Consider the following 72,089-nt stretch of genomic DNA (forward strand, 5'->3'; position numbering starts at 1 on the left):
GAGAGGAAGTGACAGGCATTGGTACAGTTTGGTTCAGAGATTTCAGAGACGTTCTCAGAAGTCTTCTCTTAATGATCTCTTGTGTCTGTCCTTCTTAATGCTCAGGTTCTACACTTGGCAAGATGGTGGCCAGGATCTAGATGCCTCCAGCTCCCATATCACTCTTGGGTTTCACTGATGAAACTCACTTGGGAATAACTTGAAAGAAGAGGTGACATCTAAATTTTAACTAAAAGAAAGCAAGAGTGCATGTGGTTGGTTGGTAGACGGCAAACAGCTTGGGATGAGACTCGGGAAAGCCTGGAGTGCTTGTGGGAGTCCAAAAAGCCAACCTGTGTGGTGAGGACTCATACCCAATCTACATAAATCTGCCTAAAGTCCTTCCTCCTAAAATACCACCTTATCTGTAATTATTCTTATACCTTGTAAACCTACCATATTGCTGTGCAGGAGAAGACTATTCACATATGGCTTTAAACCAATAGAAAGTTTTCATCAGCTGGCTGGAGACTACATTGGATTAAGATACCTCAGTTAACAGGAACAGTTTTTCAGAAGCAGAATTATAGAAGCCAACAAGCAAGGTTAGTCCACTCCCAGAAATTTGAAGGATTGAGTCTTTGTTTTCAGTTTGGGATGGTGGTACTGCCTATGTGTGAAGTTTTACAGCCAGGATGGCACTTCCATCATAGAATAGGGTGTGCTGAGGTCTAGGAGCCTACAAAGTTCTGGGCCCCGTTACAGTTTCTTACTGGTCTAAGTGAATGAGTTAAATCACAGATTCATCATGCTCTAAAGAGATGTAGTTGGTCCTAAGGACCATAGTTTTACCAAGCAGATACATAACCGGCCATGCAGGTTAAGATGAGGGCCCTGTCATCAGTCCAATCAGAATAAGACCTGAATGTTGGAAGCTGTTTGTGCTGCACCCAAAGATGGCGCCAGATTCCTGACGATGATTCAGCAAACAGAGCTGTTGTGTGCATATACCACGCACATTACAGCTCGCTCTTGGAGCATGCTAATGAGATACTGGAGGGCGTACCAATCAGGTAGCAACACGAGTCTCCTGGGCATTTATAAGCAGTGCATTTTTCTTCTTCGGGGTCCCCTGCTCAAGAGTACTGTACAATAAAGGTTGTTCACAGAAGAATCCTATTGTCGCATGTCGTTCTTGCTGGCGAGACGTAGGGCGCGCTTCACCTGAAGCCCCAGTCAGTGATGACTGGCAGAGTAGTTATCTAGGGAGGCCAAGAGCCTGCTGCCAATTATGTGATTCATTTCTTTGTCTCTGTTTTTGAGGTTTTCCTCAACCATGGCAAGATTTTCCTAACTACTCCTGATCAATTAGCATAGGCGTTCCCCAAAAGCCATACACAGTCCCCATTTATAGAACCATTTCTGTAAGGCAATGTAACTGCTCCTTTAATTCAGACACAGAAACTTTAGTATCTCTACATTCCTCGACCCCTCTACTTAGTTTGAAAAGCATCAGAAGAGGCATGTTTAGTCAAAACATTAGTACAGATCCACCTTACACTTTCAGGAATTGGAAACGTTGCCTTTATTCAGGTGAATTAGCCCATAATGCACATTATTGGACTCCAGTATAAAGGGAGTGCCTAGGTTAGAACCTCTAATGTTAATATGGGCTGCTCAAAATCACAGTGAGTTTTGCCAGTCAGTGGGCTGTCAGTCTGTGTTGTCCCTACCCCCATGTAATACATGGCCTATGGGTCTGAACATAACCAGTAATCCTGGCTGAGTTTTGATTAGGAATTATTAACTCTGTCCCCATGGTCCCTTCCTGTGAGAGACTCTGATTCTCCTGTCTCCTCCACCCCAGAATCTCTTTTATGGAATTTTGAAAATTTTAATTTTATGACCATTGGATTATAACTTCTATTGCACATTCCTTGGGAGGGGGTTTTCCTTCAATATATCCATCAATGTGCTTTCAGGAAGCTGCTATTTCACTATGCTAATTTTTGCAATGGATACACCCTTGTTCCTGGCAACTAGGGGAGCCCAGCCACAAGGCAAGTATAGGGTTGTAAATTCTATATTCTTATCTCCCGTATCTTCCCTTTCTCCATTACAACCAGACACTCCAAATGAGCATCAATCAGTAGGGAAAGGTCAAGATGGAATGTTGACCATCCTGGAACTGGATGGACCACTGTAGTCACACTAATGCCTTTCTCATGTCATTTCTTCTTCAGTTCCAGATTCAGGCTTGATGGCTATGGAACAGGAACATAACCTTGTATTTACACCAAACAGTCTGGGACCCTGATGAAGTCTTAGTTTTAATGTGTCCATAGTCTGGAGACAGGTCCATTGGGCAGCATCTGTGGCTTCCACTTTCTTGACCTGCATGTTGTGGATCCATGGTGTAATGTTAGGTACCTTGCAGCCACAGGAATAGAGAGACCACCTTGTAAGGTAATTTCCAGGCTGGTGCCAGAGCCCCCTTGATACCTGCCTGACCCATGTGGTGTCACCAGACTCAAACAAGTAGAAATTGGTAGCGTGGGCTGGAGAGATGGCTCAGCAGTTAAGAGCAATGACTGTTCTTCCAAAGGTGCTGAGTTCAATTCCCAGCAACCACATGGTGGCTCACAACCATCTGTAATGGGATCTGATGTCATTTTCTAGTGAGTCTGAAGACAGAAACTGGTAGTGGACTCTGAGGTCAGCTTGTCTCTCGGATAGTCCAATGAACAGTGTTTGCAGAAGACTGGAGGGCTTGTATTGACTAGAGAAAGGAATAGAGTGTTCTTCCAACTGCTGCTCTCTGAGCTTTGGAAGCAGTGGGGGAGATCTTCTATATACAGTCTCATGGGGATAAATATCTCCCTATATGGGGTGCAGCAGGACCCAAAGTAAAGCAAAGGAAAATATCTCTACTCTTTGCTGGACTCTGAGAATTTTGTTAGAGATTTTTTGCTTGTTTGTTTTGTTTTTAAATGTCTTGTTTAGGCGCATTGTCTGGCCTCAGTGGGAGAGAATGCACCTAAACCTTCAAAGACTTGATGTGCCAGGTTAGGGGGATACTTAGGAGGGGGTGGTGCCCTCTCAAAGGAGAAGGGGAGGAGGAATTGGGGAAGGAACTTTGTGAGTTGGGGGACTGGGAGAAGGGTAGCATTATATTAAACATAGAAAGTAAGCAAATAAATTATTTATTATATACAGTTTACTTTCTTTAACCTGGCAAGAACTCTAAGGTATATTGCATAGTGATATTTTTAATCTATGCCTAAAGCTTTAGTTATTTTGAGAGGTTTTGGCTTTGAAATCTGGGTCATTGTCAGACCCCATTGCTAGGAAATCAGGGGGTTAGTTCCTGAAGGAGCTTTTAAAGCTTAACAGCTTCAGTCTGGATGGATAGACACATTCCCCACCCAGAAAAAATAAAATAAAATAAAAACCAGAAAGTACTTTTATCCTCCCCCAGCTGACTGGACCTCGGTGGAGTCAGTTTTTCTAGAGTTGGCTCGGGGTTTGAACCCCTGTCTGAGTAAAGGCTTTCTGTATTTTATTTCCTTGGGCATACACCTGACACCTGGCTGAGACATCTGTGCTAGGCATCCAGTCTAGGTATAACATACCTTTGTTTGAACAACTTAGAAAACTTTGTGGAGCCCAGATGAGGAGCCTGGTGAAGGTCAGTAACCAGAATCCGGCAGTTGTTTCTGGGAAAATGACCTTTCCCTCTGGTGTCCTCCACCAACCTGTGGGCTCTCTGTTTCTTCTTGTCTCTTTCCTCTTAGTCGGGCCATGGAGTCTTGGGTGACACCAGGTCAAGGACATCCTCAGATTATCAAGAGGACCCACTGGTTTTAGGGCCTCCCGTTCAACCTTGTCACTGAGCATACACACCCTGCGTCTCGTTTCCCTCCATTTCTCTACCACTTACTTGCTTTTCTTAGTCCTGTGTCTGTGGGTGTGGAGTCATCTTAGGAGTGGTCTCAGGTATGCTATGTCCCAGGCGTCAGGTTGGCATTGGCAGGGGTTACCTCTGGTGTGCTCTGCCAGCCAAGGCACCAGACTGATGGTTACTTAGGACTTGATCCTCACCCGGCCCGTAGTTCAGCTGATGATCATCTCTGGTTTGCTCCCCACCTGGGCTGCGTGGCTCCAGGTCAGGGCTGTCCTGTGTTGGGCTCACTCCTGTCCTAACATGCTGAGTCTTACAGCCTGGATGGGGTTTTCATTATGAAGACAGTTGTGCTAAGGTCGGGGGTCCTGTTCAATACTAATGGTCAAACTTAGCTGAATGAAAGCATATTCTTGGAATTAACCATCATAACCAATTCTTTGGAAAAGGCCTAGAAGTCACAACTTCCAGTTCAAATCCTTGGTCCTTTTGAGAAGAATGAGTGTCCCTGGAAACTCTCAACCCATCAGAAGGACATGAGAAGCCAAGGTCATTAAACCTGATAAGACCTTGGCTGGTTTTGTCTTAACTTCGATTCCTGCTGAAACAGGCTGTGAATAAGAAGTTGAGTGCACGCAGCATACTAAACAGTGACCTCGGAGAAGCATCGAGTTGATATCAGGAAGTGAGGCAAAGAAAGGATTATGGCTTCCATATGCACCCTTTGCCCAAATCATATATTGGTGTTCTGACCCCAGGACCTCAGAATGAGATCTTTTTTGGAAAGAGAGACAGTGCTGATTTATTTAATTAAAATGAGATGATACTAGAGAAGGCTAGGACTGTAATCCAGCATAAATGATGTCATCCTAGAAAGGGAATCAGGGCTCCAACATTCATACAGAAGAATGCTATATGATAAGAGAAAAGCAGAGATTGGGTTAAGGGTTTTATTGGGCAAGAGATGCCACTGTTGCTGGAAGATAATCAAAATCAAGGCATGAATGGAAAGGACGTTTCCCTCACAGCTCTCAGAAGGACCTGCCATACTGATTCTGATCTCAGGCCTTCAGAGACTGTAGCTCTGTGATTTAGGCCCTTCCCTGATGGTGCTTGGTTGTAATAGTCTTAGAAAACCAATGTAGATGGTGAGATGACAAGAGGGTACATCAGCAAGCAGGGTACCAGTGTGAACAGTGTCCTCGCACTGAGAATCCCAGGAGGTGGCACAGCACACATATCTCAGAAGGCTAACTTTCTGGATGCACTATTAACCAGCGCTATACTATAACCAGCGAAGATCTGCATGCTTGTTTGTTTTTCTAAAAAAAAAAAAAAAGATATTATAAGTGAGTAGCATGTCCAAGATAGCGCATCTAGTATAAATCTTTAAGAAAATACAAATCAAAACTACAACCAGAAATTATTTCTCACCTGCTGCATAATGAAAAAAAATGATTTAAAAAAAGATTTAAAGAAAAGATTATGGTGCTTCTGGCCATGGTGACACATAATTTTAATCAGAGTATTCAGGAGGCAGAGATATGTATTTCAGTGAATTCCAGGGCAGCCTGGAATTCTACACAGGTCTACACCGTGAGTTTTAAGTCAGCCAGGACTCCATCGGGAGACCTTGTCTTACTACTAATAATGAGAAATAGAAGGAATAAACAATAAAAGTATGATGTGAAGTGTTGAGAATGTGGAGGTACTGGAACTCACAGCCATCACTGGCAGTGATGGAAGATACACAGCTGTTTTGGAGAATAGTTTCTCATTTCCAGAAAACCAAACACCCACCCACCTGTGGCCTGGCAAACTCTTAGTTACACATACCTGAGAGAAGTGGGGAAGTGTGTCCACACAAAAACTTGCATATGTGTTCATGACAGCCTTACTCAGTTATCAGAAGTGGGAAACGCCACCTGTTCTGAGCTGATAAGTGAATAGAATGTGAAATGTCCACGTGGTTCCGAAATGTGATCCCATGGTACAAAGGAAGGCACTGCTGATGCAATCCATGTGATGAGAGACGTCATGGGCAGTGAAGTAAGAACTCCTCAAGTGTCACATAATACTCAGCTCTGTCTAGGTGAGATTTCCAGTATGCACAAACCCATCCAAAGTCCAGCAGCAGTCTCTGTGGGCAGCAGGCGTTTGGCTGTTGTTTGCTAGCTCAGTGATAATCATGTAATTGTGTGACTATGAATTAAAATGTGGATGTTAACACTTCAAAGTAAGCTTTACTCTATATGAATTTTCTCTATTTAAGAAAGACATAAAATGAAACTGTTAGAAGAGAAAGTAGGAAAAACCTTAGAACACATAGGCACAGGGGAAAATTTCCTGAACAGAACACCAATGGTTCGTGCTCTAAGGTCAAATATTGACAAATGGGACTTAATGAGATTGCAAAGTTTCTGTAAGGCTAAGGACACAGTCAACAAAACAAAACAGCAGCCAACAGATTGGGAAAAGATCTTTACCAACACCACATCTGATAGAGGCCTAATATCTGAGGCATACAAAGATCTCAAGAAGTTAGACACCAGAGAATCAAATAACCCTATTAAAAAATGGAGTACAGAGCTAAACAAAAAGTTTTCAATTGAGGAATATCGAATGGCTGAGAAGCATCTAAGGAAGTGCTTGACATCCTTAGTCATCAGGTAAATGCAAATCAAAACAACCCTGAGATTCCACCTCACACCAACCAGAATGGCTAAAATCAAAAATTCAGATGACAGCAGATGCTGGCAAGGATGCAGAGAAAGAGGAACACTTCTTCACTGTTGATGGGGTTGTAAACTGGTACAACCACTCTGGAAATCAGTCTGGCGATTCCTCAGAAAATTGGACATAGTACTACCTGAAGACCCAGTTATTTCACTTCTGAGTATATACCCCAGAGAAGCTCCAATGAAGACACATGTACCACAATGTTTATAGCAGCCCTATTTATAATAGTCAGAAGCTTGAAAGAACCCAGATGTTCTTCAATGAATCCAGATGAATGGATACAAAAATTGTGGTATACTTACACAATGGAGTACTACTCAGCTATCAGAAACAATGACTTTATGAAATTCTTAAGAAAATGGATGCATCTAGAGAATATCATCCTGAGTGAGGTAATCCAGTCACAAAAGAACATGCAGTCACTGATAATTGGATACTAACTCCAGAAAGCTCTGAACACCCCAGAAACAACTCACAGACTATATGAAGTTCAAGAAAAACAAAGGCCAAAAAAATAAAAAGAAAGAAAATGAAAAGCCATTATGCTTAATTTTTACACACCAAGAAAACTTTGACTATTTCCAGGTTACAGCTTGTTTTACATGTACTTTATGCTCATTGTAACTAGTAAGATTTTAATGCATACTATCAAACCTTTAAAAAATCAAGTACTGACAAAATGTATTCATATACTTTTATGCAAAAATGCTTAAAATTTGTACATTTATCTTTGTTTTTTAAAAAAAGTTGTTCAATTAAAAAAAAAGAAAGACATAAAAATATTTTTGAAAATTGCTTTCCTGGGAGAAGAATTGGGGTATTTATCTACCCTCTGCCTCCCCCAAGCCTGGATTCTGGACTCTTCTCTAAGATGTGTTAATGTAGGGCTTGTGTGTGGGCTTTAGGTGTTAAGCGTTGCAAACAGCATCCAGATATAACCAGGAACTATTCATTTTAAGTGAGGGCAGTTTCCTGTGCGATGTAGTCTCCATCTTCTGTGTTTATACAATAGTGACCTCTTGATGTCTCTTTCTTGTGTCAAAAAGTAGTTCCTAGACGTCAGAAAATAAGGGATGGGCTTATGGTACCATGGTCCTTCCTTGGGGGGACGGGGGTCTGCTGGCTGCTGAGAGATGCTGTGGAGAGGAGGGCCCCTGCTGAGCTGCCAGCACTCAGTGGGTCGCTCCGTACCCATATTCATGTGGGTGGCCCTTACTACAGAGAGAGAGAGAGAGAGAGAGAGAGAGAGAGAGAGAGAGAGAGAGAGAGTCACAAAACAAAAAAACATGAAAATTGGAGGGGCAACTTTTGAGAGGAGGGGACTTAGTTTGGGTGGTGAGGGAACAGAGGGCAAGTGTGAGCAGACTGCATTATATGTATGTATGAAATTGTCGAAGAATAAACGTGATCTTTCCCCAAGGTGGGGCCTTTTGGCTAAGATCAAGTGTGAAAGGTTATGACCAAAGTAAGAAGAGAAACATTGGTGAGAATGTGGGAGAAATGGGAGCCTCATCCATTTCAGAAAGAAGGAATTTCACACGCACACACACACATACGCACACGCACATGCACACGCACAAGTGTATTCACATGTGCACACATTCTCATGCCCCAGAGACTTGTGAGAAGCTGGCTCATTGGACCCAGACTTGGGGTAATTCTAAGAGCAGCCAGATGATCCAAGCTAAAACAAAATCACAGCACAGGGGCTGTGCGTGTGGAGGACTCTGCCCCTTCCCAGGCAAAGTGCCCTTCCAGATGGGGGTGGGTGAAGCAGGGCTCTGCATCCAGGGATGTCTGAATCCAAAGGTCTACTCTTCCCTTCTGTAAGTTAGTGCTTTCTTTGTACGTAGAACGGATACACCATGGCTGTGGATGTTGATACCACAGGGAACTTGGATGTTTCCCTAGGTGCCAGATAAAATTTCAGTGACATCATTATTGCATGTAACCACAGTCTGCAGTCATATCTGTGTCTGAAACAACTAATCCCTAAGGTTGCCAGGCAGTTGTATTTGCTAGGCACAACTAGTTCATGGGAGCAGGTAAACGATTTATGCACTGGAATGGAGCTCCTCAAGGGTCGGCAGCCCCTCCCTGGTGTTCTCAACCCCAGTTTGTGTTTCCTGTCGGTCGCAACTTCTGAAGCTTCTCTTGTTTGTACAGGGTAGAAGTGCTTGCAGACATGCCTGGAACCCCAACCTCATTCCCTGAAACCCAAGTCAAAGAAGAGAATTGAGTCCTAAATGTTGTCCTCTGACCACCACACACACGCCTTGCCATGTGCACACCCCTCTTCACACAAATAATCAATAAATGTAACGATATAAATGCTCATTAAAGTAAGCAATATATGTGTCACATACTTACAATGAAAAACAAAAAATCAATGAGATGTTTTAAATGCTTTAGTTTGAGCAAGATAAAACCAACACAACTCACATATTACGTAGTATTTCTTAATTAATTGCCCATTTAAGCTGGGCTAGCAGCAGGACATCAGAAGGAAACAGAAAACAAGCTGTACATATTACAGTCAATTCCTTTCACTGTGGGTTTCTGGTTGCTTTTGCCTGTGTGACAAAACTGATGTTGTCTGCTGGAGACATCCTGTGTGTCCTGGAACACATCTGTTGGAAATTTTTAAAAATTCTGTAATTAGATGTCATATCAACCCCTTTTCTACTGGAGACATCCTGTGTGTCCTGGAACACATCTGTTGGAAATTTTAAAAAATTCTGTAATTAGATGTCATATCAACCCCCCACCACACACACACACACACACACACACACACCAAAAAAAAAAAAAAAAAAAAAAAACAGCCAACAAAAAGGAAAAAGGATTATTCTCAACGTCACAGAACAATATCTTCCGTGCTTCCTCTTACCCTTTCTTTTTGATGTGACAGGAGGAAGGTAAACATGTCTATTCTGAAGTTAGGATTTATTTTACATGTGCTTAACTTTAATGGTGATAAAACCCTAGATATTTAAGAGACAAATTGTTGCTGGATATCATCCCAGATGTAAGACTCTGTGATGGAGTCTCTCAAGCCAAGAGAGTCATTTGAATTACTCTTTTGTATCTTTGTTTTCTATCCTAACAAATTATGGGTGTCTTTCACTTGGGCTTGTAAACTCCTGGGAGGCAACATTCCAAGTTTGGGGAAGTGTCCTGTCAGTGCTTAGAAGGAAGATAGGGCATGAGGAGTGACAGCAGCTAAGGAGCAACTCACAGTCCTCTCCTGCTCATCCAAGGTCTCTTTCCTGTTCCTCTTCTTTCTCAAAGGCACCACAGTACTGAGGGCTGCACTTTGCACTTGACTTACCATGTCCTCAACAAGAACAGCTTTCAAATGACAGAGACAACAGCTTTTTGGGCAAAAGAGCATCTCTTCCTGTTTTGTTGGCGCAGGAGGTGCTCCTTCCTGGATTTCTGTCTGGCTTTAGAGACTACAAGGTCTCATATGTAGGCAGAAGTTCACTAATTGGCTCTTGATTGGGTAAATAAAGAGGGCAGAGGCTAATTGTTGGGCAAAGATATAGAAGCGGGTTTTCCTGGTCCCAGGAGGAAGAGGAGGAGAAAAGATAAAGGGCCTTGAATTCCTGATCTTTCCAAGACTTTTACCAAGATGGGGATGTTGAATTTTGTCAAATGCTTTCTCAGCATTTAATGAGATGGTTATGTGTTTTTTTTTTCTTCTGAATTTATTTATGTAGTGGATTATGTTGATGGACTTCTGTTTATTGAACCATCCCTGTAATGAGGCCTACTTGATCATAACGGATGATCGTTTTGATCTGTTCTTGGATTTGGTTTGTGAGAATCTTATTGAGTGTTTTTGCATTGATATTCATAAGTGAAATTGGTCTGAAGTTCTCTTTCTTTGAAGGTCTTCTGGAATTCTACATTAATCCCATCTGATCCTGGCCTTTTTTTGGGTGAGAGACTTTTAATGACTGCTTCTATTTCTTTAGGAGTTATAGGACTGTTTAGATGGTTTATTTGATTCTGATTTAACTTTGGTACCTGGTATTTGTCTAGAAGATTGTCCATTTTATCCAGATTTTCCAGTTTTATTGAGTACAGGTTTTTGTAGTAGGATCTAAGGATTTTTAAAAATTTCCTCAGTTTCTGTTGTTATGTCTCCTTTTTCGTTTCTGATTTTGTTAATTTGAACACTGTCTCTGTGCCCTCTGGTTAGTCTGGCTTAGGGTTTATCTATCTTGTTGATTTTCTCAAAGAACCAGCTCCTGGTTTTGTTGATTCTTTCATAGTAAAAGCAATATACAGCAAACCAGTAGCCAACATCAAACTAAATGGAAAGAAACTTAAAGTAATCTCACTAAAATCATAGACAGGGCTGCCCACTCCCTCCCTACCTATTCAATATAGTACTTGAAGACCTAGCGAGAGCAATTAGACAACAAAGGGAGATCAAAGGGATACAAATCAGAAAGGAGATAGAGAAAGGGCTTTTGGGTCAGGCTTTGGAGGAAGAGGGAGAAACACAGACACCATGTAGACCTGGGGGCTATTAGAATCAGTGGCAGCCTCCACCACTGGATAAATTCTAATAGAGAATAGCTGACGAGTTTAGGACAGTAGATTCTGAGACCAACTGTTGTGTCATCTGACTGATTTTAAAATATTAAGATGGTCTGGTGTTTTCCATCCGCTGCAATTCAGTTGGGCAAAAGAGGGGGTACAACAGCAGGGCTGTCATTGGTGGTCATCAGAGCCAACTGCAGGAGGCCAGGGGGCTGTCAGTCAGTGGTAGCTCCAGGTGGTCCCAGGAGGGATGGTTGATGGACCGCAGCTATGGGAGATGGGTGAGATAACCCTTGCTAGCACGGGGCAAGGAGGAACAGGCAGCGCTCTTGGGAAGGCAGGAAGTGACTGTTCTTGGGGTGTAGCTGGGATCCTAGCCGGAGCAAGCACGGTTTTTAAAATTACACGCAACACTCATGTTTCTAGCTTTATGGTTCAGATCATGACAAAAGTTCAATTGGTACTGGCTGAATGAAGAAAGGAAAGGATGGTGTCCGGGCATCACTTCCAGGATACGTTATGCCTTGGTGTTGCAGAGCTGACACTATATCCTGAAAAATCAACCTGTGGGCTATACTGGGATTCTAACTGGTACTCTTTCATCTCTGTCTGTGGGAAGTAGATGAGGTCCTGGGAGATTGTGTATTGTTGTTGACATGGGCTCATCCAATCAATAACCTTAATGCTTCAGATCTATAAATATGATAAAGCCTTCCTTGAGTCCAAGTAATTACTGACAAACAATTGGCCATTAGCTAAGGCCAGTGTATAAATGGTGTAGACCACAGCTTCCTACTCAGGAATAAATTCCCAGGTGAGGCTGCTCCCCTACAGAGACCTCCCACTGTGACTGGTTAGCCCCACTTCCTCATTCAGTATGTAATAAATGTTGAGTGCCTCCATTAGAGTAAGCACAACCCACCTGTGCCCAGCTTTTCTGTATGTGTGTCTGTTGCCTCCTCATTCCAACCCCACCCTAGTCCAGGTTCCCAGGACATACAGAACTTACTGGACTTAGCACCTGTCCATCATACCTCTCAGGGTGTACAAGGTAGAATAAGAATATGATCTGTCAAAGGGCTAGGAAATGGATTTACCCCTTGTCAGGATCTGGTCCTCTGCTGTGATGGTTTGTATATGTTTGGCCCACGAAGTGGCACTATTAGGAGGTGTGGCCTGTTGGAGTAGGTGTGTTACTGTGGGTGTGGGCTTTAAGACCCTGACCCTAGCAGCCTAGAAGCCAGTATTCTGCTAGTAGTCTTAAGATGAAGAAGCAGAATTCTCAGATCCTCCTGTCCCATGCCCACCTGGATGCTGCCATGCTCCCACCTTGATGATAATAGACTGAACCTGTAAGCCAGCCTCAATTAAATGTCTTTTGTAAGACTTGTATTGGTCATGGTGTCTGTTCACAGTAGTAAAACACTAACTAAGACATCTGCTATCAGGAAATTATACAAGTATATAACTGTGGCTTGGCATTTATAGTCCTGCTGTATGCCTGTGTATGTGTGCATGTTAGGAAGATAGTTCAGTTGGTAAAGTGTTTGCCTCATAAGCATGAGGAAAAAAATTGATCCCTAGAACTCATTAAAAAAAAGGCTGGGCCTGTCAGTGTGCTCTTAAAATTCCAGTGTTGATCCTCTAGTTCATCTCTCATACTATGACAAACACCATTACCAAAGCAACCTAGGAGAAGAAAAGTCATAGTCCATTACTGAGACAAGTTAAAGCAGGAGCCCAAGGCAGGCCTATGTGCTATTCAGCACATCATTTCCTTCACTTCCTTCAACTAAGGAACTCACTTCACAGCCAACAGTACAGCAGGAGCCATGGCCTGAGACATGCTAACTGTGTCATCCTCAGCTTTCAGCCCAGTTCTTTCTTTAAGACTGATTTTTATTTTACTCATGGAAATGTTTGCCTGAGTGTATGCATGTGCATCCCATGTGTGCCTGTGCTCACAGAGGCCAGAGCAGGACGTCAGACTCCCTGGAACTAGACATACAGAGAGTTGTGAGCTGCTGTATAGGTGAGAAGATCCGAATTTTGGTCCTGAAAGTACAGTAAATCCTCTTAATCACTGAGCCATCATCTCTCTAGCTCTCCAACAAGTTTTCTTATACATCTCAGGAGCAGTAGTGTCCACAGTGAACTGGGCCTCCCATATCAATTAACAATCAAGACATGTCCACAGGCCAAGCTAATCTAGGCAACTTCTCTCTCAGATGACTCTAGGCTGCGCCAAGTTGATAGATAAAGCTAAGCAGTCATCTGGAGGAGGGAGGGACAACCCATCCTAGGAGCCTGATGCTAGCCAGCCAGGCTTGCTTGGCATGTTCCAAGCTCCTGGCCTGTCTCAAAGGAAATATATGAGCGGGTGGCACCTGAGGCTTCTCCATGCATTTTCATACCTGTACATACATACCTCATTTGCACCACCACCTATGAACACACACACTTACACACAAACACACACATGAACCTACAGAGGAATTGTCTGGGGACCCAAAGAGGTGAAACTTGGGACGCAAGTGGATTTCACTGAATCACTACAGGCCAATGTGTAGCCCCCGAAGGAGTACCGCTCCAAGCTCATACTTTTTTACTCAGGAGGCCTCTGCTCCAAAGAAGGAAGTAGTTCTGCTGAAGAACTTAAAACTGGCCACCCAGCTAACAGGGCTTATCCAAAATGTGTACAAAAAGGAAAAGCCAGAGTCATCACAGAAAAGAAGAACTTCAAGGCTTTAGCCAGTCTTCGCATGGCCCGTGCCAATGCCCGGCTGTTTGGCATCCGAGCAAAAAGGGCGAAGGAAGCTGCAGAGCAAGACGTTGAAAAGAAAAAGTAATGCGCGGCTGGTGAGTTGTAATGAATTTTCCATAAATCAGAAACAACAACATCAACAACAACCCTCTAATCAATGAACCAAGAGGAGAAAATCCCCCAAGTCCACAGAAATAAATGGACATTCAAGCATAACAGACCTCTGGAATCCCAAACATGAACACATTACAGTGAATATGCTGATTCTACAAAGCAATCCCAAAAATAATATAAAAACTGTAAGAAAAAAAAAAAAAAAAAAAAACAGCTCATTCACAAAGGCAAACAGCAAAATAACATTAAACGTCACAGCAAAAATCCTAAAAGCCCGGAAAGCATTGATATATATTTTAAGTTCTGAAAGTAAATAATTTCCATCCAAGATACTAAAGCCAGCAAAGCTAGTTTTTAAAACTGGTGGGGAAAAGACATTTTAGGACAAGCAGATATTAAAACAGTTCATGACCACAGTCGAGGTAGCCTCTATCATGAGAACATGGGAAAGAATGAATCTCTTAAGACAAGGTAGAATTAGAAAAGAATCCACTAGATCCAACCCAGTAAACCAGCAAACCTCATCACAGGGAGAAAGGAGAAATAGTTCAACCAACTTGAAAACAACCAACAAAATCACAGAAATCAGCAAAATTCAACAATAACCTTAAATAAAAGCCATCTTATTTGTCTAATTAAAATGCAGTTAGCTAACTAGACTAAAATAAGAGCCAAATGCTTGCATTACCTCCAAGAAACATGGAACACAAGACGACTGACAAAGACATAGAGAACCCAGTGCTCGTACTAGGCAAATGGAAGGGGGACAGCTGGGAGAGCTACTCTTATATCTGATAAATTAGATGTCAGGCTAAAATTAGAAGATAGAGAAGTCCATTACTTAGTAATAAAGGAATAACCTATCAAGAAGATATAATAATTTAAGTATACATGTACCCAATGCTGGATCTCCCAATCTAAAACAACAACAACAACAACAACAACAACAAAAACTACATAAAGGAGCGGGTAGGTACTGATACAGTAATAGTAAATGGTTTTAGTACCCACTCATCTAAATATAGGTCATTCTATATTCAACAAGACACTTCAGAGTTAAACTACACCCTAGATCAAACGGAGTTCACAGAGTAGCTCACTTAATAGATACAGTGCTACACATTTTTCTCAGTAGCCCATGAAACTCCTATCCATAAAACATGTTTTTTTTGTTTGTTTATTTGTTTTGTTTTTAACATTGCATTCAAATTGTATTGGAGTGATTCTTCACATCAGCGTGAAGGCTTTCTTTAATAGAACTGGGTGCTTCACACCCTGTAGAGGCTGTACTGTGATTGCATGATTGCTACAGAAAGAATCTCAGCATCTGTTCATACATCTGGGATTGGAAAGCACACATGTGCTCGCACACACATCATACAAAAGAATGCTTCCATATGCGGCTAGTAAATTCCATTTTCAAGGTCATTTCTGGGCCAACTGTCCAAACCATTTTTTCTCAGTATAAAATGCAACTTTAGGTCTGAATTTATCTAGTCAGATAGCCTAGTCTTGGACTGCAAACCGGCCTGTTCCTACTTGATGACTCTTTGGGCAACTTTCATAACCTTCTAGGTCCTTGCTTTCCTGGGCTGTGTGCCATGGGTAGTGTCTTAGGGTTTTATTGCTGTGAACAGACAGCATGACCAAGGCAAGTCTTATGAATAAAAACATTTAGTTGGGGCTGGCTTACAGGTTCAGAGGTTCAGTCCAGTATCAAGGCAGGAGCATGGCAGCATCCAGGCAGGCATGATGCAGGAGGAGCTGAGAGTTAAACATCTTTATCCAAAGGAAGCCAGGAACTGACTGAGCATCCTCAGGCAGCTAGGAGGAGTGTCTCCAAGCCCATCCCCAGAGTGACACACTTCCTCCAACAAGGCCACACCTTCTACTAGTGCCACTCCCTGGGCCAAGCATATGCAAACCATCACAGGTAGTAACTACTTCATTGCGATGCCAGAATTTCCATAGAGTGAGGTCTTAGGGGCAGCAGTCATTGGAAAGAGAATGTGAGGAGCCCTGTTTGAAGCAGAGTTTGATCTTAGAATGTTTAAGGTCCTGGTGGAGATTTGGCATTCACAAAAGATCCCCCAAGATATCTTTTGGTGCTACATGAAGTAGCTGTGTGGATTTAGTAAGATAAGGCCTAAAAGCCCTTCTCAGAGTGCCTTACACACAATAAGAGCTCCACAAATGTCCCCTGCTGTATCAGCACCATAGATGATCCTAAGAACAGCATAATCTCACATCCTCCACAAATCATCAGTATCAACTTTTCAAAGTGACAACAGGGAGGGTGGTGTCCTTGGGGAGGAGGAATGTCTAGATAGGAGAGAGGTTCAAGTTGTAGACATATAAGGACCCCATTGTATTGTTTCTCCTCGACTTTGTGAAAACTTTTACTATGGACTATTCCTGCAATTATTTTGTTTTGAACAAGATAAGAAATACATTGTGTCTTAGGGAATTTAAGATTAAAGGCTCAAAGTAACTTGTTTTGGGGGAAGAGGGTGCAGTGAACTTTATTGGTGGTATTCAAGAGAGTAGGTCTCCTTAGGCCTCTCTTAGTATTGGGGGGGGGGGTCTGGGATGGAAATTGTGAGGGAGATTCTTAGTTTTAGGGGCCAAGTTGGGACAGGGACTCCTCAGCCACCAAAGGCGTCTCTCTTGCTCTCAGTGTCCTTGCTGGGGTGGGTGGTTTCTTACTCCTTGAAGGCCACATAGGTCATGAGGTCCACCACTCTGTAGCTGTGGCCATGTTGTCATTCCAGGAAATGAGCTTTACAAAGTTGTCATTGAGAGCAATGTCAGCCCTAGCATCAAAGGTGAAGGAGTAGGAGTTGCTGTTGAAGTCACAGGAGACGGACGGTTAAGAGTTTCCTGTTTCTTTCTTTCTTTTTTCTTTACTTAAAAGTATTTTCTATAATAATATCTAAAAGTTTTAAAATCAAGAATAGTCATTGTAGTTAGAATGTGAAAAATTAATGATTACTAAAATTAGTATTTTCATCCTTTCCAGAATTCATTCCATGCTTGTGATCCTAGCATTTAAGAAACAGGATTGCTAGGTAAGGGCCAGGGATAGGTAATGAAACTTGCTGGAAACCACAGTTAGAACAAAACAAACAGAAATGGATCCATCTCAGACAGCTGGATTTCTAGGATAACCATGTAAGGTTTAAGATAAAATTTTGTACTTTTCACTGTTGTATTTTCACTTGTATTGCGGTGCATACAAGCAATCTTCTAGTTCCAAATGGAAATTTCATTCAGAATAGCTTGTGAAAATAATGAACCATTTCTTGGCTTCCATGACTGAAAAGCCCAGGTTGGCTTTGGGCAGAGCTTGAGTTGGAGGCTCAAAGATTACATTCTCGTCACCTTGTGTCTTCCCGATCACTTCTTGGCCTCTCCTTACTTTGTGCTAGTTTTATTTCTGGATACACTTCATTCTTGGGAGACATCATGATAACATAGATCACAGGGGCTCAGAACTCAGTGAGGCACCTGACTTCAGCACCGCACTGGGTAGCTCCCAATCACTTATAACTTGAGCTCCAGGAAACCTGGCACCCTCTTCTGGCCTCTACAGGTGCGCGCGCACACACACACACACAATTAAATCTTTTGAAGTATTCTTTTTTCCTGATTCTAAAATGGCAACCTTACAGATACTCTTCATTTCGAAAACAGCAGGGTAGAAAAGCCATGTAATTAACCTTCTAAGCACTCTGAACTAGGCTCAAGTGTACATACACTGCTATGTAGACTTGCACAGCTGAAGGTGGAAAATGCAAATGAAATATTGTGTCATTATCTGCAGAGATGGCTGCTAGAATACACAGAACTTGCTTTCAACAATTCTGGGCTCCTTTCTAATACTCAATGATGAGGATCTAATAAGCAGGTCATTGCCTGGCTCTAGTTCCAATAGAAGCTTTCTATCAATACTTTGAAGACTGTTTTTGTCAAGTGTGGGAACAGGCAAAGAGAAGAGCTGTCGCTTTAGGAACTGCATGCAGGCAGCATCAGAACAGGCATTATCTTTGTCACAAAGGGTGTCAGCATAAGGGTAGAGAAAGAAATTTTGGGTGCTCCTTATTACTGCATCAACAGACCTGAAATACAGCTGTAATAGAGAAAAACATTTTACCAACAATATAATTAGGAACTATTTATTTCCAGGTTGAGTAAATACTTAAAACATTACTGAATATTGGAACATGATTTGTCAACAAATTCTATTCCAGGGGACAGAGGCAGGAGGATTTCTGTGTTTGAGGCCAGTCTGGCTTATGTAGAGTTCTAGGCTAGTTAGGGCTCTATAGTGAGACTCTTTAAGAGAATCATAGATTAAATGTCATGACTACAAGTGCAGTCAGTCATTATTTTTGTACTCTAAGCTCTGGGAGTACATATTTGGGAAATTGTCTAAATTCCTGTAGTACTTCTATGGTCAAATGTTAAGCAGCAAAACCCACTATATATCTTGGTGTGCGTGGACAAAGCTGTCTTCTAGACATTACACTGCATTTTTACTGTATAATGTCTGTTTTTCACGTGTGTGTTTTTTTTGTTTGTGACTTTGTTTAAAATGGTCACTGAAGGTAGAGTTAAAATGCCATTCCATGTTCCTCAAGGGCACAAATGCAGGTATCTGTGCATGGAGAAAATATGTACTAGAGATCTCCATTCAGGCAGAGTTAATATCCTACTGGTCATAAGTCAATGTTAAGGAATCAATAACATACATTAACATGTCTTTTAAATAGAGACAAGTTTTCATATTGGTTGATCGAATGTTGGTAGAAACTTAGCCTGATACTTCCTTTAGACAAGGTGGCTCAGAACTTGTTACACCAGCATTCTGGAGACTTCACAGAATATAACCACAATGAAAACCAATTATACATACTACTTTTCAATTTCTAAAAGTTTTTTAAAAAAGACTTGATTTTTCTATGCAGAATCTAATTGGTATTCATGATTAAAAATAAGAAAACACCAAAATCCATCACTGCTGCATATTTCAATGTAATATATTAAAATTTATTATTTTCTGCATAATATTCATTGAAATTATCATTTAACATTCTCTAGAAGGCCTTATAATTTAAAAATTAAAGAATTCTGTAGGAGGGAAAAGAAAAAGCACCCTACTTAACACACTGATTTTGAGAACGTTCACATACGCACTATCTTTTCATCTGGACTTAGTCCCTGCTTAGTTCAATCCTGCATAGGCCAATGTATACACACACACTCCATAGTAAACCCTACATTACCCACAATTTTTTTTTTTGTGCTTTGTGCTTCTTCTTACAGCAGCATAGGAAACCAATTCTAAGAGTTACCATTCTATTGGCTACTGTAAATAGAATAAATTCTCCATGCTCGGACACAAGGATATTTAGTTAAGTCAACAATGACAGAGGAAGCATTTTGATTTTTAACCTTGTAAGTGTTCAACCTTGAACCATACAATAGAAATTAAGCTGAAATTTCTAGTTCATACCTAACTACATCAAGAATGCTCTCCCCAAAGATCAGCAGATACTTACGAAAATTTTACTAGCATTCTGTAGAAATCAACACGTATTGGTATGTGGACTTCGTGGCTACCATTCTTCACCTTTTAGACTGGACACAGGACATAGGTTATAAATAACTTGAAGATAAATATTAATTGCCTGGGTACTATCCTAGTAAAGGTTAGCCAAGTAGTTTTGTTATTATAAAACTTTCTTGTTCCATTTTCATACCCCAAATAGGTATTAGTCTACCACTGATTAACAAGTTTCTAAGCTGCAATTACCTCTTCCTTATTGTGTAAGTGAGGCAGCAGAGCTCTGCAAATGTGAACGGCAAATACCCAGGCACTGTAATAGGTGCATGATGCTTTGAGGACAAGACTGTACCTACAATTCTGTCCACACACAGGAAGACTAAACAATGAAGCTGTTATTTCATAAGCTGTCAATATACAGACAATGGGTTTCCTCATAATTAAACAGGTCACAATACCAAGAGAAACAGCCTACAGGAAGATACAGACTTACATATTCCAACACCTACTAAGTACAAAGCAAAACCACTCCGCGACCGAAGGAAAATTATTTAGTGCTCACTACAGGTGTATAAGAACGTGGCTCCAACGAATGCTTGTACATAAGCAAGATTTTTAAGAGGTTTGTAATGAAGGTGTGTAAAAAATAAAATGGCCAAAACAGTTTGAAGCAATTAGAGTCCAATGGCTTTCTATGTTTTCTTTTAGATGCTTTATTTTTAATTGGTATTTTAGAACAGCAAATTGTCTTTCACAGCAGTGCTTCCTCATCTGATAACACAGTCCCCTTTTCTAAATGTAAAGATTTAAAATAAATCAAAATGAACATTAAGGCATACAAACAGCTACTTTAAATCTGTTCTTACTTAATAAGGATACTTTGTACTCATATTAAAATACATGGAATGTTGGCACACAACTGAAGCTGCTGTAGAAGATCAGATGTTCTGTGGGTTACTGAAACTCTCTAAAACATACCTTACATGGTTTCCATTTTACAAATTTAAGTGTTGAGAAATGTCTAAATAATAAGTAACAATTAAAATAAAATGTTTTATTTGTAAATTATGTACAGAATACACTTTATGTTATGACAAGGAGATGGGGAGGAAGGAAGAGCCTTGTTGTCAGTCAGCGCTCCTCACTTCTGCTGGAGATGACCACCTTTCTCTGGATTGAACGCACAAGTCAGTTGGGATTTCCTAAGCTGGAAAAGGAAAATCTGTAGTTGAATTAAAAGGGTTGCTGCACTGTTACTAGGTGGTTTGTTTCCACAAAATGTTCTTGATCCCTGCTAACTGAAAAACCTTAAAAAAGGAATTTTCTGGTATAATTTTATGAAAAAAAATCAAAAAACAAAACAAAAAGAGTGTAACTAGCAAGAACAATGAGTTTAAGCATTTCATCCTAAAGAAACTGCGAAATGGCTATATACTTATGCATAATCTGAATGCTGCAGTTTCTTTAGTGGTTTCCATTAGTCTAACAGTAAAAAGCCATACAACTATCAAAAATGCCCTTAATCTAAATGCCACTGTGGACAAGGTACCTCTGAAGACTATCAAAATGAGGCCTACTTACTGTAGAATTATCAGATGGACAGGACTTATTAATGGCTTTAGACTGTACCAATAGTACCAATGTTCTACAAAACAAAAGGCTGACTGTAACTGAATGTCAAATACATCTCAGGAAATGAATTTAAAGGATGCTACAAATGCCATCTGTACATCATGATGATCGGCCAACACAGGAAACCCAACCTGTTGTACTTATTCAGTCCCCAAACTAGTCAGATTATGATTTTTCATGGGAAGATTTAGGCATTTCTCCATCTTTGTCGTCATCTTCCTCATCACAATCCCCATCTGTCTGCTGTTCCAGTTCCTCTTTCGTGATCATTTCAAAATCATTCCCATTCCCACTACTGTGTTGGGAGCGGTCATCTTCCCGCCTGTCACTGTCTGTGTCTGAGTGGCGCTCTCCACACGAGCCTTCTGGTCCATGGTCTCCTGGAGCTCCTTTCCCTTCTTCATCCTCCTTTTTCTCACTGTCTGACTTTTCCTCACTGTCGGACTTCTGCTGCTTTTTGGCTTCAGATCTCTCATCCTTCTTTAAGTCTGCTTTTGGTCCTTTGTACTCGTGTGTGTACAGAGGCCTGAAGGAGTCAATGAAGCCCACGTCAGCAGTCAGGTTTGGCAGGAACCAAAAGTGGTGCCTTCCTCCAGTTATCAGCCAGATGATAAGGAACAGGATGCAGCGAGCTGCGGGGAGAAAGTTTCTCTTGAATAAATAAAATTAGCCTTGAATCAAGTACAGGAAAATTTGTAGGAAACTGAGACAATATTTGGCTGTACTTGCATATTTTATGCACCATAAAGACAAATACTTAACATCAGATGAGCTTAGCATCTGACAGTATTTTAAGAGCTCTGAAACTTAGAAACACAAATTTGATTTGTGCATTCTGTGAAGTTGTGCTTCAGTAAGGACAGTAGTCGGGTGGAAGCTGAACATGTATGACATCACAGCGTAAGAAAAGAAGAAAACTGAGTAAGGACAATGAGTGTCACTGGAAAAGCAGAATGCCATGCAGTCTTACTTCCCAGGCTTTATGTCTTATGATTTTAAAAACACTACATTCAATATACAATATAGTATAAATGCAAATATAATGCTGAAAAAGTGTAGACACTGAAATATATATATATATTATTATTTCTGATTTTAAAATAAATGCAAAAATCTCAGTGGGCCCTTAAATGTATTCTAGATATAAAGCATGTACCAACTTGTCTAAAGATAGATCAGTTTTGAATAAAAAATCCAGGCATTAAAAAATTTCTATCATTAAATTCCTGTTTTATTAATTAGGTCAATTTGCTTCTTTAAGTACCAACTGCCTCAACATGAAGAGTAATTCTCTGTACCTTAGATACAAGCTAGTACTGTGGTGAATCACGGTGGTGCTGTAATCCTAGCACCTGGGTCAAGGCCTGAGCTACCCGCTAAGACTCTATCTCAAGAACCTAAAAGGATAAATTTAAAGAAACCTCAGAAACCATATAATGCCAACAAAGCCACCACCACAGCCAAGACTGCTCAAATACATGGTTTATAAGGTAACCTGTTTTGTTTTGGTTGGTGCTTGGGCTGCAATCTAGGGTGGCCTGTCAGCTGGGCAGCATAAAACTATATCCTCAACCTTTTAAACTGAGACAGGGTAAGCTGTCCAGAAAAGTCTGTGACTTGCTGTGTAATCCAAGCTGGCCTTAAACTTAAACTCTGTATCCTCCTGCCTCAGCTTTCCAAATAGCTGGGATCATAACGATCTGTAATTATGTTTGGCTGAAATTACTCTTACTATATTATGACAACAGTATTTCAAATGGTTTTCCATTGATTTACCAATTAAGTACATATTAGTGATCTTTCTCTTCCTTCCTTTCTTTTTCTTTTTTCCTTCTAGAGACAGGGTTTCTCTGTATAGTCTGGCTATCTTAGAACTTGCTCTGTAGACCAAAATGGCCTAGAACTCAGATTTGTCTGCCTCTCTCCCTTGAGTGTTAGTGACTAAAGGCATGTGCCCCAACACCTGGCTTTATTTATTTATTTAATTTTTAAAAGGTAACAATGACTATAAAAATGTTCCAGGGTAACCAGTTTTGTTTTGCTCTGTCTTAAAATTATGTATAACTATTTCAAAGAAAGCTACAGACAGCAGAGCCCTGGTTTTCTCATTATTGTGCTTTAGATAAATCAGAGGGCATGGTTTTTATACAAGTCTTGATTTATAAAGCAGTACTCATAAGTAATCTTACTTCTAAAGTAGCATTTTTATTTTCACAAAAATAAAAAACATACCACGGAATACTACAGATAAGAATCGTTTGTGACACAAAAAAGCAAATATGTCTGAAGCGATCATTTACAAGTGAATTCCACTGATAAAGCAACAGAAGTATTCCTGCAAATACAATTACAATGTTGTAGTTTATTCACAAAGTTGTAAGACAGTTCAAGTGCTTTATCAGATACAAAAAAAAAAGCATTTTAGAAAGATGGTAAGTAAACTGAATTTCTTACTACATGTAAACTGGGCATAACAGAATTTAACATGCCATGGTTTTTCTCTATATGGCAATAAAGGGGTGAACCACAGAAAAACTACATGTCCCATCGCTGCCACTCTTATAGTAAAAGTTCCACATGTTAGAAAAATGCCACATCTTAAGTGGCGATATAAAAACACTAAAACATTTTATACCACAGCATGTGTAAGTGGGCTATAGACAGAAACTATTTGAAAGAAAAATTTGAAGGGTAGAATGCAGCTCAATTGGTGGAGTGCTTGGCTAGCAGGCAGGAGGCTGCCTGGGCTTAATCTCCATCACTGCATAACACTAGGCCTGGAGACGCCTGCCTGTAGTGCCAGCACCGGGGCAGGAACAGGGTCATAAACACTGCAATACTGACGATAACCGAATAAGAAACCTTGTCTTAAAGTATTATACATACAGGCATGTGCAAATACATATGTAAATTTGTACAGATATTTGTGTGTGTGTATATATTTGCACATATATATTTGTAGTTACATGTTGTGTTTGCTTATTTTAATTTGAAAGATTATCTGATACACAATATTTATATACATAGAAACCTGGAAAAATTATTTTCAAAACTGAAGAAACTATTTTAAAGGTCAAAACAATCAAACATAAATCACAGTGCTAGTGGTTTAATTACAATAGCAACTAGAATAATTATACTCAGTAGAGCTAATACTTTGCTGAGAAACGTGAAGAAACTATAAGTTTCGCTGTTTGACGGCCAGGAAGCGTCAACCTTACAGCATCTGCTGTGAATGTCCTGGCTCTCTCCTGGCACTAGTTACCTGTGCACTAGGACTGGGTACTGTCTCCTGGCACTAGTTACCTGTGCACTAGGACTGGCTACTGTCTCCTGGCACTAGTTACCTGTGCACTAGGACTGGCTACTGTCTCCTGGCACTAGTTACCTGCTCACTAGGACTGGCTACTGTCTCTTGGCACTAGTTACCTGCCCACTAGGACTGGCTACTGTCTCTTGGCACTAGTTACCTGCTCACTAGGACTGGCTACTGTCTCTTGGCACTAGTTACCTGCCCACTAGGACTGGCTACTGTCTCTTGGCACTAGTTACCTGCTCACTAGGACTGCTACTGTCTCTTGGCCTACAATTATGCTGTGCTGTCTGCAGAAGCAGCAAAGCACTTTCCTCAAGGTGACTAAGCTAGAGGAACGAAAAACAATCAAAGTTAGGTGGAAAAGGGCTCATATGAAATGGTAGACTAGAAGACAGTGGATGGTCACTTGGTTCATGTGAATGGTGGCATCAATTCAGGATACTTTGGTGACCGGGGAAAGTGAGAATAAAGAAACTGTTTAGGGTTATACAAATAAGTATTTCTTTTATACAAATAAAAATTAATTACCCATCAGAGAATAATGTGCATCCAGGTCTGTCTTCTAACTCTACTGTGGGTGGTTTAATTTTTTCTATAAAGCAGTACTATTCTTGGTTGTGAGTGGTGATGGCACATGCTTTTAATTCTGACACTTGGAAAGGCAACAGTAGTTTGAGACCAGCTAGGGCTAGGTAGTGAGACCATGTCTTGAATAAAGGTATGAAACAACTCAATAATTCTGAATGTTAGACAGGGCATCAAGTGAGGGATAGAAATGGAGAAGAGCCTGAGGAAAAGAAGGTCCAGCGACAGGCCCAAAGGGGGATCCAGCTCAAGGGGAGGCCCCACGGCCTGACACCATTACTGAGGCTATGGAGTGCTCACCAAAAGGGACCTATCATGACTGCCCTTTGAAAGACCCAACAAGCAGCTGAAAGAGTCAGAGGCAGATAATTACCAATGAACAGAAGCTGCTGACCCCTGTGGCTGAATTAGGGAAAAGCTGGAAGAAGCTGAGGAGGAGGGTGACCATGTAGGAGGACCAGCAGTCTTAACTAACCTGGACCCACAAGATCTCTCAGACACTGGATCACCAACCAGGCAGCTGATATGAGGCCCCCAACACATATACAGTAGAGGACTGCTAGGTTTGGAACCAGAGAAGATGCACCTAACCCTCAAGGAATGGAGGCCCCAGGGAGTGGGGAGTCTGGTAGGGTGGGGACATCCTAGAGGAGTTGGGGGGGGGGAAGGGGTGTGGAACAGTCAAAGGGTGGACTGGGAGTGGGATAAAATCTGGACTGTAAAAAAAAGATTAAAAAAAAAAAGAACATTCACTTTGTTTTCTTATTTGGTTTTTAGTTATTTAGGTTCTTAATTCATCTAGAATTCATTTTGATACCTAAGTGAAAGCTTATATTGTCCCTAAAGTGGTAAACAAATTTTTTAGAACCACTTAAATGACTACATGAGTAGAACTTATATTTCTAATACAAGTTACATTTACTTTACTTCAAATATCTAATAATGAAAAATTAATGTTCATTATAGATAATTTTAAAACACATCTACATACAGATTAAAATAACTAAGTAAATTTCAAATGGCTCACCATAAAAAGACAGCTAAACAAGGCAACAGATATTTTAACTTGATATAATCATTCCACAATACAAATAATTTTAGATATAATTACTTTATACTGTACAGAATTGTGTTCATCAATCAAATGTAGTATTAATAAAACATGAGTTTGAAAAGATAGAGCAAATCCCAGATCAGAGCCAGTGTAATCAGGTCTGAACTCAGATCTGTCCTAGGACACACTTCCTGACTTATGTGTACCAATTCTGCCATTCAGCTACACTGGAGTCCCAGGTTAAAGTCTAAGTGCTCATGCCTACCTTACACCAAGGTCAGGATTATATACCACTTACCAATAGCAAGGAGAAGAATGCTGGCTACAAAACAGCCTGCGCCCACACTGAGGTAATAGACAGCGACTCTCATTTCTGCTGGCCAGAGAGGGAAGAGGGTGGCAGCTATCACTGCAATCACTGCAGTGAGAAAGGACAACGTCAGAGTGACTTTTAGAATAGACTCATTACAACAACAGTGAACATATTCTTGAAAATGGGGACTGATAAATACTAGAGACAAAAAAAGTAACATTTGAATAATGAATTTTATGCTATTTAACATAACATTTTATACTTTTCCTAAATTTGTTTAGTATTTTTTTAAATCTACATTACATCTAATTATTAAAAATACTGCCTAGAGATTAAAACTATTCCTTAAATGGCCAACTACTGTCATTTTGAAGCTACTATATATATATTTTTTTTTAATATTAGGAATAGGGAAGCTTAAATCAAAACAAAACAATCAAAGAACATCCCACCTCCCACTCCTGGGAATCAGATTCATAAAGCTATTTTTTAAAAAAGGCCAGAGGGTTAAGAAAACTATATATAAACATCTCTAGGGTTTTTTGTTTGTTTGTTTGTTTTGCAATTATGGTAGAGCCTCTTGGAAAACTATTAAATTAGAAGCCTGATTATTAAGTCTTTTTCATTAAGAACAGGACTCAGATTCTTGTTGTACTATGCATAAGCTAGGAAACCCTTCAAAGTTAATTTACCTTATATTTGGTAAATACCTGTTCTTACTGAAAGAGACATCAGAAGGCATTTATGACAAAGTGATTACCACACTGTAAACAATCCATAGCATTAGCATTTTGCGTTTAGCTAAGTTTCAACTTCCCCCCCTTTCTGTACTTTTTTTAAGTTTCAACTCTTTTAAGTTTCTCTAAATGTGATCCTAAAATATCTTATTGACCAATCATCATATTTTAGATAGTATGTTTTTGCTATTTAATTATTCTTTCCCATCCATTTTACCTCCAAATTTAAATACACACACACACACACACACACACACACGTTCAATAACAATATAAATAATGAGTCAAAGGCTATAGTGAAGAAATCATCGAGCTTCTGTTTCAGTGTTCAGTCGTAAACACTACGAAGCCTATTTCCAGAGACTGCTCATTACAATAAAAATTAGTTAAAAATACCTTTTTCTAACTAAAGGAACTTATGTAACTCACTCTTTGGCAGATTTCTTTTTTCCTATCTTGAAAGCTGCATGCTATTCTCTTACACTGCCAGTATTCACTCTTCTCCTGAGGAATGTGAACTACTTCCAGTTTTACATGGTAAGGGACAATCCTCCCACAAGTATACTTGCACTCGTGCATCATATGACTGTGATCATGTAACACAATGAGTTCTAGGCTCAGTAGTGAAGTACTTGCCTAGCACATGTAAGACCCTGGGTTTGATCCCAGGCACTGTAACAATGAAGAAGCTGTAACAATTAGTTCCTTTCAATGGAACTGGTAGGCCAAAAGATACAAGCATTTACAATTTGATCACTTCTTTGCCTAACTGTGTCATGAAAAGGAACATAAGATAAATTCCTACAAAACTTACAGGGTCAATGTGTTTACATCACACCTTGAGAGCTATTGGCAAACTGCCTGCTATAAAAGTAAGAGAAAGGAGTGTACCAGCATCAGTTGTTGGAGGGTCCCCTCCACCCCAGGACTTTCACTGTAAACTTCTGCAAGCTTCATCTTTGTTACTTCACTCTGTATCATGAGTCATTCCTAACCAGCATGAATGGTAACCAGCAGGAAACTGTGTTTCTTCTGTGAGCTACATTTATCTTTTATCAGGTGGTTCTACCATGTTAATACCTTAGAAATGTTTTAGCTGTTGCAAATAATTTAAGTTTAATATCTTCTAAGTTTATTTAAAATATTCTCTTAGAGAGTTCTTACTTCATATTAAATTTAAGAATATTTCTGAGGTCCTGCATTTGTCCTCTAAAGTTTAGCTTATACTAAAAAGCTACTTATATGCTCCTACTTACCAAGAATTAATCCCATGACAAATGTTTTAATGTGAACTGGGTCATAGATCCACACAAAAACCTAGAAGAATCAAGAAACCTCAATGCTTAAAAGTTCTAAGACCACATTAGTAAGAAGTTTGCTTCTCTACTGTAGTTCCTCAAACACAGTCTCCATCTCTTAACACTCTAAGTGAGAACTTTCCCTTTCTGATCAGGACTACACTGATTAAAAGCCTCTTAGTTCTACCTCTCACATTACAGTATTTTTCCATTTCCTTGTTTATTTTGAACAAGACGCTTTATTTTTTTTTCTAATTAATTTATATTTTCTAACACTTGGAGTTCTAAATAAACCTCTGTTTTACTGTTTACATTTTCCTTGGGAATCAGGTTTAAAAACATTAGTTTTGCTAGTAACCACTTAAAAAAAAAAACAAAACAAAACTCTAAAACCTCATTTTTGCCCCTTAGACAGTTTTCTTTGTATAACAGCCCTGGCTGGCCTTAAACTGACTATATAGACCAGGGGCTGGCCTCAAACTCAGAGATCTGTCTCCTGAGTGCTAGGATTAAAGGCTACCATATCCAGCTTAAAAACCTATCTTTAAAAAAGGGACAATTTCCAATTTTAATAGTCTGGAGACATATGGTTTCTTGTGTGCGTGCGTACTCACACGCACGTACACATGCATAACCTGGCAAGGCTGGCTTTGTTCAGCTTGCTTCCTTCCCTAATAGACCTATAACTCTTTCCTGGTACAATAGGCAATCTGCCAGTCAGTTCTAAAGGCTCAAGTCAAATGCCCATGGTCTCCAGAATCTCCTTATCCTTTCTAATTAAATTAAGCATACCTAATTGGTGTTTTCACACCATCAATGCTTACTACAATGTAACACAGAAAGATGTTTATGTGCCCATATCTTTAACTGCCTATAAAGCTTCCTTGAGAGAATTCCACTGTGTTTTACTATACCTGTGAAGCAGCTGGTACTTAGTAATATACTTAACACTTAAGATATCTGAGCTCTTCCTATTGCAGAATTTCAAATATCCAGTCCTAGGAGCCACTGCTGTTATATATACATCGGTTGGTATAAGTGTGCCAAGAAAGAATGTGTCTTGGAATTCAACAGTTTAGCAGCAAGGACATAAGCTACTCTTTTTGTAGTAATTAAGTGACTACTGTAACAGTTTTCATGCAAGGCCATCACCAAACAAATCTCATTAGAGAAGATGTAATAAAACTATCTCCTTGTGAAAGGCATTAGTAATGGTGAAAGTTTCAGGCCCCTTAAGAGAAGTGTCTGATGAGACGCTGTAGAAGTACCAGAGATCAGTGGTGAGCCCCGTGAACCAGTCTGCTTTTTTGCCTCCATTCAAGTGGGCAAACTAAATCCCTAATACGAAGACTGCATCTTTGAGGTAACATAATTAGCGAGCCCGTCCTGACATAGTTTGCTGAAATAGAAGGCTGTTGCCTCTCATCTCCTGTAGATATAGTTAAGGTCACGGAGCATGAGGCACTCTGGCAAGAAGACTTTAGCACAGACAAAAAGGGAGGAGGAGCTTGGGCCTGCCACGGAGCCTTACACCTATGCTGCTCATCCCTAGAGTATACTAACGAGAAAGAAAAGAAGCACCTACTTTGTACTAAGCTACTATAATTTTAGTATTTGACTTCAAATGAAGTCAAATCTGATTCTAACATTTTATAAAACTAGATTAGAAAAGTAGTTTTTGAAAGTTATTTTTATATGCTTAAATGTATAAGATTTTTCTAAATTGTTTCTTCTTGTATTATATTTCTGAAACTTTCTATGAAAAATTGGAGTTCAATTATATCAAATCTATTATTCTCTAATCTCACCTCATTTCCATCCAAAAACACTTGATCATCATGTGGCTCAAGTTTGAATTTTTTCTTAGTTTCCTTCTTTTTTGGAGTTCCTGGAGTTTCCTCCTATAAACAAACAGGTGAAAAGAATCAAACACTCAAGACAGCAAAAGCTATGATACTCATCAAGTGAAAAGTCTCACCATTTCCAACACTAGCAAAGTAAGTTCAGTATTTATAAATAATCATGACAGTTGTCTCACATGACTGCTAAAACCTTATGATCATAGGCCAATAATGATCATGTGTACACAAGTGAGTTTTTTTTCCATTTATGTGTATGGATGTTTTGCCCGCATTTACATCTGCGTCCTGTTCATGCAGTGTTTTAAGCAGGCTGGCTGGAAGACCTCCCGGGAACTGAGTTAACAGGTTATGAGCCTCCACATGGGTCATGGACACAGAAAGTGAGTCCTCTGGTAGAACAGCCTCTGCACCACCTCTGCAGCGCCTATAATGACCTTACATTTTAATCTAACTTCAGGAAAACTTACCTTTTTGGACTCTTCCTTTTCACCATCTTTCTTTTTTTCTTTTTCCTTTTTGGTTTTTTCTTCCTTAATACTTTCTTTCTTGCTCTTTTTATCATCTTCTTTCCCACTTTCAGATTTTCCTTTATCTTTTTCTTTTTTTATGTCTTTATCATATTTCATTTTCATTACTTTTAGAGCCCGATGAAAAAATTGTTTCTTTAAAAGCCTTGGGGAAAAGTAACAGTTATCTTATTATGATTCCCATCAACTACAAAGATACAGACTTCTTTTAAAAGCAAAAATATCAAAACCCAAATAAAGTGAGCAAAGGAAGATGTGAACTGGCAATTTATAGAAGAAATTATAATCTGTAAGTCTATGAAAAATACACTGAAATATAATAAACATTACAAACAAGGAGTTCCATAAAGGGAAAAAAAGCCCAATCGCCAAACTATGTAAAAGTTATCAAAACTTTTTAACTTTTAACTGAAAGATGTTACTGGTTTGAGACTTATTCACATAATTCCTCTCTAAACACACTGATAGTAATTAATACTTATCCTCATTTAATGTTAGGTCTCTATTGCAAGAGTAAAAATAAAGATGAAAATAGTTTATTTAAGAAATGTCAACAGAGAAAATTGTGTTCATGTCTGTTTGGTCCTATGTCTTTCCAGCTGTTTTATGGAGTTTCTACATGTACTTCATCATTCAATCTACTGTGATCAAGTGGGTGGTGAATAATTTCATCTACTAAGATGAGATTTCTGTGCACTGACAGGGATTCTAACAAGAAGAATCTACTAAAAATGTGCAATGGGTTAAGTATAAACACTGTCTTCCTAGACAGCCACTTCTCCCTAAATATAGTAAAGGCGTTGCCATCGTGTGGCATGTTCCTGCTCCAAAAAGGCGTGAGTTTTCATTTCACTTTCTTCAAGTTTTCCCTGAATCACCACCTAGCCAGCTGGAGATGCGCATGCCCGAGTCATCCCCTCACTTTCTGCACTTCACTATGTACTTACCTCATTGTGTAGTCTGCGTTTGTACCTTTCCTAGACCTACACCACTAACAGGCAGATCTGTCAGTTATCTAATGAGTTCAGAGGCTTAGCTGATGCCTTATTAAGCCAATCTCATTTCTTTACATTTGTTTTTGTTTTTTCCTTTCTAACCTTAGAATCCTATCTAAGAGTTCGGTTCTTCCCATTGTTATTTATAAGTCATGTTTTAAATCTCACGTTCTAGTTGTGAGTTCCTGATAGTATGCTTCATTTTAACCTTGGTAATGTATTACACACCTGCTACGGCTAATCTAGAACACAGATGACTAACATCTCTGTCCCTAAAGGTAACTATTTACCCTTCTACTTGTACCTTCCTGGTGTCCAACCAGGATGCTCACTGTCACTGGCTTACTAGGTTTTTCTTTCTGAACAGATGACTAATGTTCATTCTGGTCATTATGTTGTGACTTCTGGGGCACCTATATTGTTCCTTGTTTGATTGGGCTTTCATGTGATGCCCAATTAAATGCAGCTCATGGGCTTCCCATACAAGTAATGTCAAGATTTCCTCATTTGGCCCATTCTTTTTCAGAAGCAGATATCCTTCTGAAATCTGTACCAGCTGTCCCCCCATGAATGCTATTTGTATCTGCTTGGTGCTATGTAAATAAACAAAAATTTGAAGGGAGACTTTATTGGTTACTACTCGTAAATACAAAGGGGAATTTAACAGTAATAGACTAAGTAGACTAGTGGGCCATTCGAATATAAAGAAGAATATTCTTCTATTTCAGAATACCTTGAAAAATTATTAAAGAAGATATATTCTAATTTTGTTTATATTAGCATTCAATACTGAATCAAAAATATAAAATTTTTACTGGAAAAACAAATTTCATAGTTAAAGATATACACATATTAAAACTTCTCTAATACTAATGTGATTAACTATGACATAGTAGTACAATAACTTAGAATTTATTTTACATCATTAATTTGTATCTTCAATTTTCTTAAATATAATTTGTGAGAAAAAATGTTCTCGATCATTTAAGAAATAAGTATTTGAGAAAAACATTTCCTCAGTGAGAAGCAACAGACTGGCACAGACCAGGGACTGCTGCTTCTGCTGCTCCTCCTACATGGTTACTCAGCCAACAAAGCAAAGTATGGCAGTGCAGTGTAATACAGGCAGGCACCTTACAGCAAGCTAAAGGCCAGCATCAACTTAAATGGAAAGGAATGAAAAGCAATTCTGCTACAATCAAGAACAAGAACAGGCTGACAGTTCTTTCTACACCTATTCAGTAGCAGTATTTCAAGTCCTAGTAAGAGCAATAACATAGCTGAAGGAGATCAAGGAATAAAGTCAAAGCGTCCCTATTTGCAGATGATAATAAGTGACCCTACAAATTCCACCAGGGGTCTCCTATAGCTGATAAACACTTTCAGCAAAGTAGCTGGATATAAAATGAACTCACAAAATTACTAGCCTTTCTATATACAAATGACAAACAGATTGAGAAAGAATTCAGGGAAACATCTTTTATAATATCCTCAAATAATATGAAATATCTTGGGGGTAATTCTAAGTAAGCAAATGAAAGATTTGCATGATAAAAACTTCAACACATTGATGAAATAGAAGAAGAAATCAGAAGATGGAAAGATGTCCGTCCCATGCTCATGGATCAGTAGGATTAATATAATAAAGATGGCCATCCTGGGCTGGAGAGATGGCTCAGTGGTTGGTTAAGAGCACTAACTACTCTTCCAGAGGTCCTGAATTCAATTCCCAGCAACCACATGGTGGCTCACAACCATCTGTAATGAGATCTGATACCCTCTTCTAGTGTGTCTGAAGACAGCTACAATGCACAATGCACTCATATACATTAAATAAATAAAACTTAAAAAAAAAGGGCTAACCTACCAAAAGCACTCTACAGATTCAATTTAACCCCCATCAAATTCTACCACAATTCTTCAGAGATTTCAAAGGTCAATTTTCAGCTTCACATGGAAACATACACACACACAAACACACATGCACTCACATCATATACACACATTACACTATACTACACATACCATATGCACACACACACATATCTCTCATGCACACACATACACATTATCTCTTTCTCTCTCTCTCTGACACACACACACCACACATCTATCACTCTCTCTCACACACATACACCACATACCCACCACGCGTTTTAAAAACAATACTGAATAATAAAAGAATTACTGGTGGTAATCACCATTCCTAACCTCAAATTGCACTACAGAAGTACAGTACTGAAAACAGCATGATATTGGCACACAAACAGACACATCAGTCAGTAGAACCAAACAATCCAGACAAATCCAAATACCTATGGACTCCTGATTTTTGATAAAGAAGCCAAAAATGCACCCTGAAAGAAATGACAGCATCTTCAACAAATAGTTCTGGTCAAATTGAATGATTGTATGTGGATGAATCCAAATCCATCCATACTTATCCTGCTCAAAACTCATTTCCAAATGGATCAAAGACCTCAACATAAGGCCATATACACTAAATGTGATAGGAGAGAAAGTGAGGAACAGCCTGAACTCACTGGCAAAGAAGACATTCTGAACAGAACACTGTCAGCACCGGCACTAAAAACAACAGTTAATAAATGAAACCTCAGGCTGAAGAAAGAGATGACTCAGTGGTTAACAGCACAGTTTGGTCTTCCAGAAGACCTGGGTTCAATTCCCAGCACCTCATCAAAATGAAAAACTTTTCAGTTCATAAGACACACAAAATATATAAAGAACTAGATATTAATATTAATAATGAAATATTAAAAAACTAGACATCAAGAGAACAACACAATTAAAAAATAGGTTACAAATCTAAACAGAATTTTCAAAACAAGAAACCCAAATGGCTGAGAAACTCTTAAGAAATGTTCAACATCCTTAGTCATCAGGGAAATGCATATCAAAACTACTTTGAGATTTCATACATCACACATAATGGCCAAGATCAATAAAACAAAAAATGGCTCACGCTGGCGAGGATGTGAGATAAGGGGAACACTCCTCCATTGCTGGTGGGAGTGCCAACTGGTTCAGCCACTAAGGAAATCAGTGAGGCAGTCCTTCAAGAGGATGGAAATGATCTACCTCAAGATCCAGGTACACTGCTCTTAGCATATACCTAAAGAATGGTCCATCCTACTACAGAGACACTTAATCAACCATGTTCATCGCTGCTCTACTTAATATTTACACAACGGAGTATTACTCAGCAGTTGAAATAATGAAATCATGAAAAATCACAAGAAAATGTAAACAAGAAAAAAAATCATCCTGAGTGAGGTATCCCAGATCCAGAAAGACAAATATGTTATGTATTTACTTATAATTAGTTATTAGCTATGAAGTCAATGATGACCAAACGACAGTCTGAGAACCAGAGGGTTAGTGAAGAGTACAGTACTTGGGGGACAAATAAATCTTATCAGGAAAGGGAAATAGTTATGGAGCGATGGGGTGGCTGGAACCGGAGAATTTAGTTGGGAATGAGAATATATTCCTTGTGCTTTCTCTTTGGTTTGCTCTCTTGTTCTGTTGTTCTGTTCTATTCTAATTTGTTTCTTATTTATTTATTTAATTATTACTCTTTAAATGCCAGTTTTCTAGTAAGAAACAGAAAGGGGTGGATCTGATGGGAAGGAAAGGAGGGAAGAATGAAAGGAGGAGAGGAATATATGAGAAAGAAGTATGTAGTTAATGTCCAACCACCTTTAGGTACAAACGTTCAAATACTGCCTTTGCCACTTAACTAAGGTAGGTAATATTAGGTAAATTGATTTTTTTTTTAATCTCTAAAATGTAGCTCCTATCATATATAATTTTTAGGATTAAGTGAGAAACATATAAATTGTTAGTGCTTGATATATATACACACATTCAATACATGTTAGCTATTTTTGCTGTAACAAGATCATCAATTTCAATAGTTCTATAAACATAAGCTTCAGAGATCACTCCATTTTCATTCTGTGGATCACTGACCTTCTTGGTATTTTTAGATAATGTCTACTAAAGTGATGTTGATTTACTAGCTTTAAATATGTGGTATGGTACAAACTACTTAAACATATAGCATGCTGGCATGTTCACAGAACTACTACTATGGCCCTATTTCAGTATGTTTATGCTTCTTCCTAGGAACCAATGACCTTTCTTCTCTTGCTTTTTAACATTTCCTCTGTAAAGCCATTACTGAAAGCTTCTCCAACGAATATTACTACCTGGAATTTTTTAACAGATGAGAATTCATACTCTGAGGCAGTGACCAAGTCATAGTAACCAATGTTATGAGGTCTAGCACTGTAATGGGAATTTAATTTATGCTGAATAGTTTTTTTTAAAAAAAAAGGTTTTTAAAATTTTATGTGTAGTCCTTTTGGTGTCTTATTTTTTTTTCAGATTTAGTATTTACTGAATATCAGACATGTTAGGAACGTTCACAAATATAGCAATGACAAGTTTTAAAAAGTATAAACATGCTAAGTGTTACAAAGTTATGATAAAGTATAAATAGTCCTACTGCTTTCTAATTAAGCTTGCAAGTTGACTTTAAAGAAGAAATGTGGCAAGTAAATGAAAGTGAAGAGAATATACCTTATTAGAGTGTGACGTGGTGAGACAAAGTCTCACTGAAATTAGGTTAAAGACTTATGTATGAAATGGGCCATACAAAGTATAGACTAACAAATACGCCTTAGGGACTGGAGAGATGGATGACTCAGCAGCTAAGAGTATTTGCTACTCTTGCAGAAGACTAGGGTTTGATTCTCAGCACCCATGTGGTGGCTTACAACTATCTGTAACTCTAGTTGCAGGGGAATCGGATAACCTCTTCTGGCCTGTAGCACACATGGCACATAAACATACACATACAGAGAAAAACTAAATCTTTAAAAAAGAAGAAAATAATACATCTAAATTACTAGCATACATTTTTGCTTTGGCCATTTCCCCTCCAACCCCACCATGTCCACTTAACTGCTTAAGAAAATGAAACTGGACAAGAGTCTTGTGGTGGATTTCTCTATGAGAACTGGTCACAAAGATGATTTTATGGCTACAAAGGAAAGTAGTTGATACTATCTTAGGTCTAGCCCTTTATTTTAATGCAGAAGGAACACAAATGACTTAAGAAGAACTTGAGTTTGTCTCTGACGTTTTCTAAGTTCCACATCTTTAATTTTTTAAAAAGATTTATTTCTTATATATAAGTACACTGTAATTGTCTTCAAAAAACACCAGAAGATCTTGTTACAGATGGTTTTAAGCCAGCATGTGGTTGCTGGGATTTGAACTCAGGACCTCTGGAAGAGCAGTCAGTGATCTTAATGGGCTGAGCTATCTCTCCAGCCCATTTTTAAAAAATGATTTATTTATGTGTATGGTGAGTGCAGTATGTAAATGCATTGTGTGGGTGCACCTGGTGTCCTCAGAGGTCAGAAAAAGACAAAGGATCCTCTGGAATGGAGTGACAGGGGTTATAATTTGTCAGGAGGCTGCTGAGAAACAGTGGGTTCCTACATGAGAGCAGCAAGTGCCCTTAGGGAAGCCATCTCTTTATCATATAACAAGGTATTAAGGTTGCTAAAAGACTACAATATGTGAACTAATACTGGCTGCTCTCCTGAGAGATTTAGGCTTAGAAATTGAATATCCCTAATAGTAACATTGGCAGGTGATACAGATTACCGTTTGCTACAATAAATGCATCATTAATTTGCTGGAGTAGACAATCTGGTGAGAGGATAGAGTACAGCAGAGACTGCTGCATTGAGAGTGTTAGCCCTTACTTGCTGTATGACCGTGTGTCCCAATTCCTGCATCTATAGTATTCCTTTACTTTTTATAGCCTACACATCTTGAAGCAGAGGGGGAAGTTTATTTTGAAAATTTCATCAGACAAATTACTGTACAAGACAGTAAATATAACTTGTATCATTAGTTCAGCCCCACTCCCAAAATAAAACTTGTTTCTGAAATGTTCATTAGTCATCTCTAGTCATTCAGCAACTAAGACTTCTAAGTATTCGATAATTATTAACTTTAACAGTTTTTAAAGAGGTTCTCAGATGAAAAATGTTTTCTTTTTTCTTTTTTTAAAGACAGTATCTTAAGCAGTCCAGGTTAGCCTCCAACTCACTTGTAGCAAGAATAACCTTGAATTCTTGCTCTTTCTACCTCCATCTTTCCAATGTGTCACTAAACCTTATAGATGGCAGATAAAGTGTTATTAAGCACAGTTATCATTAAATGCTATATGTGCCGCCTGAACAAACTCTAATTTACAATCCTACTCACATTTTAAACTACAGTACCATTAATATGCTCTTTACATATTAAATAGAGAGAGGAAAATAATTTGGTTTGTTTTTTTAGGTATAAATTCATGACCAAAAGTTTCTTTACAAAGAAAAAGTACCTAAATGAAAACCATGTATGTTACCAAAGTGCATACACTTTATCTTGAAATCTTCCAGCCTACAAAGACAATATAACTGTTTTGATTTAAAAAAAAATACTTTATTAGTAATCACTGAAAACAGCAAGTAAGTTAGGCTTATAGTCCAGGGCAAAGCCACTAAAAAACAAAGGTTAACAGAACTAACCATCATCCCTATACAAGATCTGAAGAAAGAAAAAAAAAAAAAAAAAAACAACAAAACAAAAAACCTGACCATTTTCTACACAGAACTTGTTCAATGTTTATGCTTTTTAAATCTTGATTCTTTCATTCAGTAACTCTGGCAAATACACACAAGTAAAAGAACATAGTTACAAAATACACACAATTAAAAACATAGTACAAATTACACATGATTAAAAACATAGTAAGTCTAAGAACAAATATATTTCCACTGATAAAATTCAAGTTACATATAAAGCACACCACATTTAGTAACAAAAATAGTTAAAAGGTTTGAGTACTATGGAAAAAGTTGACATTACTGTTATCCTTCACCAAAAAATAATACCTGTTGCAGTAGTCAACCACAGACTCCCTGGTTGTAAATAAAGCTTCCTCTCCTTTCTTGGCCTTTGCCCACTTTGAATCCAAGAGGCACTCCACTGCCTTTGAAGCTACAGAAGAAATTTGTTATATGAAAGTTGGTATACATGAATTTATGTCTTATGAAATCATGTTATAAATGTCAACATCCTAACAACAGAAAATAAAACAGAGTATCAAGTCTAATGACTACAATGTTCTTTATGTCAACCTGTGAATATATTGATAAGCATCTTCACAATAATATTGGTAAATAAATAATATTATTTAAAGCAAGATAAATTAGTAGGGAAATGTTTGTAACAAAAAGCCCTCTCAAAAATATTTGTTAACCATCACTTAACAGTCACAATAAAAAAAAAATAACTCCAACCACTTCCTTTTTCCTCAATGGTAATGAAAATTCTCATATTATAACCACTAAAGAATCACTCTGAACAACCTACGGCTGTAATAGCAAAGACATCCATCAGCTCTAGAGATTAGTATGCCTATTTTTCTCAAGTTTTACTCAGTATCAAATTCATTAATAACATAAAAAGAAAATTTCTTCTGTATACAGAAATTCAAGTTTAATTGTTAAGACAAAAATACAACTACAACCACCATTTATAAGCTACGGGCTATATTACAGATGATATCAGCTAATCTTAGGTTGAATAGGTAATATATGAACAATGTTCCTAATTAGTTTCATGATATCATACTATCTGAACAAAAGGCACTATTTTATAACAAACACCGAAAATGTCTTCTTTTTAAAATTTCTAACAAAACCAATTATAAAGCACTTCATGGTTTTACTTTTCAATCATGAAAGACTAGGATAATCAGCTGCCATATGCCCATCACCCAGCTTCAATAACCACATGCAAGCTCTCTTATGTATCTAAATCTAGAACTTCATAGAGTTTGTACAGTAGTAAGCCTAAAGGTGTAATCCTACCAATAAAATAATCAACCCGGTGACCCATCATATTGGTGGATTTTGTTGGACAGTTGAATCGAAGATACTTAGCTACAGCCTTCTCTTCTTTAGATGGTTCACCAACTTCCTGTAACATAGGAATATTAATTTAGTGTGCTTATTTTACTAACGAGTCATTTACACATTTGTTCTATAAATCTTTCCAAGTGTTAGAAAGGGCTTGCTTTCCAACCTTCCTTGGAGCAGACCTGATAATGATACAAAAGACAAAATGGACACTCTTAGTACTGTCTTCTAAATACAAACCTACAGGGCCAAAGGCTGTCCAAATGTTGGTCTTAATTACAGAACATTAAGCTGCTTTTCAACTATCTGTATAGTTTTCCTTCAATTGTGGATGGCCTCCTTTACTATTCACAAAGCAATAACTAAAAAGATGTTGCCAACAATGACTGCTTAAATGTCAAAGTAATTAGAAACAGGTATCATAAATAAATGTTATAACCACAATCAAACACGTGTCTGGATCAATGCATAACAGTTTGTAAAAAGTCTCCAATTAACCTAAGCTAGCAGCCTCAGGAGGAAGCTTAAGAACTGAGATGCTCAGGACCAGCACTTAGTCCCTTCTCCCTTCCCTCCGATCACAGATGCTGTCTGGACCTCTTCCCCAGTAGGATTGTGAACAGAATACTTTGCTAACTTCTGCACTAGACTTCTAACAGAAGTGAAAGCCTTTGGAGAGTATTAATAAATGCTTATAAGACATATGAAACTGAGCTCATCAATTCAGATGAATGAACTTTTTAACCCCATGAATAATCACAGCTATCTTTGAACAAGGATATAAAGAACTAGATTAGGCTAGACAGCCCTTTCTTTGCATCCTGATATGAATCTACTGGCTACTGCTAATCACAACTCAAAATTACTTAAACAGGAAGTCTGGCAGAATATTGATAAAGACTTTAATTAATATACTTTAGAAAATATCAAAACCCAAATACTATAATGAAACAGAAGTTGGCATTTGTAGTCTACTGGAGAAAAAGAAAAAAAATATAGAGCAAAGTCATGGGCTTGCTTTATTCTGACAGAATTTCAAATAATTTACAACTAAATAGAAATAAAGTTATTGGTCTATCAATAGTGGAGAACAAAAGAAAACATGTCTTAGTTTTCTGCACACAAGTGAAAAGAAGTAGCTTAAGTGTTTATGAAAATGTTAAACTGTAGGTTAGTAGAAGATATTCTGAAAACAAGAGGTGACCTTAAATAAACTATGTGCTTAAAGTCACACAGCTCTGTAAGCCAACAACAGCAGTATCATCTCCAATTTGCTTCTGTCATACTTCCTATGGCAATGGGTTTGTTTGCTATATAACTGCCAAATGCTCTATAAAGCATGGTATGTTGGGAGGTGGTGGTGGAAAGATGAACTTTCAGACTTAGAACTAGATTCTGGGTTCTTTCTCTTTCCTTCAGAAGATCCTGAGAAGTCAGACCTGAGTCTGGTTCAACAGTCCCAAATATTTTTCTTCTCTTTCCTAAAATAAGGTATACAAGCCCATGACATGTCAGGACTTTATTTCTAGGGAGACAGATGGGTACAACAAAAATAACTGATGAAAGTTATACAAGTTCTAAGATACAGAAGTCATCTGAAGATTTCAGACTGAACTAGATTCTAAATATAAGCAGAACACTATATGGAATGATTCTTTGAGAAAGAGTAAGTCAAACTAAATCTTTTTAAATAAAATTTTATATTCAGAATTTGAGGAGGTAGAACAAACACTCAGTGGTTAAGAGTACACAGCTCTTGGAGCAGACCCTAGTCTCTTCCTAGCACCTACAGTGGGTGGCCCACCAATACCTGTAACCACCAATGCCAGTTCCACAAGATCTGATGCCCTTTTCTGTCCTCAGTGGGCACCTGCACTAAAGTAAACACATCTTTACAAAGATACACAGACATACACAAAACTAAATAAATATCACACACACACACACACACACATATATATGTATAAAACTTGGGATTAAAGTAATAAAAAATTAAATACTTTTTAGTCAGTGATGAGGTGGAAAGAGTATTCCACCGGGAATGAGATGACTGGTCTAAATCTAATTTTATTAACTTAAAAGGCAATCCTAGTCCAAGTCACATAACCTCACTGGAAATCAGTTTGTCATTAAAATGAGAGTGAGATCAGCAAGCTCCAAGCCTGTAAAAGTCAGAACAATTCTAGGGGGGTTGGTTTCCTCCTGCCACCTTATGGGATCAAACTCAAGCCTCAGAATCAGGCAGATGCCTCTGCCATCTCACTTCCTGAGCTTGAACTTAGGACAGAGGATTCCAAATAAATTCTATCATTTTTTTTTTCAATTTTTAAACTCCATGGTATCAGAATTCTAAATCAATGCTTCTACTGCCTTGTTAATCTACAAAGTCACCCATTTCCTATTCTTAAACAAGACTTTTAAGAAAGCATTTCATTAGTTTTAACTACAATCACTCTTGTTAGAGAACCTGTTATTAAGATTTTATAGTACAGTGTCAATGAACATGGAAGCTCACTTCAAAGCTTCAGTGACCTGATCTGAGTCTAAGAAAGAAATGTGATAGTGGTACCCTTGCTTCCAACTGTTAGGACACCAGTTTCTAAAAGTATTCTGTCCTGGAAAAGCAAATGAATTGGCTCCAAAACCAAAAGAACTCTCAAATTAATCGTCTGAATCAAACATCCCTCTAACTCCCCTAAAAGTCACTGTAATTCAACCAAATCTGACTTTAAACAGAACATCAAGTAACAGGAAACTCACCAGATAGTATAAATGCTTTTGCTTTAGTCTTTGAATAGATTTTTTTCTGTAACAAACTCTGAACTTTGTCAATTACATTTGATCTTTTTATCTCAAGTGAAGCCAATATCAGAGTTTTTGATCCTCCACAGGAATATAAGAACTGAGAATTCCCTAGCACAGTTAGTTGGAAGAGGCAGAAGCAACGTCTCAATGGTTAAGAGTAAGTCTACTTCCCCAGAAGACCTCAGTTTGGATGCCAGCACCCTGTGACTCCAGCTCCAGGAGAGCTGACATTCCATTCCAGCCTCAACTGACACCTGCACCCATGCACACATAACAAAAACAAAAACAACAACAAAATTTTAAAAATTTGTTCAGTATGTAAGGGTACTCCTGTAAGATCTTCCACAAACATTCTATACTATTATATAAAAACCTATTTAGATGGAGAAATCTTTAAATTTCATAACACCAAGCTGACTTTTAATAACCAGAGTCTCAAATAAACAGAGTAAATAGCTATATTTCATATAACTTACAGCCTAAATGGTTAATTTACTGGATAAATGGTTTTTAATTATTTGTAAGCTTATTAAGGAGTGCTTAACAAAAACCAATATAACTAACCTAATTTCTTTATTCTAGAGAAGAAGGGCATTTTTAATAACTTTTAGTAAGTCATTAACTTAATCTTTTTATACCAACTCTACAACCCTAAAACCTTTTCATTCTGAAAGGTAAACGATCCTTCGTACAAATGCAGAAGTTGAGGAAAAATAAAAACAAGACAACTAAACCACAAACCGTGGTAATTAACTGGTGGAGCTAGACACAGGCAGAAGGTAACCAACCAGTTGCTCTTGGTCACTACCATTAGAGAACCATAAAGCTTTTACCCACTTTCCTGTTTAACATAAGCTCATAGCTGTAATATGAGCAGTGATGTAAAAGGTACATTATAGTACCTTTATGATAATATTGAAGAACATATAAAACTGTAAATAATGTGCATTAAAGAGCAAAAAAAGTACAAATTTGTCTGGCTAAGGATAAACATAACAAGTACAGGAGGCACAAATTTAACAACTTACAATACAATTGTAATAAAATAACTATCCATGTTAAACTACAGTACTAAATTTCAAAAACCTAGGAATAGCATAATTAGAAATGTCTACTGTCTTGACACTCTGGTTTTAAAAAAAACCTGTGTGAACTTGGACTGTGTCTCTAATTCCCTTCTGTAACCTGTTCAAAATTATTTTGTCACACCTGCCAATTTCCACACTTACTGAACACTGGTATCTTTCCCACAGTATTTAAAGAGTTTTCAACTGTAACTTACATAGTTCAAAAGACCTGTAGGCCAATACGTGGATAAGCCTTTTAAAAATGGATATAAAACGAAAACAGAAAGAAGTCATCCTAAGTGTGGACCAGAAAGACAAGAATGAGTGTAACAACTTGTGACTGATACATAAACAACTTACTAGATGCCATCAACTTATGCCTTTGGTTTCTGGGTGAGCTCTGGAGGCACTCACATCAACGTTTGACGTGCACCAAACAAGGGACACACAATTGGGGAAAAAAACTGCGGGGAAAAGATGCTCAGGTGACATTCACATGGGATGAGGGAGACACATTATGTAGGGCATGAGGCAGCTGGCATGTGAGAGGTTTCTGGGTGCCACCATCCCATTGCAGCATCGATCGGGTAGGGTTTGTTTACATCGTGTCGCCTGGAAGAAAGCCGGCAAGCTCCACGCCGACCATTCGGTTAAAAGAACCACTGAGAAGGCGATAAGAAGGCAGACACCGCTTATCATCTGGAAGGAGCCCTCGGGCCGGCCCGGGCCAGCAGACGGACCGTCTGGAAGCACAAAGAACCGGCGGCGGTGCCTCAGGTCAGCCCTCCTTCCGTGGCCTTAATACCGGGAGCGCCAGGGAGACATGAAGGAGGGAGGGGAGGCCGGCGTCCGCGCTCCGGAGGAAGCTGGCTCCCCGCGCAGGCCCGGGCCCTCCGCCGCAGGAACGCGGGGCCGGACTCGGGATTCGAGCGCCGCGCCTCCTTCCTTCCTTCCCCCGCAGCTCCACAGATCCCCTCGGCCGAGCGGCCGCTAGCACCGTCCCGTCTCGGGCCCGTCACGGCGCCACGACCCAGCGGAGACAGCCTCCCTGCGCCCAGCCGCTCGGGACGTCTCCCACTGTCCCTCCTCGTCCCAGCGCGCCCGAGCTCGCCCCCGGTCCCACGGCTCCGCCGGGCTACCTGGATCCGCTTCTTGTGTCGCCTGCGTTCCGCCATGTTGGCCGCTCCGCCCGGTTCCTTCTGACGTGGATTGAGTAGGGGAGGGGGGCGGCGGAAATCTCGCGAGAGCGCGGCGGCTCGCGGCCCGTTATGTAACCCGCCGCGGGCTCTGGGCCGGGGGCGGCCGGTGGCCGGCCTCCGTGGTTTTCGCTCTGTCCCCGCGGTGGCGGACGGTGGAGGCTGGTCCCCGGACGCCGGCGCGAAGTGAGTCAGAGCGCAGGAGGCTGGGAAGAGGCCCCGGCTCTCAAGCCTGACTGAATGTCGGAGTCACCTGGCTGGCTTGTAAATACCGATCCTCGGGGCCCCACCCCTCGGAGTCACCGACGCCGGTGAGGCCTTTCCGGAGGAGAAGACCTGGACCACCGGGGCCCACAGCATCACTTGTTCTGCTTCCTGCCCCAACAAGCCCCGTCGCAGCCCACTTCGGTTCTGCGAAGTTCCCCTTAAAACATGGAAAGCAACTTCAGAGTCAGTCTCCTTTAATGAGTGTGGAGGATTACACAGCCCGTTCCCAAAGGCTTGGAATGTCCGCTCATCACGTGACTCCTCGTAACCCCTCTGTAGAATCCAGAGGTCAGGAAGAGCCCAGGGAAGTTAAGATGGAAAGGAGCTAGACTAGTTGGGATTCAGTAGACTGCAGGCCACTTCTAGTCTGTTGACTTGCTATAGGACTATTATTCTGGAACCTTCTAGTCCAAAGACATTGGTTGTTAAGTGCTTAGATACAAGTTCTGATGACATTGTAGCTGTAAAAAGTTGGGAAAATACAGAAAAGATAGACCTAATAAAGTCAGCTAATCATTTTAATTTTCTTTTGTCCTTTATATCCACGGAGTGTGTGTATGTTGAATTTATACATCTTCTCTGTCCCCAAACATGGAATCTGGTAATCTTTTTTCACTTTTGCTTTGTAAAGTTAATTTCAAAATCCTTACGGTTTTCTCTTTCATCGATCTGACATAATATGTAAATGAAGCAAGTGCAGTAGTTTGATGTGATGCCTGATCTTCTATAAAGTAAGATAGCTGAAAAAAAAAAAAGGGTTGTTTTTGTTTTTAAACTATGCAATTCTACTCTCAGGGGAGCCATTTCTTTTTCTTCCCACTGTGATCTGTAATTCAGCTCTGTGCTGTCAGGGAGCAAGGGAGATTATTCTAATAATTCTTAACTATTAACCCCAAACTTGGAACATACAGTATCTTTTGTTTTCTCTAGTACTTTCTACCCAAATGGTTGTCAGGACCAGGCATAGGACAACCTAATAACTAGCAGATGCTCTTTCTGAGATGTTCTGCCTCACATTAACATAATCTATGTCAGATTTGCTCCTATAGGCAAAGCCCAGGAGAAAACCATTTTAGGAAAGATTCCTGCTATTGGTATGCTTCTCCTGTTATTATTAAACATATATAACACTCACTAGGTATTAGTCTACCCTTTTAAGCAGAGCTCTGAGGATCTATGAAGATGTATTGTCTTGTAGGGATGCTATATAGACAAATAGATGACTTAATGATGATCCTATAAGAATTCCTAAAATTGTATCAGTATTTATTAAGCTGTCAAAACTGCAATGAGAACTCTGCCAGTCTCTGTCATCAGCTAATTGCTTCTACTACTCAGAGCACATTCCAAAAGGTTGTAAAACCAAAGATCATAAAGAGGGAACTACGATTTATTATAGGTGCTAAGACAGAGATAAAATGTTGACTGGGCTTATCTATACAAAACTTCTCTAATAACTTAATTATGGTTTTTAATTCTCCATGAACCTGTGGAGCTGTGACAGGTAATGAATGTTTATCCAGATAATTGCTCCTAATGGATATGCACGTAAACATTCTCTGTTGTAAACTTCTATTTCAGTTTGTGATTTGAATATATGTATAAACTTTCAGTGAACTTTTTACCATGTGATCATGTATTCTGAAAGATGTATAAGTGCTGTGGACATAGAGAAGAGACAACATCTTTTAGTCAGATCTGAACAGAACTGAGGATAATTGTTTTAGTCAGGACCTGAGAACTTTTTTTAACAGAACTGAACTCAAAGACTTAGAAGCAAAGGCATAGCACTGGGAGAAAAGACACTGAGAGTAAGAGCATTTCTGAGACATCAGAGCAGGAGAGAGCAGGATTGGAAGGAGAATGCGGAGTGGAATAACTTAGAGGCTGCAGGTAACATAAAACCCAAGAGAGCAATGTGCAGAATGTAAATGGAAAGAGGAAAGAAGAAGCTGCAGAGAGCAGGAGCAGGCTTCTCACTATGGGACAGGACAGGTCTTAATAACAAGACAGGCTTAGTCTTATGAAAGGAACAAAGCTTTCTTCTTACAAACTTAGGTTTAATTCATTTAGCAATAAAAGGGTAGAAGCTTTTTCTCTATGCAATAGTGATTGCAGCTCACTTTTCATCCAGAATGACTGAATTCTTCACTCGTGCTTGTGTGTGTGTGTGTGTGTGTGTGTGTGTCTGAGATAATGCAAGCAAACTGGACCCAAATGTATAAATGCCCATATGTGACTCTGTATATGAATTTATGTAAGTTTATGCATATTTGCTTATGTAAAAGTTTTTCCTTCTGCCATGGAGATTCTCTTCTCCTGGTTCAATAGAATTTTATTGCTCCAAACTTCCTCCTAGCCTGACAATCGAGAGACATCCAGACAAAAGGGGAAAAACTCTAGCAATTAACCCTTTATTTAATCTCCTGCTGTTTTAGGATGAGGTGCTGAGTGCCAGAGACAGCAGTTTCTGGCCTTGAAGACAGGTCAGCTATAGTAGCAAAGCAAACTAGACTTCGATAAATAAACTTTTATTTATTACACAGCAACCCTAAATATCCTATAAGTCAAAAGTCTATCCCCATATCTCATAAGATTTACCCTCCACTGATGCTCTTACCCCTCCGCTGCCTCAAGGAGAATGGGGAAGCGCATCTTCCACTGAGGCTTGTCCCTGGCAAATAATGATTCTGTTCTGTACTGCTTTATTTGGAAGACACGAGACTATTTTTTGTTGTTGTTTATTTGTTTCCTTTTGTTATTGGTGGGGGTGGTTTTGTTTTATTTTGTTTTGTTTTCTGAGACAGTATTTCTCTGTGTAGCCCTGGTTGCCCTTGAACCAGCTCTGTAGACCAGGCTGGCCTTGAACTCAAAGAGATCTGCCTGCCTCTACTCCCAAAGGCTGAATTTATAGACATGCACCAACACCTGGGGAGACACTGAATTGTTTTTATAGGACAGTTGATCTGTAAATAAAAACATATTTCATTTAGTAGAGATAGAGTGCTTACTAAACTCAAAAAATTAGGTTAGTGCAGTATATGGTGAGGAACAGAAATTCCTTTGTGGTTCTAGAGGAACAGATCCATTGAACATATATTAAAAGTGAATCTATTAAAAGTGAATCTATTACATTAGGTTACATAATAGCGTCTGGGTTGTCCAACAATGGCTGGTTCCCACTGGAGAGGATGAGAACCCTTGTAGCTGCTCTGCCCATGAGATTGGGTAGCTAAGCACTACAGTCTGGTGCTGAAGGCCTGGAGGATTCCTAGAGGTGTGTTGGTGTTTGGTACATGTTGGAACCTGGAAGAATCTGTACCCTGATATTAGTGAAGGAATGCAGCAGCAGCAGAAGCATCAGTAGGGTAGATGAACTTCCGGTGGTAGTGACAGAAAGCAGGCAAGAACAAAAGCTTCCTTCTGTGCAGTATCCTCTTCAACCCAAATAAACCCATTCAATGAAAACACAACTCAGTAATTAGGAACACAAGCTGCGCATTTGGGCAAATTTACCACTACACTCTCTATTCCCCTCCTAGGAGATCCCTTATAACTTGCTTTTACAACAGGCCTCTTATTCCCGTTCCTTCCTCTCCTCCTCCTCCTGACTCCTCCTCTTCCCTTTTACTCCCTGATCCCCCCCCCTTCCATTTCCACTCCCTTTTCCCACCACCTCTTTCTGTCCAATCATGTATTGACTTAACATAAATCTACATCCTTCTACCTTGTTTTGTAAGGGCTGCCACAGAAAGGTATCACGGACACATAGGATGGTCCTCCCATTTCAGACAACCTGAGAAGAAAATCCCCTGCCTTTTAGTTAATTTCAGATTCAGCCAAGTAGAATACCAAGATCAACCATCATGTGCTCCCTCTCAAACTACAGGTTATTACCTTCAGAAGAGATTCAATGACTTAATTTACTGTCTCATGTTTTCCCTGCCATTCCCTCCGGACCACAGTTTGGTTTCCTCTCTCTCTCTCCCATCATATTTTACTTCTCAAGCTCGGTGTCTTTGTTCAGCTGGTGTCATATTTAGTATTGGACAATATTGATTGTCCATATCTTCTCCATCTTGGCCCTTGTGGTATACTATGTCCAGCTTCCCTCTCCTCTTCTTTATTACCAAATCTTTGTTCAAAGACTTCTGCAGGCAACACTAGAGTGTCTTTGAAAAGCGATAGTTGTAGAAAGTTTCAGTTGTAGAAATCAATGTTTAAAAAGCATTCAAAGGGTCAATTTAGACAAAACAGAGTTTAAGAATTATGTCGATGGGGCAGAATTTGTGAGGGCAAAATATAGATGACAGAGGTTTGAACATGGAATACTCAGTTTTTAGTGGGGAGGTCTGAAGAAAAGGCTCTATTTTCCCAGCCACACCCTTAGCCTTTCACTGCATAGCTTTAATTTTGTTAACTATACTATTGGTTTGGTCATACTAGAAACCTTAAAAGTATCCCAGCCATGCCTTTCTGTCAGCCACTCACCAGCCGGCTGACTGTACAACAGAGATGTTTGGAATTCTTCCCTTCCTTATCATTGTCTTCATCAGGTAATGGTTACTCACTGAACAATTACTGTGACAGCCTCCCATTGTCCTCGGCTCCCCTTTCTATACACTGCACTATCTTTTATACTCTTGGAGACCACTCCCTATGGCTCCCTACTATGTACAGTAGCATGAATGATGCCAATATTTCGACATATAGCCTGAGAGTTCAAGTCTTAGATGCCCTCTTTGATTTATTACACATATAAAATGGCTCAGTGCCTGTTTGATGCCCTCTCTTCTGGTGTGTAGATGTCTATGCAGATAGGGTGCTCAGATACATAAAGTAAATAAATCTTTTTTAAAAAAGGAGGAATGCAGAAACGTGAAAGAACTGTTTGCAGAGGGAAGGAGAGTACAGTTTAACTGAAAGAACAGCCCTGCTCTATCTTTCTTTTAAGGTTGTAATTATTTGTGGGTGCATATACATACTCATATGTATATCTGTAACAATAATATAGGAAGAGAGGCTATTAATTGGAGGGGATAGGAGAGACACTAGGAGGGGCTGTAGGGAAGAAAGGGGGATGTGATACAGTTCTATTTTAATTAAAATATTTTTTTGTTGTTGTTGAACTTCACACAGTCTTTGATTTGTTTCTGGGGTGTTCAGAGCTTTCTGGGGTTAGTATCCCATTATCAGTGAATGCATATTATGTCTGTTCTTTTGTGACTGGGTTATCTCACTCAGGATGATCTCTAGATGCAGCCATTTTCTTAAGAATTTGGCTAAGTCATTGTTTCTGATAGCTGAGTAGTATTCCATTGTGTAAATGTACCACAATTTTGTATCCATTCATCTACTGAAGGACATCTGGGTTCTTTCCAGCTTCTGGCTATTATAAATAGAGCTGCAATGAACATTGTGGTGCATATATCTTATTGTATGTTGGAGTGTCTCTGGGGTAAATGCCCAGAAGTGGAATAACTGGGTCTTCAGATAGTACTATGTCCATTTTTCTGAGAATTCCCTAGACTTATTTCCAGACTGGTTGTATCAGTTTACAACCCCACCAGCAGTGGAGAAGTGTTCCTCTTTCTCCACATCCTTGCCAGCATCTGTTGTCATCTGAGTTTTGGATCTTGGCCAATCTGACTGGTGTGAAGTGGATTCTCAGGGTTATTTTGATTTGCATTTCCCTGATGGGTAAGGATGTTGAGCACTTCCTTAGATGTTTCTCAGCCATTTGATATTCCTCAATTGAGAACTTTTTGTTTAAGTCTGTACCCCATTTTTAATAGGGTTGTTTAATTCTCTGGTGTCTAGCTTTTTGAGTTCTTTGTATACCTTGGATATTAGGCCTCTATCAGATGTGGGGTTGGTAAAAATCTTTTCCCACTCTGTTGGCTGCCATTTTGTTTTCTTGACAGTGTCTTTAGCCTTACAGAAACTTTGCAATGTCATTAAGTCCCATTTGTCAATCTTTGACCTTAGAGCTCCAGCCATTGGTGTTCTGTTCAGGAAATTTTCTCCTGTGCCTTTGAGTTCTAAGGTTTTCCCTACTTTCTCATCTAATAGTTTCAGTGTACCTGGTTTAATGTGGGAATCTTTGATCCACTTACACTTGAGCTTTGTACAAGGAGATAAGAAAGGGTCTATTTTCATTCTTCTGCATGCTGAGTGCCAGTTGGACCAACACCATTTGTTGAATAGGCTGTCATTTTTCCATTGAATATTTACAACTCCTTTGTCAAAAATCAGGTGACCATATATGTGAGGACTCATTTCTGGATCTTCTATTCTATTCCATTGATCCACATGCCTATTTCTGTACCAGTACCATGCAGTTTTCAGCACAATTACCTTGTAATATAGCTTGAGGTCAGAGATAGTGATTTCCGCAGATGTTTTCTTGTTGTTGAGGATAGATTTTGCTATTCTAGGTCTTTTGTTATTCCAGATGAAATTGCACATTGATCTTTCCAACTCAATGAAGAACTGGGTTGGAATTTTGATGGGGATTGCATTGAATCTGTAGATTGCTTTTGGTAAGATGGCCATTTTAAAATGTTGATTCTTCCAATCCATGAGCATGGGGAGATCTTTCCATTTTCTGAGATCGTCCTCAATTTCCTTCTTTAGAGGTTTGAAGTTCTTGTCATAGAGGTCCTTCACTTGCTTAGTTAGAGTCACACCAAGGTATTTCATAGTTTTTGTGACTATTGTGAAGGGTATCTTTTCCCTAATTTCTTTCTCCACATGTTTGTCCTTTGAATATAGGAAGGCTACTGATTTGTTTGAGTTAATTTTATATCCAGCCACTTTGCTGAACTTGTTTATCAACTGTAGGAGTTCTCTGGTGGAAGTTGTGGGGTCGCTTAAGTACACTATCATGTCATCTGCAAAGAGTGATTTTTTTACTTCTTCCTTTCCAATTTGTATCCCTTTGATTTCCTTTTGCTGTCTAATTGCTCCAGCCAGGACTTCCAGTTCTGTGTTGAATAGGTAGGGGGAGAGTGGGCAGCCTTGTCGAGTCCCTGATTTTAGTGGGATTGCTTCAAGTTTCCCACCAGTAAGCTTGATGTTGGCTTTTGGTTTGCTGTATTTTGCTTTTATTATGTTTAGGTATGGGCCTTGGATTCCTGTTCTTTCCAAGATTTTTAACATGAAGTGGTGTTGGATTTTGTCAAATGTTTTCTCAGCGTCCAGTGAGATAACCATGTGTTCTTTTTCTTTGAGTTAGTTTATATGGTGGATCACATTGATGGATTTCCTTATATTAAACCATCCCTGCATCCCAGGGATGAAGCCTACTTGATCATGGTGAATGATCGTTTTGATGTGTTCTTGGATTCGGTTTGCAAGGATTTTGTTGAGTATTTTTGCATCAAAGTTCATAAGTGCGATTGGTCTGAAGTTCTCTTTCCTTGTAGGGTCTTTGTGTGGTTTAGGAATGAGGGTTATTGTAGCCTCAAAAAATGAGTTAGGTAGTGTTCCATCGGATTCTATTTTGTGGAATAGTTTGGAGAGTATTGCTATTATGTTGTCAATAAATGTCTGATAAAACTCTGCACTAAACCCATCTGGACCTGGGCTTTTTTTGGTTGGGAGGCTTTTGATGACTGCCTCTATTTCTTTAGGTGTTATGGGATTAGATGGTTTACCTGGTCCTGGTTTAACTTTGGTATCTTGTATCTGTCTAGGAATTCATCCATTTCCTCCAGATTTTCCAGCTTTGTTGAATATAGGCTTTTGTAGTAGGAACTGATGATTTCTTGAATTTCCTCAGTTTCAGTCATTATTTCTCCACTTTCCTTTCTGATTTTGTTAATTTGGATACTCTCTCTTTGCCCTCTAGTTAGTCTGGCTAAGGGTTTATCAATCTTGTTGATTTTCTCAAAGAACCAACTCTTGGTTTTGTTGATTCTTTCAATGGTTCTTTTTGTTTCTATTTGGTCTATATCTGCCATAAGTTTGATTATTTCTTGCTGTCTACTCCTCTTTGGTGTATCTGCTTCCTTTTGTTCTAGAGCTTTCAACTGTGCTGTCAGATTGCTAGTGTATGCTCTCTCCCGTTTCTTTTTGGAAGCACTCAGAGCTATGAGTTTTCCTCTCAGTACTGCTTTCATTGCATCCCATAAGTTTGAGAATGTTGTGTTTTCATTTTCATTGAATTCTAGAAAATCCTTAATTTCTTTCTTTATTTCTTCTTTGACCCTGCTATCTTTCAATAGAGCATTGTTTAGTTTCCATGTGTATATGAGCTTTTTGTTGTCTTTGTTGTTATTAAAGACCATCCTTAGACCTTGGTGATCTGAAAGGATGCATGGGAGTATTTAGATCTTCTTGTATTGATTGAGGCTCATTCTGTGTCCAATTATGTGGTCAATTTTTGAGAAGGTGCCGTGAGGTGTATTCTTTTGTTTTAGGATGATATGTTCTATAGATATCTATTAATTCCAGTTGGTTCATAGTCTCTGCTAGTTTTACAGTGTCCTTGTTCAATTTCTGTTTCCATGATCTGTCCTTTGATGAAAGTGGGGTATTAAGGTCTCCCACTATTATTGTGTGGGGTAAAATGTATTTTTTGAGCTTTAGTAGGGTTTCTTTTATCAATATGGGTGCTTTTGTATTTGTAGCATATATGTTAAGGATTGTGAGTTCCTCCTGTCAGATTTCCCCTCTAATGAGTAAAAAGTGTCCTTCCTTATCTTTTTTGATAACTTTTGGTTGAAAATCTACTTTATTCGATATTAGAATGGCCACTCCAGCTTGCTTCTTGGGGCCATTAGCTTGGAAGGTTTTTTTCCAACCTTTTATTCTGAGATAGTGTCTGTCTTTGTCTCTGACATGAGTTTCCTGTATGCAGCAAAATGCTGGGGTTTGTTTATGTATCCAGTCTGATAGCCTATATCTTTTTATTGGGGAGTTGAGTCCATTTATGTTAATAGATATCAAGGAATAGTGGTTGCTGTTTCCTGCTATTGTTGCTTTGGTAGGTTGAATTGTGCCTGTGTGTTTTTCTTCTTTTGGTTTTCTTGTTTAGAAGTTTTCTTGTTTTTACTAAGAAGTGGTTCCCCTCATTTTATTGGGTTTTCCACCTATAATTCGTTGTAGTGCTGGGTTTGTGGTCATATATTGTGTGAATTTAGTTTTGTCTTGGAATATCTTTGTCTCGCCATCTATGATGATTGATAGTTTTGCTGGGTATAGCAGCTTGGGCTGGCACTTGTGCTCTCTTAGGGTCTGCATGATGTCTGTCCAGGATCTTCTAGCTTTCATAGTCTCTGTTGAGAAATCGGGTGTGATTCTGATTGGTCTGCCTTTATATGTTACATGACCTTTTTCCCTTACTGCTTTTAGTATTCTTTCTTTGCTTTGGGCACTTGGTGTTTTGACTTTTATGTGTCAGGCGGAATTTCTTTTCTGGTCCAACCTATTTGGAGTTCTGTAGGCTTCTTTTATGCTCGTGGTCATCTCACTTTTAAGGGTAGGGAAATTTTCTTCCAGGATTTTGTTGAAGATATTTACTGTACCTCTTAGTTGATATTCTTCACCCTCTTCTATTCCTATTATCCTTAGGTTTGGCCTTCTCACTGTGTCCTGGATCTCCTGGACATTTTGGGTTAGGAGCTTTTTGGTTTTTGCATCTTCTCTGACTGTTTTGTCTATGTTTTCAATGTTGTCTTCGGCCCCCAAGATTCTCTCTTCCATTTCTTATAGTCTGTTGGAAATGCTTGCATCTGTGACTCCTGATTTCCTCTTTAGGATTTCTACCTCTAGAGTTGTCTCTTTTAGTGTTTTCTTTATTGTGTCCATTTCCGTTTTAAATTCCATCTTCCATTCCTTCATCTCTTTGGTTCTGTTTTCTTCTAGTTTTTTGAGTTCTTTGAGTGTTTTTCTTATTTCTTCTTTAAAAGCTTCTAATTCTTTATGCTTTTTCTCCCGTTCTTGTTTAAGGATCTCTATCATCATCTTGAGGTAGGATTTCGTGTCTGAGTCTTCTTTTTCTGGAGTGTTTGGCATTCCGCTGTTTGTTGGGTTCTGGTGTTGCCAGGTTGTCTTGGTTCCCCTGGGGTACGTTCTTTCGCTTTCCTCTTGCCATCTTGTTGTCAGTGATTGGTTCTCGCCTTTCCCTTGTACCTGGCCTGTGTCCCTGGATCTCCACTGTTCCTTGTGGTGGATGGTCCAAGGGCCTGTTGTGCACCCCAAAAGCCACCGGCTAGGAACAGAGGGCCCGATGCCGGGTTCCTGGATCCCTGGATCAAGCCGGGCAGGCGCACACTTTCAGCGTACTCCGCTGAGATCTCTCTGCTCCCTGGCTAGTCGGAATCCGTTCTCACCCGGTTCTTGCCAGTCCTGTGTGTCTGTGTTTCCTGCTCTATCTTTGACCAGATCAAGACATGAAGGAGAAAGGCCAGGCAGTGCCTAAGGAAACTGTAATTACAAACAAAATGACCTGTACTTCTAAATCTACAAGTGGAAGAGTCAGGTTGTATTTGAACAATAATAAGGAGATACGTGGCTGAAGTAGATCCAGAAGAAGAGTGGAGTCAGGGATCAAGGTTGAAAGAGGTGGAGTTAGATTTACAGGATTCTGAAGACAGCTTTAATATGGGTTTTACCTTAAGTAAAATGGGGCTATCAGTCTGTTTGCCAGTGTGGATTTATTATGGTGGAGGGATGGCATGGTCTATATTTTTCTAAGGTGCTGGTTGTATTAAGGTAGAGCATGGGAGCAAATGCAGGGGTTGGAGGAAGAAACCAGGTTAGAGGTTATTGCACCAAACATAAGAGGTGAGGTCTTAAGTTGTGTGGTTGCTACAGATGCGGTAGGAAAATGCTTGGGCTCTGAACACGAGGGAAGGAGGAAAATGTAAGCGGCTCTTAAGTGTAATGGCTCTTGGAGGATGCATGTAGTAGATATTCTGACCTATGCTAGAATTACCTTCTTCTTTGTAAAATCTATAGTTAAGATTTTTGACTTGGTTAGAAGAATGAGCTTGTAACTTACTAAAGGGGGAAAGATAAGGCTGGAAGAGGTTTCCTATGTGAAGCATGGGAATAGGTATTTGGTGTTGAGAATGTGGTGCTGATGTGGAGCAGACAAGTGGCTACTTAAGGGGATATGAGGATGTTCAGCTACCTATATGAGAAATGGAGACGATATCACCCAACGATACCATATTGATGTAAGGAGTGCTTTAACCTGGGATGATTACAAAAACAGCAGACATTGGAAGAGTTCTCTGCTTTTCTATTATCCACCTATAAGACTAGGACAAACATGTGCTCTGCTAGTGCTTCCTTTCCCTTGGGAAGCACCCATTATCTTACTGATGATGGAGGGAGCTCTGAGATGAGTCTACACAAACTCTTTTTAGTAGCAACAACCTAAAGCCATATGTATCTACCTCCATAGTTTTGTCCGTTTTGTTTTTTGCTGTTTTGGGCCATTATCCACAATTCTATCATTCTTTGTTAAAATGATAAATAAAATCTCCAAGTGTAATTACTGCTTGGGGTTCCCTCCTTTTCCTCCCTTTGGGTGAGGGGTATGCTGGGAATTGAATGATAACACTCTCACTATTTTCTGTTAACCTTCCATGGTTGATTAGTATAATCTTCTGCAAATCTGGGATTGTTTTGTTTTGTTTCATCAATGGTCTTCATTATAGAACCCGATGGCTAGTAGGCATGTGTCTGAGGGTCATTTTCTTGATTAGTGACTGATAAGGGAGAGCCCAGCCTACTGTGGGCAGTGCCATTCCTGGACAGGTGGTGCTGGGACATAAAAGAAAGCAAGCTGATGGGCCATGGTGGCTCACACCTTTAACCCCAGCACTGGGGAGACAGTAGCTGGAGGATCTCTGGGAGTGAGAGGTCATCCTGGTAAGTTCTAGGTCAGCCAGTGCAACAGTGAGATTCTGTCACAGAAGAGAGAGAGGTTGAGCATGTCGGTAAGTAGAATTCCTGTTCTGCTCCTGCTCCAGTTCTTGCCTCCATATTGTTTGTTGTGTTGGGTTCCTGCCATGGCTTTTCTTGGTGAGGAACTGATGCTTGTAAGCAAACCAAACCTTTTTCTCCCCAACTAGGTCAGAATGGCTCGTAAAAACAACAAAGAAGCAACCCCACCCCCCAAAATTTGAAATATGTTGTTAATAAAGTAATGAATTTGTACTGCTGTCAAAGCAAAAATATATAAATGACAATAAGCCTAATTTAGTTAAAATTTTAATTATTAAAAAGAGTCAATTCTTTAAATTCCTAATAAAAATGGCATTCAGGCATGGTGGTACATGCCTTTAATCTTAGCACTTAGGAGGTAGAGGCAGTTAAGTCTCTGAGTTCAAGGCCAGCCTAGTCTACATAATTCCAAGGCAGCCAGGCCCATACAGAGACCCTGTCATAAACAAATAAACAAAATGACAAAAAACCAAACAGAAAAACAAACAACAACACAGTGAAACGTGCCATTGAAAAACTGTAACAGCTAACAGAACTGTCCTCTGAGAGCTCCACCCAGCAGCTGATGGAGACAGATTCAGAACCCACAGCCAAACTTAGGCTGGGCTTGGAGAGTCTTGTAGAAGATTGGGAGGAAGGACTGAGGAGTCCGAAGGCAGCAGGGACTCCACAAGAAGTCCCACAGAGTCAACTAACCTGGACCCTTGGGGGCTCTGATACTGAATCACCGACCAAAGAGCGGGCATGGGCTGGACCTAGGCCTCCCCTGCCCCTGCACATGTGTAGCACGAAGCAGGTCTCCCAACAACGGGAGTAGAGACTGTTCCTGAATCTGTTGCCTGCCTATGGATCTCATTCTCCTGACTGGGCTGGCTGCTTTGTCTGGCCTCAGTGGGAGAGGATACACCCAGTTCTTCAGTGACTTGATGTGCCAGGGTAGGGTGATCCCAGATGGGGTGAACAGGGAGAAGAGCTGTGGGGTGGGGGGAGCAGGAGAGGAGATGCTTTGTCCGAGATATAAAGTGAATTAGTAAATTAATGAAAAACTGTAATAAACACATTTTATGCTGAATGTTCAGAAAACCATTTTGTGCTCCTGACTGAAATAGTAATTGTTTTGTTATTTAGAATAAAAAAAAAAAACCTTAATGGTATTTTTATTTACATATACATTTCTTTTGATTTTTAAGTTTTTAATCCCATATTAGTTAAGGTTCAGTAAAGAAAGAGAAACTAATGTATGAGTTTAATAAGAAAGAGTGGTAATTAGGGGAGTTAGATACTTTCAAAACCATTTATAGGTCGGAGGAGCAGGCTGGGCCTGTTTAGATGACTGTCAGGCCCCGAGGAAGAGACTGAGCCGGGGCGTGAGTTCAAGCCACTGGAGACACTGCTGGAGACACTGTGTTACCAGGCAGCTGCCAGGAAGCCAAGATTGGGAATTTGCTTCTAGCACTTTTGAGATTGCTCTTTCTCCACAAAAATAAGGAAATGGATCCCTGCTGAACATGTGGGTAGTCTCCTGATGTCTGACTTGTGCATTTAATCAGATCAAGAAGTCTAAACACAGCCTGGGAAAGGAAGTGAGGCTTTGCCCCTTCTGGTGTGTGCCTCTCAGAAGATGATGTGGCATCTATCCAAGGCCATGATCTCTCAGGGTGGTTGTCCCCATCTAGGGATATGTTGGAAATCGCAGAGCACACTGTATCCTCCTGTAATGAGCACTTTCCTGACCGTGCATTTCTGATATTTTCTTCCCTTCCTACTTGTCGTGTGGCTCAGCTAAGTAAGTACTAGTGGGGATCAAGCATGATGAAACAGCCTGTCAGGTCACCCCGTTCCTTTTCTTAGGAAACAGAAATAGTTCTGTGGGGATGCTTTCAGCATTGCCCAAGGCTCAATAGTCTATGTGACCCTTTATGGGATTTAAAGAGAACCATCTTGAGAGTTGCCTGGGTTTGGCTAAAGAAACACTTCGCTAAATTCCTAGAGTCCAGGAATCAGTCAATTCTGCTTGACTTCCCCCAGTGCAAACTGGAAAATGGAGACCTGTGGAGATCTACCCTCTCAACGTACTTTCTACTCAGCAACTTCAGAGAAGAGGCATCGATCACAAAAGCTTCTTTGAAAAGAAAAGCCAACTAGCCATCATAGGCCAACAGAATCTATGCATGGGTCAGCAGGTTTTCTGTGCAAACGAAACACCTACAGTAATATGGGGGGCATGGGGTCTGAGAGAACCAGTGTGTCTAGAGCCAGATATCATGTGAAGATGATTATTTTCACCTTCCATTGTCCTTACATGATTTCTTGACTTCTGCCCAGGTGCTGATGTTCACTGACCGTATGGTAATGTCTAGTAATGTCATCTCAGGAGCAAAGAGGGTCAGCACAGGAAACCACACAAGTATTTGATCCAGTTACCTAAATAGTTTGCTGTAGGCTGTTATAATTGGTAATAATTAATCTACCCTCACATTAAGTCATTAATTATTCATGTGTTTCCCTTGAGGGTCTATTTAGGAAAAAAGTTAAAATAGAATGCCTTATATTTTTATAGAGTTTATTTGTATACATATATATATATATATATATATATATATATATATATGTATATTTATTTGTGTGTGTGTGTGTGTGTGTGTGTGTGTGTGTGTATGGGTGTTTTGCCTGCATGCATGTCTTTTGTACCATAAGTGTCCCTGGGACCTGTGAAAGCCAGAAGAGAGGATTAGAACCCCTGAAAATAGAGTTGCAGATGCTTCTGAGCTGCCATGTGGATGCTGGGAATTGAACCTCACTCTTGAAGACATTTATCCAGCTTTGTGTCTTATCTTCTTACATGCATGCAAAGTGTTTGCCTCCTGTTGCTCCTTTTTTTATTGCACATCACTCCTTTATTATACCGTACTGGAAAGAGACTTAGTTGTTATGCCCAAATGAGTTCTAAACCCACACAGTAGGGTCAAGCAGCTGGAACATAATTCAGACAGTGAAAGACAAAAACTTGGGCATGATCAAGGGGCACTTCGCCTCTACAAAACAAGGCAAAGGGATCCCAACATAGCAAGAGGTACGAAGAGTTTATCCCATTTGATATGAGGAATGGCTTATTTTCTGGTAACTACATAGGACTGTTTTAACTGCCACTAGCAACCTCAGAGTTCCTTTCGTGTGCTGATATATGTATATATACTTTTTTAAAATAAAAGTAAATGTAGCACATAGTCTTGACAGGATTGATCCCAACCTTCTAGGGACAGCAGCTCCTTTAGAGCCAGAGAGAAAATGTTTTTTAAAAAAAAAAAAAAAAAAAAAAAAAAAAAAAAAAAACACCATGGGGTTATTTTGTTTTTCATTTTTACACTCAAGATTTTATTCCCTTCCTGGTCCACCCTCCTACTGTTCCACATCCCATACCTTCCCCACCCCCACCCCATCCCCACTCCACCCACTCTGCCAGACCTCTAAACTCCGAGGCCGCCAGTCTCTTGAGGGTTAGGAGCATCTTCTCTGGCTGAACCCAGACCCAGAAGTCCTCTGCTGTACACGTATTAGGAGCTTGATATCAGCTGGTGTGTGCTGCCTGGTTGGTGATCCAGTGTCTGAGAGATCTCAGGGGTCCAGGTTAGTTAAGACTGCTGGTCCTCTTACAGGGTCGCCCTCCTCCTCAGCTTCCTCAAGCTTTTTCCTAATTCAACCACAGGGGTCAGCAGCTTCTGTCCATTGGTTAGGTGTGATTATCTACATCTGACTCTTTTGGGTCAGACAGCTTGTTGGGTCTTTCAGAGGGCAGTCATGATAGATCCCTTTTTGTGAGCACTCCATAGCCTCAGTAATGGTGTCAGGCCTTGGGACCTCTCCTTGAGCTGGATCTCCTCTGGGGCCTGTTCCTGCACCTTCTTTTCCTCAGGCTCTTCTCCCTTTCCATCTCCACAGTTCTTTCAGACAGGACCAATTATGGGCCAGAGTTTTAACTGTGGGATAGCAGCCCCATCCCTCACTTGATGCTCTACAAGTTCCCTCTCCCAACTGTAGGGCATTTTATCTTTCCCCTTTGAGTTCTGAGGTTCTCTCACCTCACAGGTCTCTGGTGCATTCTTCAATATGTTGGCTGCTGTTTTGTCTTATTGACAATGTCCTTTGCCTTACAGAAGCTTTGCAATTTTATGATTTGTCGATTGTTGATCTTAGAGTATAAGCCATTGGTGTTCTTTCCTGGAAATTTTCCCCTGTGCCTATGTGTTCAAGGCTCTTCTCTGCTTTCTCTTCTATTAGTGTGATGTCAGAAGCTTTTACCCATAAAATTTCACCAACATGACTGCCTAAACATGAGCTGAGCAAGGACAATAGCAATAGACATTGAAAAGTGGATAGGGAAAGCTCTGGATGCCTCAACCCTACACAAAGAGCTACAGGCAACTAAGGAATACTGTTTGAGCTGGGGAAACAGTCTTCTCCAGGGAAAAGCACACTAGCTGGTTGTCCAACACCAAACGGTCAACACTGAAAACATACATACAAAGTAACATTATACAGATTGAAAAGTTTGTATCTGTGTATTTAGGAATATGTGTGTGTGTGTGTGTGTGTGTGTGTGTGTGTGTGTGTGTGTGTATTGTTGAGTCCAGTATGGTGTTGGTAGGGACAGAATGACATAGTTCCTAACCCTGGGAAGCAGGCATGGGCTTCCACAAATGTTTATGGCTGCTCTGGGTATAAGGCTTGTTTTTATAATAATGTACACATTTTTAGTTAATGATTCCATGATAATCTGAGACAGCATGAGTCTGGGAGGTGAAGGTGTGGTTAATGTCTCAGCAAAATGGTAAACATTAGGACCTCAGGACAGCCCTTAAGACTGTGGAAAATAACTCTAAAAACTCGAGTTTGAAATATGTAACTTCTCAACTATGCAAAAATATAAGGATGCAATATGAATTGTAGAAGGAGCTTCACAGATCTAAAGGAACAGAGGCAGCTACGCTATGAGCTTGCTGGTTGGAAAGATATAAAGACAGTAAGATACAAAAGCTGGCAGATTCCTGAATTCAAAGTCAGCTTGGGACAGAGTGGGACAGAGCAAATTTAGGTCCAGGCATGGCAGGAATGGTGATTGCAGAGCAGGGTCCCACCCAGCTATCTTATTGTCTGTGTTGTGCTTCCAGTAAGAGTCAAGGAGCTAAGGTCATGAAACGCTGATCTGTGGGGTGATCAGAAGGGAACACAGAATAAATAACTGAATTGAAATGTAAATAAAAATCTGTGCTTTTGGTTTGCAGAAGATGAGCTAGCAGAAATCAATAGCACTTTCTTTCCTCTCCCTTCCTTCCTTCCTTCCTTCCCACCCTCCCTCCCTTTCTCTCTCTCTCTCTCTCTCTCTGGATTTTTCTCTATCGAGAGCTGTCTGGACACCTTTAGAGAGTGAACACAGTTCTTCAAGATTTTTTTTCTAACAGGATACTTAGAGAACTGACACAGCTCTTTTTTCATATTTTTCATTGGATATTTAATGTATTTACGTTTCAAATATCCCCTTTACTCCCTCTTTTATCTCCCCTTCCTATACCCTTGCTTCCATGAAGATGTTTCCACTCCCACCCACCCACTCTCACCTCTTCGTCCTGGCATCCCCTATTCTGGGGAAATGAGCCTTCACAGAACCAAAAGCTTCTCGTCCTATTAATGCCAAATAATGCCATCCTCTGCTACATATGTGACTGGTGCCATGGGTCTCTCCATGTGTGCTCATTAGTTGGTGTTTTAGTCCCTGGGAGCTATGGGAGAAATGTTTTCTAGCAGCTATCTAGAGAAGCATGTCCAAAAAGCAAACAAAGCTGTTTTACTTTTTTTGTTTGTTTTTACTAGCTTTCTGATTTTGATCAGAAAACCCAAGACTTACTTCTAGAATCCAGGCTGCATGTCAGATCCACAACAGATACATTGGGGGTAGGAACACAGAAAGCCATGCCAGTGAGCTTCCTGTTCAGCTCTGGGATGACCTTGCCACAGCCTTGGCAGCACCAGTGGATGCAAGGATGGTGTTCTGGGCTGCCCCATGGCCATCACACCACAGCTTTCCAGAGGGGCCATCCACAGTCTTCTGAGTGGTAGTGATGGCATGGCTCATGGCCATGAGTCCTTCCATGGTGCCAAAGTTGTTATGGATGACCTTGGCTAGGGGGCTAAGTAATAGATGGTATAGATGCATCTAAGTAATAGATGCATTGATGACAATCTTGAGTTGTCATATTTCTCATGGTTCACACTCATCACAAACATGGGGGCATCAGCAGAAGGGGCAGAGATAATGACCCTTTTGGCCACCCTTCAGGTGGGCCCCAGCCTTCTCCATGGTGGTGAAGATGTCAGTAGACTCCACCACATACTCAGCACCAGCATCACCTCATTTGATGTTAGTGGGATCTCACTCCTGGAATATGGTGATGGGCTTCCCATTGATGACAAGCTTTCCATTCTCAGCCTTGACTGTGCCATTGAATTTGCCATGGGTAGAGTCATACTGGAACATGTAGACCATGTAGTTGAGGTCAATGAAGGTGTCGTTGGTGGCAACAGTCTTCACTTTGCCAGATTCAGAGCAGAAGGCAGCCCTGGTAACCAGGCGCCCAATATGGCCAAATCTGTTCACACCAACCTCGTCTGGTCTAAGGGACGAGGCTGGCCCTGCAGGAAAAGATGTGGCTGTCTCTAGAACAGGGAGGAACAGAGAGCCAAGGGTCTTACTTTGACTTTTGCTGTCTGGCCTGAAACCCTCTGTGTTGACCAAGTTGGTTTTCAGCTCAAAGAGATCTGCCTCCAGCGCCCCAGTAGTGGGATTAAAGGTGTTCACCACATCTGGGTCAGCTGTAATTTTTTTAAATTAAATTTTAATCATTTCCAATTTTTCCACTTGAAATTCTTTCAGCCTTATTTAGAATGTTAGAAAGTTGCAAAAATAGTGTGACACATTCCCATATGCTCCTTAGCTTTGGAAACCTGGTTTCTAAAGATCCAAACAGCTCACGGCATTTCTAAACTAGAAATTATCCTCATGGCAGCATTCTTAATCTGAGGGCTTCACTGAAAACTTGTCGACTGTCCTCCTGAGGTCCTTCCTGCTGTTCCTCAGCTGGATGTCATTGTCCTGCCCCTTGGTCTCCTTCACACCGGGATGCTTCCTCAGTTTACCTTTCTTTTCACGACTTTGCCTCTTTAGAGAGGTTCCAGCAGTTGTTTTCTGGAAGGCTTCTCAGTGTGGACTTTCTGACATTTTCTTATGATTAAATTCAAACTATACATTTTGGCAAGGACATTGCAAAGGTGACATCGGGCTTTCTTTGTGTATCCTGTCAGGAGCAACTCAGCTGATCCCTTAGTAGAGTTGGCACTGTCCTGGAGTCCCCGCGGCTCATTTCTTTCCCTTGAAACAGTGAAGCGTCTTATGAGGGGACACCCTGGATCTACGGAAATATTCTGCTTTTCATCATTCTTTGACCAATTCGAGCATCTTTAACTGTCGTTGGAATTGATTACGGTAGGGTTTGTCAAATGCTGGTTTTCTGTCTATCACTTTTTCACACTTATGAGTCTGAGACACCACCTCAGGGAAAAGTGTATTTGTTCATTTGTTTTATTACTAAGCCTCACGCCGACTTGGTCTTGAGATAGTCACTTGGGAGCAGTTTGTGACTGAGAGTTGACGTGGTGACCTTCGTGCTGAGCTTCTCACCTCACCCAGCTTATACTGTCCCCTTTGGTCACATCTCTGCTGGAGTGGCTTTTGTCCCCTTTTGGATAAGGTGTGGAAAAGAGCTTGTGTGGTTTTGATGGAGAGAACACAGGAAGCTTCACTTCTCATTTTTGTTATCTCTTGATACAACAGATTTCACAATATATTGATGCAATACATGTTTATCTTTCCCCCCAAACAGCCACAGCGCTCAGTGTGGACCGTGAACAGCATATCAGACATGGATATGAAAGCAAGAAGCATTTTGCCTCAGCATAGATCTCTGGCAGGTCACATACCCCTCCGCTGAAAGAATTGTGTATGAATGTTTTAGTCGTTTAGATCCAAGCAACCTTGTAGTAGGGCTCTGTGCTCCTGCAATGAGGTGTACATCGGAGGTCGAGGCCTTCTCACTGTGAAAGGTTAGCTGTTTTGATGACTAGCCCCCAGAGCAACTCTTCTGGGCCAACTCGACCCTATTCCATGGGTCCCCAGAGGGAGCCACAGGCATGGGGAAGCTTCAGTTTTGATGTATTCCTCTGAGGATGACTGCCCTTGAGGTTGCAGAGACCCAGTCAAACAAGCACAAAACATAGCTGGCCTTTCACACATAGCTGAGCAAGAGGAAGTGCTATTGAGAGTTGAGCACCAAAACCATGCCAACACTTTTTTTTTAAGGTAGGGGGCCCTATAATCTAGAGTGGCTGTGGAATACTAAGTTTTCACATATTCAAGCTGATGCCCATCACAACCATCACAAGAAGTGAGAAACTACCAGTCAGAAGCTGCCAATTGAGCCGAATCTGAACCTTTCTCATCTAGCCAGTTAAATTTCTACCTTCTGCTCTAAACCTCCTTCTGGTCCTGGATGCTGCCCAACCTATGAACTATTCTCTGCTCAGATAAATTCCTTAATATTTCAATAGCTCTATGTGTAACTTAGTGTGAATGAGACACACAAATGCACATGCATGTACATACTATACACGGATGAATATAAAAGTAAAATAAAATTAGGAAAAAAGTCATGTTCTTACCACACATGAGTATGTGTGCATTCGAGTGAGTGTGAGTGTGTGTGTGAGTGTGTGTGTGTGTGTGTGTGTGTGTGTGTGTGTGTGTGTGTGTGCTCCTTTGTGTATGAATGCAGGAGCATATATGCCATGGCAAACTGGAGGTCAGAGAACAGTCATCTTGGGTGTTAGTCCATGATTTCCGCTGTGCTTGAGACAGAGCCTCCTTGTTGTTTTCCACTGTATGCTCTGAGCAAGCTGGCCCATGAGCTTCTGGGACATTGGTGCCTCTGCTTCTCATCTTCCTGTAGGATGCTGGGATCACAGAAGCTCACAATATGCAGCTAGTTTTACATGGTGGTTTCTTGGGATTTGAACTCAGGTCCTCATACTTGCACCACAGGTACTTCCACCCACTGAACCATTTCTCAGTTCTTAAAGTGTGCTGCCAGCTGGGTGTGGTGGGTCACACCACAATTTGGGAGGCAGATACAGGGAGATAGCTCATTTTAAAACCAGTCTGGTCTACATAGAACGTTCCAGTCAAAGCTAATTAGCAAGAATCTGTTAATCCTCCTTTTCATCCTCCTCCTCCTCATCATTATCAAAAATGTGTGGTTTGAAGGTTAAATTTCCTCCACAGGTCCACATGTTAAAGGCTTGTTCCCTAGGTGGTAGCATTAGGAGATGCAATGGATCTTAAGAGATGGAGCTAGTGAAAAGCCTTTAGGTCATAAGGTCATGCTTTTCAAGGGGATCGTGAGATCCATGTTTCTGTATCAATCTCATGTGTTCTCTCCCTCCCCTATAGTTTGTGACTTGGCTGCTCACTCTAATGCATGTTGCTTCCCCCATGATACACTCACGTGCCCATCAGAGGCAAGCCAGGGGCCCTCATGCTCTGATCGTAGTACTTGAATGTCCAAGTCTGAGAACTAAATAACACCCCCAATTACCCTGTGTCCGGCATTTCAGCACAGGGGCAGAAAGCTGAAGAAACAGCACATGCCCACTTTGTCCAGAAGGCGTGGCACGGCTACAGAGCAGGCTTGGGATACAGGCTTTTTTCTGTGTGTGCATTTTCTGAGCCTCGGGACCACGTGTCCTGGTGTTTTTGGGTGGGAATTTTATGTGCAGTCCAACAGATGGTGGTACTGAAGGCCAGAGATCACCTCTACCAGCCAAGGAGTGCCCTCTGTGGGGACTGCAGGTCTCAGGAGTTGAGCATCTATCTATATGGTGGCTGCAGAAGCCATAGCCGAGCCAGCAGCCTGGCCTCACCCTCAGGAATGAAGAGTGACACTTCCTGCCAGGCCTGGCACTGTGGCCCTAGCATTGGGTCAAAATGTTCCAGGCTAGAGAAATGAGTAAGAATGGGGCATGTCACCCTTAATGGGAACAAATAACCTCGTCATAGTGGCATTTGGGATGGCAGGTGCTCCAAAAGTGGGCTTGCAGTTAAGGGTCAGCTTCCTGGGAGTAGGACTGGTCAGTCTTGACTTCTTTGGCTCCCCTTTAGCTCATTCAATCTATCCTCAGTGGAGGGGGATTAAGTGCATCAGCCTGGTCCATACCATATTAGAAACATTATCTTATTTTGGTGTTTTTAAAATTAATTTTTAACTTTTTCATACAATATATTTTAATATATTCCCCCTTTCTCAATTCATTCCAGATTTTCACTGCCTCCCTATCAACCCACCTTTGCATTCTCTCTCTCTCTCTCTCTCTCTCTCTCTCTCTCTCTCTCTCTCTCTCTCTCTCTCTCTCAATGAAACAAAAAACAAAACAAAACTAAAAAGCCCCCAAAAAATCAAAATCACCAATATGGGGGGGGGGGTAAAACACAAAGCAAAATGAAGCAGAAAGTCTATGGAAAAAGCTACTGAGTTGACTTGTGTTGGCCAGCTACTCTGAGGCATGGGCCTTCCCCTGGACTGGGGTTAATATACCCAGTGAGACTCTGTGGAGAAAATCAATTTTCCTTTGCCAGTGGGTATCAATCACAGGTTGCTTCTTGGTGGGGGGTGGGAACTTTTGTCTATTTCTCCTCTCAGTTCTGGCACCCCATCTGGCTTGAACCAGTTTAGGTCTTGGGCGTCTTCCATAGTCTCTGAGTTGATGTGTGTGTCATTCTTTTCTCTGGAAGACATTATTTCCTTGGGGTCACCCATCTTCTCTGGCTCTTGCATTCTTTCTGCTTCCTCTTTCCCACAGACCGCCGGAGCCCTGAAGGAGGGGCTTGATGAAGGCACCGCATTCAGGACTGGGTGCTCACCCCAAAGTCTTTCTGCATGGTGTCCCAGCGGCGGGTCCCCGTGGAAACCCACATTGTGGAAAACATTCATTTCTAAATGTTCTCACAGCATCTGCGCAGGGTTTCAAGTGCCTCAGGGCTTGGTGGGCAGCAGTGAGAGTGCGCACTGGTGATCTGTTTACACCCCTCACCACCCAGATGCTCCAACTGCATCTTCTCATTCAGATCTGTTCTGGTGTCAGGATTTCTTTGGCTTCAATTACTGGGTTCTTTCGCAAAAGTCATTTGCTAGCAAGCAGACAGGATCTCTTCTCGGAGTATAACCCAGAACACGGGGAGTACTGCAGAGATAGCGTGCCACTATGTCAAGATGTGATACAACACTGATGTGATACTACCCTGTAAAACCATAGTACAAGAAAGGGAGCTCTAGGCAGAATCGCAGCCATCCTCTGAGAACCAGGTTAGAAGCGAGGAAAGCTATAGACACGGGGAAGTATTCTGTCTTATTTTTTCTGTTGTTCTTTCGTGAGTTTTCTGCTTTTAATTCTCTCCACTTAGCAGGACGTGTTTGTAGGTATGGGAAACACAGACTGAGCTCCCTGTAAGATGTTCAGAGATTACAGCTCGCAAACCAGACCAGACTTTGTCACAGCAGCACAAGACTCGAGCCCCTGCCTCCATTCTTCATAAATAATTACACGAATAAATATATGCAAGAATGCAGGTAGATAAATACAGCACAGAGCATTAATGGCTAGAGGTGTTATAGGCTTTTGTTTCGACAGAAACTGGCCACGAGGGCTCTGCCATGTCTGATAGGCTCTATGCATTAAGGTCTTCTGGGGAAGAGTTTAGCCCCCTCTGTTCTCTGGCTCTCCTCTTGAGGACACAGCAAGAAGAAAGCAAAGAAGAAGCCCCAAGAGACCTAAATCATGAGAGCCTCTGTCCCAGGCTTCCATGCTTTCCAGATGTGAGAAATAAAAAATCATTACAATCAATCAATCGATCAAAATCAATTACCCACACTTAAATATTTTGCCATAGTCTCTGCTTAGGTATCCTTGTGACTAAGACTGACATGTCTTTGGCGGCCTCTGGTCTAAAGCTGTTTCTTCATGAAGCCCTAGTTAGGTAATGACTAGGATGTGCATGAAAGAGATTGTCACCACCTTCAGGTACCCTGAATTGACACTATGACCTCTTGGACAAGAAATGAGTACTTGGCATCCATTCTTAGTGCCATCGGCCTCTTGTGGTCACACCTGACTATGCTGAAATAAGGGGCACAGAGACTTAGCAATACCATCATTAAAGAGACAGTTAACTGATAAAGTCCCCTTCCGTTCTAATAGCCTTGAGGAGGCAGCCTGAACTATGACTACTAGCCTGCAGTCAGATGTCTACATCTTTCTGTCACACATTTCCATAAACTATTTATTACTAAGTCTTTCTGACTGCAATCTGAGGCAGGCTTCCTGCAGTACACAGATGTCACACACTTTCCCAGGTGTTGGGAGGATCAAGATGTAGCTGAGGTTGGGAGTTTTCTCAGACGTGGGTCTAGAAAGGACATGGAGAAGAGCCGGCTTACCAGAATCCAGGACCTGGGAAGTGTAGCTGTCAGTATGGGAGACGACCCCTCGGCTGGAGCTGTGAGCTCCATGAAGAATGGACTAAGGAATTAGTGCTCCATCCTCGTTCTCCCTCCTTGATCTCAGGTTGGTCCCCACAGCTGAACCTGACTGGAATACGGGGAAAGGGAGGCTGTTTGATGAAGTCTAGTGAGATGAGATTTACGGGTAGTAAACGTGATGGACAGAGGCCCTGGAAGGGTCACGGACAATACTCCCCACTACCCTAGATCCTACCACATTGTCTTACAGAGGGCGGTGGGATATTAGATGAGGTATATGAAGAAATGACTTTTATGATCTTTAGGACATACAGTGAGCACCTAACCCAGTTCAGCTGTTCAGTACTATTATTGAATAGTTTTTTTTAAAAAAGATAATTTGACAAAGTACAAAGAATTTAGAAGTCAGTTGGTGCTCTCAATGGGTAACAACCAAAAGGTTGAGAGTTGATACCTCAAAAGAACAATCTTCTTAAAGTTACTGCATTTCATGGTATCTACCAAGTACCAATGTTTGTCAATTTTAAAATTCGTATCATCTTTATTCTAATTAAAAAAAAAACCCTAATTTGTGATCTAAGGTACTAATAACTAATGTCTCCTAAGAAGTAACCCAATTAAACGATTCATCTGGTGAAGTTCTTAGGATGCAGATAGGGGCAGAACATTTGCCGAGCCTTTGTGAGGTCTTGGATTTGCTCTCCCATACTGGAAAAAAAAAAAAAAATCAACACTAGAAAAGGAAACAAACAACACCAAAGGATGCCATCTTGGAAGCAGGAAAGTGTTTGGAATGCATCTGTGGATGTCAGAGTTGGTGGAAATAAAATCAAATAATGTTTGTATCTTAATGTCTTCAGAACAAGAACAATCTTGAGGCCCAGATAACAACTGTTTTTATAGTCCTCTGGGGCTTAAAATGTGTCTTAGTCCTGTTTAGAACCACCCTTCAGAATTCCGGATATCTGTCTCACATCTGAGTGAACTAGTAAGTAAATGTTGACTGGTTCATTCTGTTTCCTATGCTTTGGATATTTATTTATCTGCTCAATTAATGGTTTTGTGACAAGCCCAGATGGCCAACTTGACCACAGAAGAGTATTAGAGGACCCCAAGCCACTGTTAGACAGGGCCATCAGCTTCAGTGTCACAGCAAAGGACTGTGGTCATCATTTTACCCATAAGAAAAGAAGCAACTGTGGGCAAAAGGCCTCATGCTGACTTGAAGGAACCCCTTCATCATCATCATCACCATCATCATCATCATCATCATCATCATCATCATCATCATCATCATCATCATCCAAGTCTGAGGAGAAAGTGAAGAGAAAGTGCTGATATAACTAGGGACACTAGTTGAAGTCTTGAAAATATCAGAGAACTGTTGTCAACTGCTACTTTTCAGCTCACCCTGGTGCTTTCTGCAAACACCATCATCTCCATTCTCCAGGTGAGAACTGGAGCCAAGCCCCATTATCAAAGCACACAGCCCAGCCTCTGGACCGCCTCCAGCAAACACTGTGTGCCCTGCAAAGGACCAGCGAGCTCCTTCGCACAGAAGTCAAAGAACAAGCTGACCCTGAGCAAATCCTCAGCCTGGCCCATAATACTCAGACAGATTTCTGCCGTTTCCACACTTCCCAAGGTCCAGAGAGAAGCTGGATGTCCTCACCAATGTTCTAGAGCACTAGACACACAGTCCATCTTGGGAGAGAAACAGATTTCTGGTTCATAACACAAGAGTAAATTCTGTCTTGTAGCTACTATTCAAAGAATTCTTTTGTTTTTCCTTCATTTCCTTATTTATTCACTTCACATTCCAATCGAGCCTTCCTCCCTCCTCTCCTCCCAGTCCTAGCCTCATACCCCTCCCCTCAGGATCCCCTCCGCTTCTCTGAAAAGGGAAGGTTGCCCATGAGTACCAACCCTGAATGACACATCAAGTCACAGCAGGACTAGGCACATCTTCTCCCAACGAGGCCAGACAAGGCAGCCCAGCTAGGGGAAAGGGATCCAGAGGAAGGGACTGAGTTAGAATCCACCTCTGCTCCAGTAGTTACAGCACCCATATGGATATTATGCTGTATATTGGCTATATATGTGTAGAGGGCCTAGTTCAGTCTCTTCGAGGCCCCACAAGCCCAGGGTAGTTGACTCTGTAGATCATCTTGACCCCCTGACTCCCTCAACCCTTTATCCCATTTCTT

At 40.4% G+C, this 72,089-nt stretch overlaps 1 protein-coding gene across 2 annotated transcripts; it reads right to left on the reverse strand.

Annotated features, from left to right (window-relative positions):
* Nucleotides 1-19,172: 19,172 nt before the first annotated feature.
* Nucleotides 19,173-45,064, reverse strand: SEC62 (SEC62 homolog, preprotein translocation factor). Of its 2 annotated transcripts, XM_080929578.1 has the most exons (9): nucleotides 44,960-45,064; nucleotides 39,901-40,009; nucleotides 38,920-39,025; nucleotides 30,882-31,086; nucleotides 30,361-30,453; nucleotides 28,511-28,571; nucleotides 26,503-26,622; nucleotides 21,445-21,881; nucleotides 19,173-20,824 (listed from the first exon to the last, which is right to left on the reverse strand). In XM_080929578.1, the coding sequence occupies exons 1-9, from the start codon at nucleotides 44,993-44,995 to the stop codon at nucleotides 20,759-20,761; spliced, it is 1,233 nt and encodes a 410-aa protein (XP_080785704.1). In that variant the 5' UTR covers nucleotides 44,996-45,064; the 3' UTR covers nucleotides 19,173-20,758. The 2 variants fall into 2 exon arrangements, with proteins under 2 accessions (XP_080785704.1, XP_080785703.1); XM_080929577.1 differs by having other exon boundaries at nucleotides 19,177-21,881.
* Nucleotides 45,065-72,089: the final 27,025 nt, after the last annotated feature.

The sequence above is a fragment of the Micromys minutus genome (assembly GCF_963924665.1).
Source record: "Micromys minutus genome assembly, chromosome: 15".
Classification (NCBI taxonomy): Eukaryota; Metazoa; Chordata; class Mammalia; order Rodentia; family Muridae; genus Micromys; species Micromys minutus.

Excerpts from the sequence above, each read along its gene's own strand:
- SEC62 (XM_080929578.1), bottom strand. The coding sequence starts at position 44,995 with ATGGCGGAACGCAGGCGACACAAGAAGCGGATCCAG. Across the intron at positions 31,087-38,919 it reads GTGGTTGACTACTGCAACAG|GCTTTTAAAGAAACAATTTT; the intron begins GTATTATTTTTT and ends CTTTTCCCCAAG. Across the intron at positions 28,572-30,360 it reads TGTTTTTGGATGGAAATGAG|GTTTTTGTGTGGATCTATGA; the intron begins GTGAGATTAGAG and ends TGATTCTTCTAG.